The sequence below is a fragment of the Lagopus leucura genome, unplaced genomic scaffold, assembly GCF_019238085.1.
Source record: "Lagopus leucura isolate 7727_CA_CO unplaced genomic scaffold, USGS_WTPT01 Super-Scaffold_100016, whole genome shotgun sequence".
Lineage (NCBI taxonomy): Eukaryota > Metazoa > Chordata > Aves > Galliformes > Phasianidae > Lagopus > Lagopus leucura.
This window is the reverse complement of record NW_024962270.1, coordinates 10,419,320-10,490,151: the sequence shown is the minus strand read 5'-3', so window position 1 is coordinate 10,490,151 and position 70,832 is coordinate 10,419,320. Positions and strand designations below refer to the sequence as shown.

Genomic DNA, 70,832 nt, shown 5'->3' with positions numbered 1-70,832 from the left:
CCTTCGCTGACTGCCTACAATTGCAAAATGCTGTGCACTGTCCTGGGTTTTCTTATTTGATTTTAATCTTCTTTACCACACATGTAACTTCCAATCTAATCACCACTGTGGTTACAGCACAGTTGATTTTTGATAGCGATTTCTGCCATGGCCAATTTTTAAGAGGACCCACAAGATCCATGTTCCTACTTCACACAAACAGCTGGCAGACCAGCCCAATGCAATCCATGGGCTCCTGTGCTTTAGAGCAGCAGGAAGGCTTGCATTACCTGGTGGCACTGCTGCAGTCTGTGCTTGTAGGAATGCACAGGCTTTAGGAATCCCCACTTAAATGTACCTGTTCTCCCTCTTCTGCCCCTCACAGCCCCTCAACTTACCGTGAGGTGTGGAGAATAGGCTTAGCAGGATAATGACACTTGGTTGTACGCCATGTTCTATAAGAACTTTTACAGCCTCAATTACAGTATTACCAGTACCTAGAAGAAGAAAAAGGAAGATTTTCTCCTGTTTGAAGCACTCACCCTAAGCCAGCTGAGGTTAGTTGTCTGCATTAGTGCTGGTGTGTGGCTGAGTGCAGATGCTGTCCTTTCCCACTGGGCAACTATCACCTCACAAGCACTAATTATAGAAGACTTTGGTCTCCTGACAAAGGAACTTCATCTCTACATTAAAATAACTGACTGTACCGGGTCTTAAATGCTGAAGTCAGTGGATTTTATTAGAGCCCTGAGGCAGGAACGCTCATCTAAAATAGCAATTAAGAGCTCCGTGTGCACGAACAGAATTATATCTTAAACTGGAAAAGTTACTTCATCCTGATGATGTCCTGATACATTTTTAATTGCATTTAATTTTAAAATAATTTAGAATTAGAGTATTCATCAAAAAACTCTTTTAATAGTGTAACAAAAATACTGTAAGGAATCTTTTCTCACAGCAATTGAGCTTTCTAAATGTTGCCATCAGACTGTAATGCATCAGCCTTTCTCCCACTCAGCCGTACCCAGCTGATTTCTGCAGTCACGTTAATGCAGGCTGACCAAATCCCTGCTCTGTCACCTAAATCAAACCACACTACAATAAAAGCCCCTGAAATTCAGAAACTTTCTTTAAAATACAGAACTGTTGCTGCTCAGGCAAGCCCAGCCATAAGTAACGCGGATACTTACTTAGTATTGGGTACATAAGAAGAACTTTTCTCCTGTAAATGTCTGGTGGAAACTTAGCATAGTACACTTTTGCTCTCTGAGTTTCCTCGTCGCTCTGTATGAGGATCTTTCCGATGCGGATTGATCTACAGCAGTCCCGTAAACCTTGTTCCATGGCTTCGCCTCAAAACAGCAGGAAAAAATGTTATGTGCTAAGGAAGAGCACAGCTACAAGATGCTACAATTAAGCAACACAGCCCCAATACTGTATCGATGAAGGGTTCTCAAAAGGAGCTTTTCTTGGTTCCAAGTTTTTAAAAGACTGTAAGCTATTTTATTTTCCTCTGTTTAGACAGAAAAAGTCTGTTCAGTGTTACTTAGTTCCCAGGTGTTAGTGTTCTCATGTACATCTAGTAACTCATCTCATGAGTTCATACTAGTGCATCTCTGTACTAGTGCTAAGCAGGTTTTCAAGGTGGAAACATCAAAACAAACTGCGTCAATTTACACGTGGTTTGGAAAACACCTTTGAGCTTTGCCCAGAGACACTGCAGTGCAGAAGAGCAGCACGGGAACCTGTGGGGATTCCCGAAGTTTCAAACACAGTAATACTGTCCCTGTCATCACTGAGCACAACTCATCTGGAGAGCTATTTTTGAGGAGGAAAAAATCAGAAACAAACAAGGAAGGAGAGTTGTTAGAAAAGAGGTAAGATGAAATCTGCTGCAGTTATTTGATAAAACGTTGAGGAAACATTACTTGACATTCTGTGATCAAGAACACCTAAAAAAGAATGGTAACTAGCAGGTTTAGCTGAAACTGTGCTGCAGAGAAGTGTGGTTGCACTTTTTCAGAAAGAAGTTGGTTACAGGTTTTAAAGATGTGTAACTCGTACTCATTCAACAACCAAAATCTGCCTACCACTTCTCATTATGCTGACTCCACAGTTTCCCTTTTCAAATTTCACTCCTTCATACTTGTATCCTAGGAGAGGAAAGAAACCAAATGTCAGTGGCAATGATTGCTCCCTTCTGTCCCTTCCTGGTGCCCTTTCAGGGCACGCTATTTTAAGTGACCCTGGTGTGAATGGAAAGGAGATGCCCCCACATACCGAGGGGACAATGCTGAGCTCCATGTATCTCAACAACTGGCATGAGCCAATCTGCACACCACACCCTGCAGTCCTCCAACAATGGGAACAGGACCAAAAACTACTAAAAAATTTGTGCTTTCTTTACTTGTAAATTGCTTCAGAAGTGGCATTGCTGTGAAGAATGTGGCAACGTTACTTATGGACTCTGCATGTTCCCGTGCCTGCCTGAAAAGTCCAAAGGCTCCTTTAAAGGAGATGCAATAGAGTATTTAATTAATGGACTTGAGGGACGTTCTGTTTTTGAGCTTTAAAGAACAGTAATTGCTATGCTGACAGCAACTTACAAATGCTTGCAGGAAAAGAGTTCAGTATAGGTGAGCAAGAATTCATACATAAGTGTTTTGCATTTCCAAGGCACTGTTCCTCGTGGAGTTGGCACATCTGAGGCCCTCTCAGCTTCCTCACCAGGTACAGCTATTGAGCAGAAGGGCTACCACACCGACAGAGAGCTGACATGGTGTCAGAGGGTAAGACTCGATGGTGTGGCCAGGAATGATGGCAGAACACAGCCTCTTCACCGGCGTGACTTGTGGCCAGACAGCAAGGTCCAAGACACTCGCTGCCCACAGCCAGGCAAGCAGCCCCCTGAAGAACCACTGAGCTTCAGAATGGTGTTACAGGGGTACTGCCAGTCAGACTGTGTAATGCAGAGAAGCTGACGGGCATTGAACTACCTGTCACCAGCTGACTTGGAACAGATGTGAAGCCAATGCTCGAGAAGTAGCTGCTGACCTACTTTAAAATGAGCAAAGGTGACTTTGCCTTTCTGAGTGCTTTCTTACACTTTAGCCAGCTTCAAACAGAGTGCTTTCAGCCCATCTTTTCTGTAACTAGAAGTAGGATAAAGAATGCAGATGATTTATTGTGAAGGATAGAGGGGAAGAGCGCACTAATATACAGAGCTGCTCTCAGCCTGAATAAATACCAGTGAAACCCTCAGGGAGAGGAGGACTCACCTGGTGCGGTAGTTACCTCTTACAGCAGTACCACAGGCTCAGAGCATGTATTGGAGTGGTTGATACGTAGTAAGCAGCAGCTCTGCTACCTGAGTACCTCTTCTGCATCTTTACAGTTAATAGGAGCAAACCAAAAGTACTGCAGTGAGTTTCCTCTTATGTGAACACAGCCACTTTTTATTTCCTGCTTACCATCACTCCCAGCTGGCTCCCTGTTGCAACAGGGCAGATTTAGGCTGACAAATCACTTGTGTAGAGTACTTTGTGAAACGTCAGCAGTTTTAATTCAGCATTACAATGTGGGCAAGTAAAGTGATAGTGCAAATACAACGGGAAATTTTCATTGCAGTTTTGCAAGACCAATTTAAAGCCTTAGTAAGATAATTATATGGCTGTGTTCTGTTCAGCTGTGTTGTTACGCATATTCTAGCTTTCTTTAATACCTTGAAGGGGCCTTAACTCTGTACTCTAACTGAATGTTAAATTGTTCAAGCCTTCTGTAATAGTTCTGTGCTTTGTTACATTGATTAAGCTTCCACCTCCAGTCCTGCTGGGCAGAGGAGTAATTTCCCACATACCTGTTGGAGTGGTCACTGTGCATTCTGTGTATGGCAATTGATTCAGTCCCTCTTCAACCACAAGTCTGATCTGTAGAACCAGAAAAAAAACAGCTTGAAGGGATCTGTTATCTATGAAGATAAGAAATGCTAGCTGTTTTCGCAAGAACTCGATGAACACCTCACAGCCAAAAAAATCCTCTTTTACTAATAGATAGGGACTGATTTAAAGGACGTTTTTGGAGCAATGTGTGTGTATGTGCACAAATCAAATGAAAGCACTGACAAACAAAACTGGCAGGAGGAGCATTCATCAGTAATGACGTGATAAAACTGACTTGTTTTCTACCTGGCAGATAAAGGCATGAGGGACCAATCTTCCACCAGTGCTGATGAACCACCAATGTGAACTTCCACTTTGCTCATAGAAAATACTACTGCAAAAAAAAGGAAAATTCCCCCTTAAGTTCCCCATCAGCTATGCTCCAAACTACATCCACATTTCTGTGCAGCAACTGCAGTGGGGCTGCCCAGGACAGCCAAGGGAACTGTAGCAATGTAAATACACCACCAAGTGCCCCAAAACAAGTCTCTTTACCACCCTTTCCTTCTGGCACCTGTGGTTATGAGTGCACTGCCAAGCAGCTGTGCTTCCATGCTTTATGGATGGCTCAGGTGCAGCAGAGACAGCTCTGCTGGAAACAGAGTTTGTAAGTAAGTCACACATCCCTCCAGAGGCCAGAGAACTTGCAGCTGTATTCAGGCAGAGGCACTGAAATGTGCTCATCTGGGCCCAGAATGACAGCCCATGAAAGATGCTCTGGGTATTACAGATGTAGAAAATTCTCTCTGCTAGTGAGCCAAAGATTCGTAGGCCAGAACTGCTCAAAAAGAGCTGCTGCCATGCCAGAGAAATCTATTAAAGCAAAAGTCACTGTGTAATGGCAGAAATGAGGTGACTGCTCCTGGGACTGAACGAATACACCGCTCGCTTCAGACAGCGTCCTGAAACAGCCCAGACCAGAAGGATTCCTCTGTTCTTCCATCCCGCCCTGGTTCTTAGCACACACACATACAACACGAGGAATTAGAAAAGGTCCCTTAAACTAAAATCCAGCTTTGAAGGTGTTTTTAGCAATTTTAGTATGGCAGCTTTCTTTTTTCAGGGGTGAGTTTGTGACAGCCGTGTTCAGAGGCGGTAGGCAGAGCCAGTGAAGGGGTTCAATTCACATCTACGAGGAGCAGAAGAGCAGTTCACAAGTTTAGCCAGGTAACTCAACCACTGCTTTCACTGATGCAAACTGCACCCTTCTGCAGTGTCGGTCCACTTTTTTACATGAAGGGAAGGCAGCTTCCCATCATACTCCTGTCTGAAAGCAGACTTGTTGCTTCAGTCAGTTCTGGACACTGTAATTCACAAATGGAAGGCACCAGTGTTCTACTACTGACAGACATGTTGCATAAACCAAGACATCCTTCATTTAATTTCAGGTTTCTGGTACATTTCCCAAGTCAGGTTTGGAAGACACTTTTTTCCCATACTGCTTTCTTGTTGACAGGGCTGGCATTGGTCCGCATTACTGCAAACTTTTGGCAGATGAACTAGTGTAGGTCTACAGTCAGATTACAAATCTCCTTGTTTTTACTACATGTATCAATGTTTTATGAAGAGGCTGGGAGGACTCTTTTGTTAACTTGTTGGTGCTGATAAAACTTTATGTTTGTGCTACACTTTCTGCTGCCCTCACACTGAGCTACAATAATCTCCACCCCTTCTCCCTGTAATGAAATGTCCAGCAGCTCTGCTCCCCCCATGTGGCTGCCATTGCTCAGATGCAGAAGCTGAGCAAGTATTGGTACAGCCCCACAAGAGCAGGGAGAGGTGAAGCTTTGGTCCCAGTGTGGAGGAGTTTGACCAGATATTAAAACCATGAGTAAAAGTTAGCAATAACAAGGAAAAAAGAAAGGTTTATTTTGGAGGGAGTGGGGGAACTAAAACAAGTGTTCAACTGTCACTAAAGTGTCAAGGCTTACAAAATTCTGTTTCTGCATTTAATGCTGATACACAAAACTATATAATCAATGTGCTCATTTAATTACAATTATATACTTAAGACTGCCTCTGCAGTAAGCAAGGAAAATATTGTTTGCTTTCAGTCTTCATTAGCAGACCTGTTAAAACTGCTAGCAAAAGCCAGAGCTTATAACAGACAGGAGTTTCAGCTAACTACCACACAAACACCTTGAGGATGTTAAAATGTTTGTGAACCTGCCCTTTCTTGGCCAATTAAGCACATGAATAAAGTCACCCTACTACACTTAAATACCACTGAAGAAATCAGGTTTGACCAGTCCTTCAGGGTCCATGAGCAGAGGAATTTGGATTTAGGCAACCAGAGAAAGCAGGTTGATCATACTGGCATTTAGAAGAGGTGCAGTTGCTACATAAGGCAACCAGGCCCAGTGCAGGTAGGGATGGTGAGGCTCTGAGCAGACAAACCTTGGAAGAGACACCCCAAAAGATACCTGTAACCTGGAGCAGTTAGGCCTCACAGTTCTTATGCCTGCCTGCAGTTTTGAGAAAAGCAAAGCAGTGGAATTCCAATAAATTAGAATTTAAACCAACTAAAAAAAAATTATTTTTAAAGCTTCAGTTGGACTGGGTGACAACCTTTGAAAGTCCCTTCCAACTGAACTAAATACTGGAGTAGCCAACATAACCTCCTAATTGGTGGGAAGACAGTAATCTAACTGTATTGTAGGTGATAACTGCACTGATTTCTTAGATAAGAGTGATTTCTAAGAGAATCCTCTACCCCTTATGCTGCAGTTTTTCTCAGAAGCTGAAGGAAGGCAGAACAGCAGGACTGTCGGTATCATTCCATGTTTATACACCTCACCTCAGGATTTCAAACCATTTTCAATGTATGCACACACACCCTTGCTATGGGGAGAGAGGTGGGCAGGAAGGTGAGGTGACCCATTCAGCACCACACATTGCTACTGGAAGGAACCAACTCCTCTCCCAGGCCCCAAAACCAAACAATCTGCATGCTGCCCTCTGCAGAAAAGCACTGCAGTGCTGTGAGCTGGGGGCTGCAGGGCAGCGCAGGTGACAAATACCTCCCTGAATGTCAAGTTCAGTTTTGCTCGGTCGTTGCCAAAAACTGGACATAGGACATCCTGTCTCTGGGAGACGTCTCCTCATCCTGTTACTGGCTCTTTTAGTCCACAGCACATTGCTATAGCTCCCGCTCAGCTGTATGCAGCACTCACTCATCTGACTGGACCCAGTTTATTGGGTACCTCCCACCAAGACCTCATAAAAAAATTCTTAGGTGTCTCAGTAAAAATGCTTCAGGCTTAGTGAGAATCTCACTAGCTCTACAGAAATCCTGCATGGGTGTCATCAACAAAACGCCTGTGCAATGTGTGGCTGCGGGGCAGCACAGGTCTGAGGGCTCAGCACAATCACGCAGCACCTTCAGGGCACTCTACTCAGCTATCTCTTACCACAGGTTACAATGACTGATCATTTCCTGCGCTAGAGGCTTCCTTCCCTCACCTGCTTCTCCCTCACAGACACAAGATGGGTTGTCTTCCTCAAGACTTTAACCTCTCCCTTGCAGCTGCAGGACCTCAACACTGGCAGTCAGTTTCAGAAGCCATTTGCTAACCTGTCCTCCAAGTATCTTTGAGTATTTCTTACATGCCATCCCCTTGTATAAGAAACTGGCAAAAGAAAAAATTCTACCACTATCAATCCATCACCTTTAAAATTGCTCCTTAAGCCCTCTTCCTAACGTCACCTTACAAAATACTTCCCACTAGCAACTGCCAGCTAGTAGCAAGCTTAATTTTATTCTCATTTTCCTTCTGCACCAACGTTAAAGTTGACAGGAAGGGCTGTTCTTATGTGGTGGGAACCCAGTGTGAGGTAAAATGAGAACATTAGCCAGAAACCCCTACTGACAGCAGTACTGAATGGGAAGGGGCCTGGCACCCGGACTGGAGATCTGTACCCTTTAAACGTGTGGCATTGCTGATGTTGGCCTTTGTTGGCTTTCTTCATCTTATTCGCACATTTGAGCAAATGAAGAAGTTAAAGCCACAGAATAAACAAAACAAAACAAAACAAAAAAACAGGAAGGATGGCCCACACTTGAGCTCAGACTTTCACAATCTGTGGATGTTTCCTGTGCTGTTCCAACTTGTTCGACAGCACGAAGGACATTATGTCTGTTTAAACAGTGTCTGCTGAGAACTGCTAGCACAGAACAAAGCTGGGACTGTGACTTTCTGCCTGTTCCTTATGAAGCACTATTGGCAAAGAAGGATGCTCCAGTTGGTGACTTGATCCAGCAGTTACAGGGATGAGTTTTGTTGGCTTGGGCCTTTACTGTTCCTGGAGAATGGGAATGTCAGAAACATCCTCAAGAAGGGAAAAGTAGAGGGGAAAGCTAGAAAAGCTGCAGCGATAAAACGTGCTGCAGTCACAGCCTTCAGCTGTGGGCACAGGGAAGCCCTGAGCAAGCCTAGATCAGGCATGGATTAAGATTGGGCTAAACCTGTCTGGTTTGGTGTTGGTAGATGCTGAATGCTCCCTGAACTGATCTTTGTTAGAGGAGGAAAGAAAGGCTTTTCTCATTAACGAGTGTGCATCTGCAAACAGGAAACCCTCATGAATACCAGTATAGGTGTGGGAGTGGGTGTTGTAAGCACCTAATTTACACGAGATAAATGTTGCATTCCCAACAATCTTTGTTCTGACTTCCTACAATACACACAACCTTCAAACTGCTTTCTCTCTGCCAGTATCTACCCCATGGTTAAAGGCAGATGCCCATTGTGGGTGCACACAGGGTGGCTCATCTCACACATACGCGCCAGGAGGCACTTCTGCATGCAGTCAGTTGCTAATATCTAGACTGCAGGAAATGGTACAGATCTGTTCACAAGATCAGAAGTGCTTTTTCACACTAACACAGAGCTATCTTTAGCCTCTGCGCATCTCTTTTTAAACAGTCTTCTCTTATTGCTACTTCTTGCTGTCCTAAGGCAGTTGTACTTGGTATCAACAGTTTCTGGAACCCTCTGAGACGAGTCTGTAACAAGGAACAGAAGTCCTTTAGAAAGTTGCAGCCCAATTGCAGTTTCCAGTTTGGAGAAGCTCCTCTCACACCATTATTCTTGCCTGAAAGATCCATTTTATCAGTTACAAAGCACAACACCAAGAAGAAGAAATGCTTCACCTACCAGACGATCAGCAGAAAACACGAAGTCTCCTCTACTGGCTGTCCTGAAAAAGGGAACAATTTCTGTTTTAAATCGGGGAATAATTTTAAGGATATTGCTTAATTATGGCAGTTCTTCAAGGACAATATTTTCCAGGGACAGTTTATAGAAAAGTTTCCTGCTGGATTCCAACTTCATCCTGCAGGGATCCTGCTTCATGGGTTCTGTGGGGGGTGGAGGAGGCTGAGGGGCTGGAAACTACCGAGGGCCTGGCCTCTTTCTGCTGGTAATGCTGCTGCACTGTGTAAGCAGCAATTAAAGCATGAAAACATAAGGCTGATATTCTGGTGGTTGTTCCAGCTCAGCTCCAGCACCTCAGAAGCTCAGATCTCAGCAGCCTGATAAATGTTCCGCATCTTTAAGCAGGAGATCTTTGCTTCGCTTGCTCTTACATCACTCAAACCATGGGACAACGAAAACATAAGATTAGACCAGTGATCTTGAGACTAAATGAGCAGGGATGCACAAATACCACCACAAAAACACCTCTCTGCTGGCCTACAGCTTGGATGAAACTTCTTGCCAACGTGCCTGCTTGGCTTCTGGCCCATTCAGAAGACAGGAAGAATGGGCTCACCTCTTCCTGCCGCACACTGTGCAAATATGCCACGTTGAAAGCTCGAGAGAAGTAAGACCAGGTTTTAACACCTTGCTTCCCATGTCAAGATGTGGTCAAGGAGCCGATGTTTACAGTCTATTGGCCTTACAAAAATCCTCCAAATTAACATCACATGCACAGCAGTTACACCCTTCTCACTGTCAAACTATGATACCCTGATACACTGTACAGAGAGTTGTGCACTCAAACCCCAAGGTTCTGCAACATCTTATGTTCACGTGAGTGAAAGCCAAGACGTTTGCATGCCCAGTCCCTGTGCACACACAGCTAGCCATGCTAGAAGACAGTCTGAAGCAGACTGGCAGCCTCATCTTTCTCCTTGTGCACTACATGTTATTCATTATTTCAAATGCTGCTTGTTACTCTTTTTGTTCTTTCCAGGAATGACAGGCTCTGCCTAATTTTTTCCTTCTTTGACTTAATCGGAACCAGTACTCAAACAAACCCCACCAAACAAGACAAGCCTAGCCATCATATAAAATGCTTCTGTTAGGATTTTGAAAGGGATTCATATTCCCAACAGTAGTGAGCGCAAACCCAGAAAACTAACAGCAAGTAGCAAGGAGTGCAGGTGGTGTATTATGAGTTTTCTCCAGGCTGGACTGTGGCATTTCAGAAAATTTACCTAAATTCCATTCAAGGGTGGAAACACCTGTGTCACACCTTTGTTTGCAAAGCGATGCACATTCAGAGTGAACGCTATGAATGAATACAAGATACTAGGCTTTAGTTACCCTGACCTTGCACAGAGACTTGGATGCTCTCACAGCTGGTTCACAGAGCCGCCTTAGCCAGCTGTGCCCGGCTTTGAAGGGACGAAAGACAACAGAGAACTGCAGAGGCGTGCACAAAAATGAGACCCAAATAATTATGAAAACGACAGAGCCTTTGTGCAGCTGCAACTGGAAAGCTGTCACCAGATTTCAAACCTCGTATCATAAAGGTGTTAATTTCTGGTGGCCAGAAAAAATGAGGGGCAGAAGCACGGCCGTGCGGTGTGAGCTTTGCTGACATCAGCAGGCAGCAGGATGCAGGGCACAAGGGCTCATTCTGAACCTGAACGCTACCAACCCACGCTGCTCACCTCTGGGTCCAGTGGTGGTGCTCGCATCACAGCAGGCAAATCGTGCTTTTAATAGATGCCCGCTATGTATGTTCGTCTTACGTTGCACGCTAAATTTAATACACTATAGTATCACCTTCCATGTGCCAAGCAGATACAGACGTGACCAAGGGAGGTACACTCCCACTGCCAGGGCAGCCGATCACGGCGCACTGAATCACCACGTCCTGAGCACCTCACTTTGCACATTCGGCACAGGGGCACCATTTTGCATTCATTTTTGCGCTTCTGGTTTGGAACGGAGGGCTCACGGCCGGGGGCGGAGCGGGCCGGCCGTCAGTTAAGGGCGGCGCTCCCCGAGCGGCCGGAGCGGCGAGCATCCTGCGGGAGCTGCCGGAACGGTGGGTGAGCGCCGGGAGCAAGGATGCGACGCGGGGCGCGCGGCCGGCGGCCCCGCCCGGAGCTGCCGGGAACGCGGCGCCGCCGCACGGCGTCGGGGAACGGCCGCCCCCGCCCCGCGGCACGTCACCGCAATGGCCGCGCGGGAGGCGCTGCGCAGCGCCGCGGGAGCCCCGCCGGGAGCACGCGGCCCTCCGAACGGCTCCGCCGGACGGGGCCGCCCGGGGGGAGCGCGGGTACGACCCCACCCCCGTCTCCGTCCCCGTCTCCGTCCCAGCCCCGCGGGGCCGCTCACTTGTCCCTGATGATGGTCTGCAGCTCCCGGATCTGATCGTTCATGGGCAGCAGCTTCAGCTGCGCTCCGAGCGGCGACGCGCACTCCTCCGCCGCGGGGCTGGGGACCGCCGCCGCCCCGTTGCTGGCGCTGCTGCTGTCCGGGCTGGGGCTGCCGCTGCCGCTGCCCTCGGAGGGCTCGGCGAAACGGATCAGCCGGGAGCAGCCGCCCGCCGGCGCCGTCTGTTCGTCTTGGGGCCGCGGGCCGCCGGCCGCGCCGAGCCGCTGGTTGTGGCACGGCATCGCCTCCATGCGCCGGGGCCCCCTCCCCCGCGCTGACCGTGGCCGCCACGCGCCGCGCCGCGCCGGCCCCGCTGCGCCGCCGCCGAGGGGCGGGGACGGGGGAACGGCCCGCCCACCGGCTCCTCCCGTTGGCTGCCGCCGCCGTCGCTCATGGTGGCGCGGGGCGCTGCCGAGCTTTCCGCGCGGCTCCTGGGGCGGCGGTGTGGCGGTGGCCGTCTTCCGTAATGCTGCGCTGTGGGACGAGGGTCGCGTGGGTTGCGGTTCTTGGAGGAACGTTTCTTAGCGTGTGCTCGGGCCCTTTGCGGCTCTACTTAAAGCGTTGCCCCGGGGCGGCTCGGGCCGCGGCTCAGCCCTGCCCTCAGCAGAGCCCTGCCCTCAGCTCCCGGCCGACCGCGGGCGTGCGGGCTGCAGCGGGGGAACGAACCGCTCGCTGGCTCCGTGCGGGTGCGCTGAGCAAAGCCTAAGTGAGCCTCTGCTGCTCCGTGTGTTCGCACGGGCCTTGCCGGGTTCTAAATATGAAGCGCTGATTGCGCTGTGTCCCGTGCTTTCTTCACCCGTACTTCCTATTGTCCCTGCGTCGGGAACCTTTTGGGTGAGTGGGAAAGCTATGAGAAATTCTGCGCTAAGCTGGTGCAGAAATTGTGTGGCAGCATGGAAACAGCTTGGGCTCAGTGATGCCCTTCTTAGTGGGGGGAATGGTGTGCTCGTGTGAGCTCCAGGCAGGGGCTGCTGCTGGTGGAGGTGTGGCAGAGCCCGGAGGAGGCACAAACACACACCTCTTGTTTGACTTGAGCACTGATCCTACAGCAATTAAGGGATGGATATCAGTAATTTTGTAGGCGGGTGTCCGTTAGGAGAAGGGGATTTAAAAAAAATAAATAAATAAAAATCAAAGTTTTGGCACATCTTAATTAACTTGTCAGTCTAGTTAACAGATAACCAAACCTGCAGGAACTCTGCAGAGCTGAAACAACAACACTTAACGAGAACTTACTGTGGGATTGCAGCTGACTTGAAAATGTAGCCCAGAGAGAACAGAAGACAAAGCTGATAAGAAGGTGGAAGGATTGCAACAGCCTGCGAAGCCATCTGCTCTAACAAACGTTCGTGTACGTTCACTTAGTGTACCTATAGATACGTTGCTGTGAGTACTGGCAAAGGTCACTATGAAAATGGAACCTAGATAGCAGACAGAACTTTCAGTGGTGGGGATTGGAGTATTAGTCTCTGTTGGGTTGACTTGGAGCTGGCTCAGGGACCCTTACATTTGTTAAAGAAGAGCAGCACTGGAGAGCGAACAGACTGAAAGACAACCTGAGTGCTGGGAAACTGGAACCTGCACTAGGAACTGGGAAATGAAAAGAGATGATATAGGGAAGGCTGGACATGCAACTATGGATTTCACCTGAATATAAATGACCAGTTGTTAGATTTACATGAGCCATTTTCTTGTCTTTTTTTCCCCTTGTGCAAGGCTTCAGAAACAATTCATCCTCTTTTGTCATTTGATATATATATAAACGTGTGTGGGAAATATATGTAATTTTTAGTTCTGTTTTACAGGGCAAAATGAGGGACGGATGTATCTAGCAGCAAGCAGCAGCAGCTGTTTGAGAGGCAAAGCCAAAAGAAGGGCAGTATCTCCTGTGCTCTGGTTTGACTCCATTTACCGTTAAGCTGAGATAACTTGCTGCCAAAGTCTCAAGTAGCAGGCCATCCAGCCTAGCAAAACACAGAGGCCCCAAACAAAAGGTAGGCCAGAGAGTAAGAAGCATTTTGCAGTATGTTTGGGGGTTATCTACAACAATTTAATGCTTTATTACTTAACTAAGTAGTATCTCTGTTGGGAAACTGTGATCTATGAAGTAGACAAGTCATGGAATGAGGATACAAGTAAAAGCTGCTTGGGAGGATGGGACACTAGTCTGAAAACTTAGTATCATAACTGCAAAATCTCTGACACCAGCACAGGTGGAGCTCATTCTAGTGCCATAAAACTGAGAGGGCAGCAGGTTTTGTCCTCATGTCACATCATGGCGTTGTGGCAGTCTTCCAGCTAACTAAATTCAGGTCTTTACTATGAGAGTGGTGAGGTGCTGGAACAGCTGCCCAGAGAGGTTGTGGATGCCCCATCCCTGGAGGTGTTCAAGGCCAGGTTGGATGGGGCCCTGGGCAGCCTGGCCTGGTATTAAATGGGGAGGTTGGTGGCCCTGCCTGTGGCAGGGGGAGGTTGGAGATTCGTGACCTTGAGGTCCCTTCCAACCCAGGCCATTCTGTGTGGTAAATTTCTAACCCACAGACATTAGTCCTTTTCACTGTGCCTTTATTATATCTAAGTTAATATGAATAAACCTGTTGAAACAGAACCTAAGGATAGTTTATTATTTGGAGTTTCATCCTTGTGGAAAGGACCTTGAGTTGCTACCACGATGCATGTGAAATACAGCACCTGTAATAATTAAAGACCAGTTGCATTTTCACTGAGTTTGTTACTGACATCAACAGAAGTGTCATACAAGGGATGAGATACACAAGAAAGTTCACACGTACGGTTTTTCCTTCAGGCAAGTACTCTCAGCATTGATTTTGATGCTTGCCAATTTGATGCTGCCTCTTCTAGGCCAAAATCTCAAGTGCCTGCATGCTGCCACCTGAGAAGACATTTTCTAAGATCTCCATGCTGCACCAGCCCTGCCTGATGAAGTTCAGAGGTAAGACAGGTGACTGCTTAGCTGGAGTGGTACAGTGAAGGATCAGGGCATGTGTTAATGGAAGTCAGAGGTTATTTAATTGGAAGCCTAACTTAATCAGTATGTGTGTCTAGACATTGAAATAGAAACAAGGTCTACCCATATTCTAGGGATTGTGCACTAGGCATAGAATTATTTATAAAAGGACTGTTTTACAGGATTAATAAGATGATATATTAAATTCCATCTTCTTGACATTCATACAGTCAGGTCAGATTTGGTGTTTTTTTTCTTTGACTTTAGGTTAGTTAACTGTCAAGACTCAAATTTCAAACACATGTAAATTGTGCTGTATCCTAGTTACTGTTCTCTGAGTGCTTATTTTTAACCAGGCACTGAAACTTCTAAAATTCAAGCTGTTAGTTAGGTGACACTGCATGGCCAGTAATTAATGTCAGTATATCAGACTTTCACTGTCTGCTTCATATTTAAAGTTAATGCTTCTGGTCCCCCGAGGACAAGACAATATGTGAAATGCAAGGGAAGAAAGATACTGCAGAGATTTAGTCCCTTAAGAAGGCAAGTTCATTTATGCTATGGGCAAAAACAATGTTTCTAAGCATTTTCTCCAGTATCGCCCTCAGTGTCTGAAAGTCAGTTCTCAGCACACTAAGACAAGGTGCACAGTGAAGTCTGAATGTACCTATTTTCTTCTTGGTGATTGCTATACACAGTCAGTATACTTTTGGCATTTCTATCTTGAGTTTGTGATCCATTTAATACACCTGGTTTGTAACTGCACGAGGGGATAGCATGAAGTAAAGAATAATAAAAGTATTTTGTATCCATATGTTCCCTGGTAGAGATTCAGAGGGGGAATAGCACTGTTTTGTTTTGTTTTAAGAAATGACAAACTGTATGCAGGTTACAGCTGTTAGCATTGCACAACTAATGAAGTTAATCCTTTCTTCTGCTCACCACACAAACGTGATCCTATCGCAGTGTTTTACAGACTCAGTATCTGCAGGAGTTAAGATTTCATTGATTCGCTCCTAAACTTAACCATTCTTACTGTAATTTCCTCCCTCCCCCAACATCTTTTTGGAATTTCCCTTGTTATGACTTGCAGTTGTTGCCTCTTGTCCTTTCTCAGTGAACTTGCAGGAAGAATCTGGCACCTTTTCTATAGGTGTGTTTAAAGTAATTGAAGACAGCAATTGCATAATCCCTCAGCCTTTCCTTCCCCACGCTTGGACAAGCCCAGTTCTCACCCCCGAGGCAGTGCATGCCATCAGCTTGACTTTCACCATAACACTGTGTAAGGAACTTGCAGATACTGTTTCGTTGAACCATATATGAGGAACCCTTCTGATACCCACAGGTAGGTCTGTGGTTGCAGGAACTTCTTACCTTAACAGCCATCTACAGGACAGCAGTTCTGCAAGGGGAGGGTTACCCTCTGTGAGTTGGGTCTGATTTCATTCCAGTGCACAGAGAGTTAACATCTTTTGTGAGCTATTAGGTATATATAAGAGGAAGTAAAGCACCAGCATTTGTAATCAGTTATTTTGAATGCCATTCGTTCCCAGTGGACATTCCTGAAAGGCAGTTCTTGCCAGCATGTCAACTGGATGCCTTTTCTCTGAAATGCTGGAGTTCCCCCCAGCCTTTGCCAAACAAGCCTTTACGACCTGGAAAGTCCCCAGCATGGGGTGTGCTGGGGTGAGACCTTGGTGCCCCTGCTCTTTCTTGAAAGCTGCAAGCGTTGGAGCATCCCAGTGCTCATCAGGCCAGCGTTGCTGGCTGCTGGATAAATGCATGAGTTAATTCTCTCTTCGATCTTTACTAGCAGCTTTCATACAGCATTCCATAGACTCCACAGCCCTATTAAATTCCCTGTGACAATTACAAGAATTTGCCTTCTGGAAAGACTAATTCATGCAAGAGCTTTAATGAGTGTTTTTCCCCCTCCCTGTAGATCTGTGCTTAAAAATCCTCTCTCATGCTGATACAAAAACACAGTTGCAGATTATATCTTTAAAAATACAGTTATGTTAGCGTGCGTCACAGGACTGAGTCTCTTATCAAGCTGGTAATGAATTCACTGTTTGCTGCTAAATGAATGCTCTGATTATTTTTCAATGCATTGCATTACATACATTTGCAATTCCATTCTTAGTGAGGCTCTGTTGGAAAATGTGCTGATATGAAAAAAATTATTTTCATGTTCTGCTATCATTTAGGAGTAAATGGAGTGCTATCTTCCATTTTTTTGTATAACACTGTAGACTAGCCATCTGCTCTAGTCACTGCTTTCATTACTAACAGGAGAATTTATTTTTAGGTTCACATAGTGTGTAATGCTCGTATATTGATGCTGATCCTCAGTGTATGCTTAAAAAATTAGCTGTTCTTTATTATTTATGAAAAAAACAACCATTCAAGAATAACAGAAGGAAAGCATAAACAAACTATCCTTGTTTGAGGAAAAATCATGGTTTTGCTTTGTAAGCTACTTTACTAGCAGCCTAGTGAAGCTGTTCATGCTTGAGGCATTTACAGCTCAAGGAATCCTCAGAAACATGAGTGAGTCATCAAATTATTCCTCGTTGCTGCTTAGGGAGCTGAAACAATGATCAGCCACCTAGTAATAAAGGAACACTGTGCTGCTGATTATAGGTTATTGTATGAGTTATCAGTGTGACCTCAATATTTCACTGAGATGCAAATTTTTAATTACTAATCTAGACTGGGTTGATTTTTCTTTTCTTGCTGGTCTTGAGGCGTTGTAATGGGGTGTAATTTTTCAAAAGATATGTTTGTAGCATAGTGTTAGTGCTATCCTGCTCAAGTGTTCCGAGCAAGACAAATGGAAGTACTTCAAATCATTAGTCACCAGTAATGAGGGTGCTTGTGGCTCTACTGCGAGAGGTTAAACAGCGTTGTTCAGCGGTTGGCATTCCGGTTAGGATATCAGACAGCGCTGTGGCCCTGTCATATTTGTGGTGCAGATGATACGAAGCGTTTTAAATAATGTGTAGAACAGCTAACAGTATGTTCGTGTAACATTGCAGCTGTCATAGTGGTAAATCAGTTTTTGTACCTGATTCTTGCTTAGCGTTAAGGTTAACAAAAACAACTTTTTAAAGAAGAAAGCTCAAAAGCCATCTTGTGGTGCAAGCATACTTCTCAAAACACAGTTCATTTATGCTAGTCTTTTAATTGACTGTAAAGCATAATTAAACTGCACCTTAAATGTATACGGAGCTGCTCTCTTCTTAAAGGTAAGGTCTTAGGAGTAGCAGATCACATTTTTCCAAGAAATAAGCCTGAGAATCACTATCTCAAAATCAGAACTGTGTCTTTCAGCACATACTCTACTTGTCAAAACTGATTTTATGTATCCTTGAGTGAAGAGTTCTCTCTCTCTCTTTTTTTTTTCCCCTCACAACCTTGTCCTATTTTCCCATTTTTATTTTCTGCTTTAATTTCTTCCTATTAATTTTCCCTCTTCCCCTCCTTGTGTTCATTACCTTCCAATATGTATGACCGAGTATCACTGCTTTTATATATCTTCTAGCCTGACTTCTGATTTCACTTTGATTGCCGCAACTGTAGGGGCACTTTAATTTAACCTAATGCATATCATCATTGGAATTGTCAATGTTACCATATAAAATACGGCGTTTGTCTCCCCTTGGCATACAGATCAGTTAGCATTCAGTGTTGATTCTATGCATCTTAGAGGACCATTTAATAGTTATATAGGAATCATGGGATCATTAAGGTTGAAGAAAACCCAGTAAGTCCATCAGGTCCAACTGCCATCCCCTCCCCACCATGCCCACTGAACCATGTCCCTGAGTGCCATGTCTACTCCAGTAAATAGTCTGCACAAAATCATGCTGTGTTTTTACAGCTGGAAGAAGTAAGTTCTCGTCACAATTAGTGAAGTTCATTCCAGTGCTATAATCATACCATGTGCCTTTAAATAAAATTTAAAACTGTGAATAATAAAACAAATTTCATATATTTTAACTGCTGTGTTATGTGCAGTTTCCTGTACCATCAGCGTGGCTGATTCCAGCATTTGGATTTTAAGTCGTAAGCTTAGCCTCTGTGTTTGTGCATATTCACCATCTTGGTATTTTATATGTAAATCTCAGGATTTCACTACCATGCATATTCCCCTGCAAGTACTTCTCTGCCACAGTGCAAATCTCTGTGAGCATAGCCTTGATGAATTTTTACAGATAGTTTTATTCCAGTTGCACGGCTAAGACGTTTCGTGTATGTGTGCCAAGCTGTCAAAGCTGCAAGGATCTAAATGAGGCCAGAGCTGCCACCCTTAGGAAACAGAGAACACAGAGATTTGAGGGCATGATGCTCGAGAGCTGTAATATCTTGCTGCAGTGTAGTTTAGGTTTCTTATTGAAGGACTGGAATGCTTAAGGAATGAGCGCGAGTCCAACGTAACTGGATATTGTGAGGTTTATTTCTGTGAACAAAGAGCAAAACTGTGCCATTTTGTTTAGGGCAGAACTGGAAGAATGTCAGGCATACTGCTAAGGGTGCATCTTTTTTGTCTGAAAGGATAAAACCTACTCATTATTAGTGCAATAATGAAGGTGCTAGAGCAGTCCAGTTGTAAATGAGTTACACCCTTTGCGGTTTTGCTAATTCTCCATGTGCTGTGATCCCTCAGTGTGCATGCACCATCTCAACTGTCTCACTGAATGCTAATGAGCTTCTACCGAAAGTAATCACAGAAAGACATCTCTTCCACATCAACACCTATTACCAGCTCCAAAATTGGTTTGTTAAGCTTACTGGGGATATGCCTATAGCTGTGTAGCTGCCTGTAAAAACTGGAAGTCACAGCAGGCTCTGTGAAATAGAGCAGTAAGATGGACTTGAGGACTATCATGTCGTGCCCTACCAGGGAGATGTCTGAGTATTTACCAAATACATTGCAGCTATCCCTAAGGCAGTGTAAAGACAAGGTAAAAACGATGGAACAAACTGCATATGGAAGTCCATATATTAACAACACAGTTCCTATAATTAGAGGCAGGCAGGAAGCAATATATTAAGAACACACTTATATCTAGCAGTGCCTTAGATCAGCTCTGAGATTTTCTCTGCTTCCTCCAGCAATCCAGCTGACAGATGGTGTCATAGCTTTGTGGCTGAGATCCAGAAGTGAAGTGCATGTCTTGGGTTTAGCTATCACTAAAGGGAATCTTGAGTTGGAATGTGTGTACCCAAGCTGTCCCCAGCTTTTCATTCAGGCCTTTCTCTTCCAAGAATTTCCTGTGATTGGTAACTTTGGGTTCACAACTCATTTTAGTACTCCTCCTAGGGTTTAGCATATCTCAACACTGTCTTTAGAAATGCTTTTTTCCTTAGATGGAGTAAGCTGGAGTCATCTTCTGCCTGTTTGAAAAATGGGGTTTCTTAATTATTCTCCTGGTACATCAGTAGAAAGAAGTCACAAACCTGCAGTTTACCTATTGGAAATATTTCCTCTATTTTGATGTGTTCTTTACACAGTGAAACTTCTTCCATGTAAGTTGCCAACTCTGTCTTTCATGAAACTACAAGTAAGCATGTGATTTATTACTATTTCTTGTTCAGGATTAAAACAGTCATAATCATACACATCCAGGATGAGTATAAGCTTAAAAGGAATTAGGTTAGGAAGAAATTCTTTACTCAGAGGGTGGTGAAGCCCTGGCACAGGCTGTTCAGAAAAGCCCCATCCCTGGCGGCATCCAAGGCCAGGTTGGATGGGGCTTTGGGCAGCCTGATTTACTGGGTAGCAACTGGGTAGCAGGGTGCTGGAACTGGATGGGCTGTAAGGTCCCTTCCAACCTAAGCCATTCTGTGGTATCCACTTTGGCGTTGGGGAGTCTGTGATAACAACAGCTGCTTTGCAAGAGCTGGATTAATATACTTGTTGGGAATCATCTGAATCAGCTTTATAGCTTTTGATAAAAGCTTCTGTTTTGTTACAGTTCATTCTTTCATTGTGCAATGCATTTCACAGTTCACATCCATCTGCAAATGTATTTTTTTTTTTTTAATCCATTATGGCTACTTTTCCTCTTCCATTCATCTATTTTGAAATAAACAGACTAAATTAATTCAAATGTTTGCCTCTGAAATGCCTTTATTTTTATGGGATATATACTACCTCCACAGAGGGATTTATGTGTTTCTTGCAGGGGAAAACTAAGTACCCACTTACAGTATCTTTTATTAGCCAGATGATGCTTTCAAAGTGTTGAGAAAACATGAGCAAATTAGTCTTCATGCCAACACCCAATATGTCAGGGGTGTCTTCATTTTTATTTATTTTTTATCTTCACTTTGCTGTGAGGGTTACTGAGACATCCCAGATAAAGCACATTACAGCATGTTAGGGTACACTGAAGACCTGGTTTGCTGACTGTACTTGTCATGGAAGGACTGGTGGCCATACTATGGGGTATACCCCTCAGATTTGTGTAATATTAGTTTGCCACACTATTTTAGCATTTAATACTTTAGAATTTTAGTATTGGCAACATAATATTTTGTGGGAGTTGGTGTGGAAAATGTCCAGATTAGAGACCTTTTAGGTTTCTATTCACAAGTCTCCTCTGTGATGAGTTGTTACCATTCCTGGGGTTTCTATTTCTTCTACTAAGCTTCTTTTGTCGTTTATTCTGAGCAGAGATTGATTTTTGTCTTGCTTATACAAAGAGATCCTCTGCTTCTATAGTTAACTCTGCAGAGAAGCATATATATATACATTTTTTTTTTTTTTTCATGGCAAGCTACTTGAAATGGTGTAAAAAAACCAACAAACCTCTCCTGCTATCTCTCTGGGTCTACATCATGAGCTTTGTTATCCTGATTTCTGACCAGTAAGGTGTATGCATGGCCCCTCCTTTCTTCTCTCAGTTGTCCCATCTTGTTTTTTGCCCATCTCATTCCCATCTAAATACTTCTTTGCCAGATATTTGACTTCCCTGTATTTAATTTGATCCCATTAGATCCAGTACTCCTCCTACCATTGCTCATAATTTCTCAGCCTCTCTACACGTTTACAGCAGGGCTATGTATACTCACCCCTTAGTTATCAGTGAACTAAGCTCAATATTTAGCACTTTTGATTGTTTTTTGAAAATGAATCACCACCTCCCCACCAGTCTTCTGATGTGGGTGCTTTTTTCAGCATTAGATGAATGACAGGACTTCATTTTGAATATTCATTTAGAAGGCTAAATTCTCACTTGTACTTCATGAAAGGAATGTATGTATTTCTTATGTAATTAGTGCTCGCTTGAGAACTATATTAAAACTATACTAGACAAAAGTTAGTGCTAGCCTGTACTAAAGGGAATATTAATTGAATGATAAAATGCTCATTTTCCACCTCCAGTGTGTCTCATGGAAAGCATGTAACAGGTTCTATAAATGGCTCAGCATAAAGGTGTAGGAAACCTGTTATTCTCGTTTCATTTTACCTGAGAAAAGGCTATAAAGGTACAGTTGTGTGATACTGTGAGGTTCGACAATAGATGTGATCTTGCGGATCTCCACTAGAAAGGCAGCAGATCGAGGACGCACCGAGAGGCGGGCGGCAGCCCCGAGCCTGGGATCGATGTGTGCGAGCGCTGCCGCTGGGCGGCGCTGTTCCGGCTGCGCCGAGCCGAAGAATTAGAGGCAGAGAAAAGTCGCCTGTGCCGTTTAAAAGGAATCCTGGTCAGGAGCAAAGCTTCGTATCAAAGCGCGGGCAGGAAAAACCCTGCCTCGTTAAAAATCAGCTTAAAGCCAGCCGTCCTGCTCCTCTCCGTCTTTCTGCCTTTCTCCCCCGCAAACAAGCTTACGACTCTCCTTCAGGGCAACAGCTCCGGCGGCTTAGAAGAAATTTGTACGCGACTAAAAACGAAGTTCCACCTTCCTCGTCAGGCGAGATCCGCCACGCACGCTCGAGCCCAGCGGGAGCGCGCCCCGTCGGGTGCCGCCGTGCCGCCGCCCCGCCCCACGCTCCGCCGCCGTCCCACAACCCCCCGCGCTCCGCTGCCAAGATGGTGCTGCTGCTGCGGGCGGCTTCCTGCCCGCGCCGGGTGCTCCTCGCCATCGCTCTGCTGCGGCCTCCGGCGGCCGCCGCCTGCGCGCACGGCTGGTTCCTGGGGAGCGGGCGGCGGCGGGGCCCGGGCAGCGGCACGGTGCGTGGGGCCGGGTCGGGCGGGCGGGCGGGCGGGAAGGGAGGGGAAGGGAAGGACGGAAGGCTTTGGGAGCAGAGGACGCCGCGCTGGAGCTGCCGTCGGGGGTTGGGTCCTGCTGTCCTGTTCGCTGCGTCCGCTCGCTGGCCGAGCGTTCGAAATCGGTGTGTGCGAGCAGCGGCTGGTTGCCTTGTGTCCTCGTGAGCTCAGGGGTGCCGTTAGGCTCTGTCTTCTGGGCCTTCGGTACCTGGCTGCGCCGCGCGGCCCGGGCTGCACCTCGAGCAGCCGTGAGCCTTGTGTGGGAGCAGCGCGCCGCGGAACTTCGTGCTGTGCTGACCTGACCCTGGGGCTGGCCTGAGCCTTCCAGGCTGGGTGCTACTGCGGGCTGGTGGCCGGCACGGGATTCTAGGAGTGCAACCTGGCCTTAGAGGGGCTGGGTTTTTGGCTGTGAGTTGTGGTAATGGAAAGCAAAACTTCTGCCGCTGCTGAGCTCCGAAGATGGTCAGAGCTTTGTGGCAGGTAAAATCTGATGCCTAGTGCTGTATTGAGCTTTCTTACGTCGCTTGCCTCCTGTGAATGTGGCTGGCCTCTGGTTCTTTGCAGCAAGCTTTGTTAAGGGTCAGCGTTATGCGACAGGCTGTGGGGCTGTGCTGGGTGCACTGTGCTGTGTCAGACAGCAGCACGCTGCCCTGCTTCCCAGCCCGTGCAGTTCCTTGTTGTCAAAGAGCCCCGTGTTGGAAGGGCTCCTTCCAGCTGGCTTTCTAAAGCACGTGGCTTACGGCCTCTCCTCAGCAGTTCTGCAGCTTGCTTGCTCAGGAATATTTGCTGTTCCACTATGAAGGTTCTTTTCATAGGGAAGTTGCTGGTAGTGTTAAATTGGGAGGGTAAGGCTTTGCTTTCAAGTCTGACATCGGTTTTGTGGTCTGCTACCTTCTAGTTTCAGCATTTAAACATGGGACTAAAAGACCTGCTTTAAGAGAACAGTTTCATAGTTAACTGCTCCTTTGCAAATGGTTGAATACACATTCAGTCTAGGTTTGCTTGCTTTTCTGTATTTTGGAGTAGTCAGTTCGTTATTCCCTTTTTTCCTTTCTTATCCCCATCTGTTTCTCAGTGTTTGGGCAGTAATTTTGTTCCCACACTTCTAGTAGTTTAACTTTTTAAAAGTAAAGCACACTCTAGTCTGCTACCTGCTTAATTCTGCACAGGGATTAAGTTAAATGCAAACATCAGATCGGTTTCTGTAGTCTAAACAGTTTCCATCCTTAAAATCAGTATTAAAAATGTGCTAGTACCAGAGCAAAATCCATCTTCTCTAATTTTGAAGGGGCGTGCAACAGGTTTGACAGTATTCTTGCATTGAGGGTTGCCACAGCTGTCTTTGTATGTTATAAGCTTCATGCTGAAGACGAGCACTTGTAACTAAGGTACAAATTGGAATTCTTTCTGTCAGCATGTTCCAGTGAATGATTTTGATTGCACGTAAAGAATTGAGTACATATCTCAAATTGAATGAGGCCGGCTTTCAATAATTCATATGTGTTTTTCAATGTGAGTGAAGGAAGTGCATCTCAGAGATCAAATGAATCAACTTTCCATAAATTCTCAGATAGCTATTAGTTCTGCTGGATAATAACCTTAAGCCTTTTATCCTTCTTCCAAGAGCACTGCTGTTTATGACGAACTTCTTAATGTCCCCTTGATTTATTGCCTCTGACAGGCAGAGTTCTGTTACAGATGGCAATCAACTTAATATTACTTAGAAGAAGAGATGAGCAGGACTGAGCTAGTAAGTTTGGGAGGCTTTTAGTATTGAAACCTGTATAAGATGAGAAGCTGAAGCTGATGCACACCAAGTGTTTTCCTATGTCTGTTAATATCTTGGTATTGTCCAGTATTCAAAGGAATTTCGAATGTCACAGCAAGCAAACAGCAACGTAAGCATTGTGATGTGTATAACTGCTTATTTTAATCCTTTGAATATTTTAGTTTTCATGTGAAATGTTGTGAGTTGTGCACGTACCGTATTCATATGGTGTATACAGTTTTAGCATGTATGAGAGCTCTTCTGTGACATTTATTGCTCTCTTGTAGGTAACAAGTATGGGTTAGCTCTTGCACTAGCTGGTTGAGTGTAAGGGCAGTAATTGTGATGTAAATGCTTATGACCCGACCTGTTAATATTCAAATGTAGCAGACTTATTTGGATAATCCACACCCTTCTTTCCTCCCACTTGTGTTTCAGCAGTTTGATCTGCCTTGCTTTTCTGAGTGACAGGATGTGTAACCTTTGTATCCTGGAGAGGAAAACAGCTGAGCTGGAGCTGAGCTGGATGGAGTCGGCAAAGCTGATGTCATAAATATTGTGGAACTGTACAGATGTTGTCTATACTGTGGAACTCTGACCAGAATCAATTTGCTGTTGAGATAAATTTGTGTATCCATGAATGTAGTTCCTTCATGTCACCCTCCAGTGGTTCAAGGTGTCAGACCTCCTTTTCTGAATGTCAGACCTCTGCTGAGTACTGACCTGATGGGCTTTGAAAAGTGAAGAGACATGACTATTATGCTTTCTAGGAAACTTGTTGTTTTCCTTGCTTTTGTAATAAGGTTTGCCCTGCATCGAAAATAAAAGCTTAAATGGGGGGAAAATAACATTGAGCTGAAAAGATGCAACAGCCTATAAGTAAGGATAACTATTTTACTGTGAATCTGCTGAAGTCAAGGCATATACTGAGGAGTTTCTTTCAGTGATAACTTCAGCAGCTGTAAAAAGCATGACTTGGGAAGCTGTTGTAAAGTGGAACAGCAGAAAGTAGAAGGGACTTTATTTTTTTTCTTGTGTTATCTTGGCCTCCCAGCCTGCTGCGTGGCCTGTGATAGTGCATGCTTGTGCATGAGTTAATGGCATCCCTTGCTTTGAAAGCAGTTGTGAGCAGTTGCAGGTTAAAGTTACTTATTTACCTGAAGCCTGATCTTGTGAAGTTATACTGATGTTTATCATCTTGACATCATTTCACGTCTGTTGACATCTGTTTAAAATCTGTTGTTACTTAATGCTCTCAGTTTCATTTGTTGTGGATGTGTGTGCAGAGCAGCCGTACGGTGTTAGATATGTCTCCAGTTAAGTTTATGTTGCTCATACTTATAACAGTTCAGTTTATATTTGTAAAGGTAATGATTCTGCCTATCAGAATACTTTTGTCTTGTTTTCCTCTGCCATTCATCTCTTCCTTTCTTGCTGTGTGTCACTCTTCACACTGGGATGCGAGTACTGCACAGGTTTTTGAGTCCTACCTTCACTTTTCTGTTACAGTTAGCTTAAAAAAGAAAACAAACCAATTCCTGTTAGGCTAGTGCAGTTATGTGCTCCACAGAGAAGCTCCTAAGTATGGGTTTAACCTTGTGCCGGTATGTCTAATCCCATTGCTTCTTTGCATTGATAGTATTTAAACTACCACCAACAGTCATAACACTTCAGCAATATGACTTTTATGTGCAATCAGTGCTAGGCATCTGTTTCATCCTCTAGAGTATACAGAATCATATCCACAAACACATTAAGGGAACTTAATGGTGCAGAGTTAGAAAGCGCCAGAATTGAGGTACCCCACGTAGTTCCCTGACTTCTGGAAATCATCAGGACTTGCTGGTGCTGGGTGAAGTTCTGAGATGCTACTGTTACCTGCAGCGATAAGGGCCAAGTTTCCTTTGCAGTCTCAGTTTATTGGGAAGGAATTGTAGTGAGGGACAGAGGAGTGCTAAGTCTGCTTGAGGGATGTGTGGAGAGTAACAGTGTAAGCTTCAGCCCTGCTCCGGTTTTGTTAATAATGCTGTGGTGGCTGGAAGGCTTTCCACTGGACCAAGTTGCTCACCTTGTCAGTGTTCAGTTCTTCGTTTCGTTGCTGAAGTCTTGTTTTTTAATAAGAGCTTGACAGAAGAGGGGAACTTGCAATCTTGCAGGCACGTGTTTCCCCACATATCTTGTGCAAATCATATGTCCTTGTCACTGTCTTCATCTGCTAACCCTGTAGCAGTTCATAGTCCCAGTCAACTACTGGCAACCCAGTCAACACTACTGCCTAGTGCAGTAATCGAGGTAGATCTGTTGGTGTTTCAGCAGAACTTATTTCTGTGATGTTTCTCCTGTACTTCCGTCAAAAGAAAACTTGTGGATTTGCCACAGGATATAAATCATTAGTAAAATGTTTTTGTGGTACCTAAGTACGTTCTTCAAGAACAGTACTTAGCTTCTTTCCAGTAACTGTTGGGGTGTCAGTTGTCTGTTCCCATGTACTAGGAATATACGACAACAGAAATGCATTCTTATTATCAAGTTTGATAATACTTAGGATTAATACATTCTTTTTCTTGAAAAGCCAAGCAGGAGAGAATGATAGTGCTCAGGAGAGGTTCCAGCTGTGGTGTCTTAAGAAAAGCCAAAGCATAGCAGTGAGCAGTTGGTTCATCAGCCCCTACCCTTCTCTATGGGTGGTATTTCAGCAGTCCTTTATCTGCATCACTTGCTTAAAGAAGTATAAATGCTGGCATAAAGACACCAAGGACGTCAGTATGCTGTCTGTCTGCATACTGTAACTGCCTTTGCTGAATTAGAGAATGCTGCTGCTTTTGTATTGGTTGCATGGCTTCATTTGGTGTTAGGTCCTAGGTTGTTGTCAGGTGCTGCAGTGGTGGTTGCTGCAAGGAGTGTTTAATCCTCCTCTTGCGTGCTGGTGGGAGCCTTATCTGAAATAACAGCGCCTTTGTAGCAATTACATTAATTTGCAGTAACTTGGGACGTGGTGAGGTCTCTCAAATCCCTTGTCTCCTCCCATTATGTTTTCTGTTTATGAAGCTGTCACTGTTCATATGGAGAGCGTGTTTGTTTAGATGGAATCTACTGTGTTGACAGCAAGTGACAAGGTTATCTACAATGAACTGCCTTACAGATGAATCTCCTTAATTCAGCTCTGGTCTGGGAAGCATCAGGGCAGTTCGCTCAGGCCAATGAGCTCTGATAAGTGTACAGTTCTGATGTTTGCTCTTCCTGCGTGTGTTGCTGTAGAATGGAGGTGCTGGAAATAAGTGTGTCCTGTGTGGTGACATTTGTCCTTTTCCTCTAGGTGATGAGCAGTTTTTGCTATTTATTTGTGTGTGTGTGTGTATTTTTATATGCGAGGTATGTTGTTAGAACAGAGCAGTAAAACATTTAATACTATGTCAGGGATGTTGTGGAATCTTCATTGCTAACTGAGAGGTACTTGTTTTCCCTGTTGGGAAGCACTGTCAGTTAATCTGTCTGGGGAAAATAAATGGTCCTTAGAATCTTCTATGGAAAATTAGTTGCTCTCAGTGTGGCATGTAAAGCATGCTGCAGTCGGTGCCTAGCAGTATGCCCATGAGATGCACTGACAAGTTTGTGGATGGTGACTACCTTGTGTCCTGCCTGCCTGAAACCTGCCATCAGCCAGGCTGTGATTTCTAGCGGTCCTAATGCATCCCAGGGAAGAGCTGTAGCTGTGATTGGCCTTGTGGTGTCAGCTGAGCTGAGGGGGATTGGAAAAGGCAGAACCTATAAGCATAACAATTTGTTGTGTAAAATAGAACAAAAGAATATTTTAAGAAGTCAGAAGACAACCTGGGAGAAGATTTAAAATGAGAGGAGAGGGAAGACTTGAGGACTTTCACGATACAAAACCTGATAGGGCTGAGTATTAAGAGAAGGAAAAATTTAATTGTCATTTAGAGTTCTTGATGGTTGCATGTAATCTATTTTATAGCAGTTCCCCACCAGTTTTCATTCTCTTTTCCTGTGGCCAGTTGTCAAAAAAAGAAAGCCATCTGCCTCGTTACCATGTTCTGCTTGTTTACTTAAACCAGACGAATATTATCTGAATGTGAAGTGCATGTTCTGCTTTGCTCTGTTACATTTTTTATTCTCTTTTTTATTCTGTAGATTCCACCAATCCGCAAACGAAGATCATGGCAGACTCTGATGGGAGGTCATTCAAGGCCATTATTGGAGATATCAGATGTAGGTAGAAATCTCTCTTCTTCCTACTCATGGGGAGGAAGAAATCCTTAGAGAGTCTTTCCATATTCTCCCTTCTTCCCAACCCTTACAATTTGGAAGTACAGCAAGTTAAATGAAAGTTACGTTTCCACCTCATGAAAAGAAGTCATCTTGAAGCTTCAGACTTCTGCACTTCTCTCACAGCCTTTTTCAATCCCTAAAAGCAAACCAAAACACAGCACATTATAAAGAAGAATTGTTATCAATTCACAAATTTTATGTTTTTACTTCAATTCATGCTGCTAGAAAATAGCAATGCCTAGAAAGCTGTGAGTTTTCCATGAGTACGTGGGGCTTTATTACTTCAAATTCCTGCTTAGATTGTGAAGTATCAAGGAACTTTACAAATTTATGCTCATCGTTGTGAACAGCAGGGTGTCAGGCTCTTATTCTTATGAAATCTCCTTGCTTTAGTGCTGATGTAAGCTTAAGGAAGATTCATTTTTTAATGGGTTCATGGAATAATGAAGCAGTGTACTTGGCTTGAATGAAGTTAAAATGTATCTGTGTTTTATATTCTATTATGAAAAAACAACAGCAAAACAATGCTCATGGAACAGAGTTAAGCTAAAATCTGTTGAGTATTTTGACTGTGTCAAATAAGCTTTGAAGTATTCTTTAAAATATGAAACATGTGAAACTTTGCTTTGGGGAACTCCAAGCTCTGGTATCACACTGTGTCAATACAGTGAGATTCCTGAAGAGTTTGTCAATAACTTGTGCTGAAAGGAAGTTGGAAACACCTTGCACACCTTCTGAACAAAATGCAGCCTCTTTAATAAGCTTCAGCATCTACTTTTTTTGTGGCAAGCCCATTGTAATTGGAGTCATAGCAAGTTGTTATTCTCTATAGTGCATCTGCTTGGATTTATAACTTCTGAGTTTTTATCTGTATTTATTTATCAAGTTGTCTTACTCATGTGATAGGAGAAGGGAGCATTTGTTTTTATTAAGCAGGTTTATATTGCAGCTGCATGTATACACGCTGTTCCAAATTGCAGCTGGAGCTGTGGACCTTGTAGGCTTTCATCTGTCATACAGTACCAGTGAGCCATTCTCAGCCTGTTAGGAAAGAAGTGGAAAGTGAGTTTTGACCCCTCAGCAGAGTTGTTATTTTTGTACATGAAAAGAGGATTATTGCTTAACTATGTCCCACTTTATTTATTAACATGTTCAGTTACATTTATCTTCCAAAACTTTAACTTCTTTTCAGTGTTCTTTGTTCTACTTCTTAGTTGTAGGTGTCATTTTTACATAAATGTTTAAGACTGTTTTCTTTACCTTCTGGCTAATTGGAACGTTTCCTTTGCTATACAGCTAGATTTATAGTTCTCTTATTGTTTCCTTAAGTAAGGCAAGGCTTTTGAGGTAGGATCTTTTATTAATGCAAGCTGAGTCAGTTGGAGGGTAAGGGCAGAAAAACAGACTTATGGTTGTTCTTTCTGTTGGCTTTTAAGTGCATGTTTCCTGAGGTTCTTGCAAATTAACTTCTCTTTTTCACACAGATTTCTCCAAGCTTGCAACTGATAGAAAAGAGAATGTGTTGGCATGGACATGCAGGTGGAGGGCTTCACACAGATCCAAAGGAAGGGGTAAAAATTGCTTCATTATTATGTTTTTTTCCTTAAAAATGCTGAAGACTTCAAATAGCAAGTCATTGGAACTACTGATAGGTGTTTGAATGTAGAACAGTAGATTCTATTTACTTCTTCATCTAAGAGCTACATTAACACAGTTATTATGAATGTTTGGCAAAGTTCTTTAGTTTCTTTAAAATTCAGTGCTGGTGTTGCATTCCTTCGTAACTTCCCTGCAGTAGGTTAATTTTTTTTCATACCAAGCATGTTCTATTGTAGCATAATGTGGTCTGGTGTTCTTTGCAAATGGTCTGTCCCTGTGACTTGACATTGGCTTGTGGATACAAGTTTGCGCATCAGCAGGTGAAACTGCACTTAAAGCAGGAGGAAAAAAACTAAATTGTGCATGTGTTTCGACTTTGATTTAATGTTGATGCATCTGGTGTGCTTCGACTACATTTATAATCAGGAAGCACATATGTTAAAATAATGGTAGGTATGTAAGGAGAGGCAGTGTCTTCATTAACACGAATGGCTGCAGTTAGAAAATGAGGTAGGCTTTTGGTTAAAGCAACGCAATGTAAACTTGGCCTTTTTGAAATTACAACATCAAAGAGCTTGAGTTACATAACTTTTGTCTTTGCATTTGTTCTGCATCTGATGCTGTGTATGTTTGCAGAACGGTGCTGTGCAGTGGTTTATAACACCCTCTGATGGGATCTTCTTGAGGCCAGTAAAGGCTGTGGTGATGACAATGTGTTTCAGTGCAGATCCTGGGTGTTACAGGGCTGGTTTGCTCACGCTTACCTGTTCTAACGGTTTGCTCCCCACAGCCTGGCAGCTCTGGCAGTCCATTTTCCTGTAGCTGTAAAGCAATGGATCATCTTAAATTTTGGTCTAAAAGTTACCCTTTCATTTAATCTCAACCTGTTTGTGCTGCAAGCAGAAGTCAGGAGGCAATTTGCTAACTTCTATTGCTCCTGCAATAAGAGGGAGTTCCATAACCTAAAATTATAACCAGTTTGTTTTAGCAAGCATCTGTGATCACTTCTGAACAAGGCTTGGGGGATGCAGAAGAGTCAGACATTTTCAGTTGGTAGCATTACAGGTGCTGCATGTAGCATGAACTTCAGACTAGTTTTACAGCCCTACTTGCAACATGTACGGGCTCTTTTGACACATTTCCTAGGAAAAACATACTTTAAAGCTAGGAAGCTATTCATCTCCCTAATTATCCTAATTGTATATGTTCTTGAATATGATTATTTTGGATTACACTTTTCCTTTAAGCGGGAGGGAGCATTATGCTCCCTGTTGCGTACTCTAGTTCTCATATGTTTGTTGAGCTTAGTTGTTATTTTTTCCTACTCACATTTTTATTTCTCTGGTTATGTTGATCAGCTGAATATTGTCTGTTCACTGCCAAGACCTGTTTTATTTTTTTTTCTTTTACATGTCCATGTAAAACATTTTTAATGTACACTTAAAACAAACTTGCCTTCGTATGGTGCAGTTGCAAATCACGTACCCAGCATCACAACTGACCTGTCTTCAGGATTGCTGCAAGGCTCTGTTTTTGTTCTATTTAAAAAGCTGCTCCCCAAAATGCAGGGCTTTTTCAACTGAACCACCTGTCTGGAGAGGAAAAATAAAGAGTGGCCATGGATGCAAAAACTGAGAGGTTCTCAGCAAAAATGTAGGAAATCTGATGTGACAGTGTAGTTCTTCCATGCATGCTCGGGTGCATAAAAGATCTGGTACTCCAATTACAATGAGAAATCTTTCCTCCTAGAATTAAACTTCTAGAAAAACTGGAGATAATGCACACCAGCAGTATTAAATCTGTATCTCTTCCAGCTTGCTTATTTTTGACAGGTGAGCTTGTTTGTTCCAGAAACTGATTTGGGGACTGATGTTTTAAATTCCCCCTCCTTTACCAGCTGCAGGGAATAAAGAGCTAAATGCTAGGGATGAACAAAAAAGTGTGTGTGAAGGGCAGTAGGTGTTACCTTCATCTCACAAATAACTGGAAGATTGCACATCTGTTTTGTTATAAAGTAAATTTTGCTTGCAACATTAGCCAATGTGCAGAAGACAGAAAACAGTAACATTATTTTACTATTTTCAGTCTTTTTGGTGTGTGTTAGATTTCTGTCAGCAGAACAGGCAGCAATAAAAGCTGTGATGTCTGACTTGTTGCTAAGCAGTTATATATTACTTTCTTATGGAAACATTGCTACTCATGTTGGAGTGCAGATAATTAACCTGCCCCTAACCTCCATTTCACTCGGTTGCTATTTGGTTTGCTAGTCACTGCTTGCCCTCTGCGGCAGGACAGACAGTAGGAAGACAGAAGACAAAGTACTTTTTTTCCCCCAAAGCTTGTTTGACTTATATTTAAGTTGTTACGGCAGCTTGAAAAGAAATCTTACCTCACTTTGCTGTTTTGCTTGATAAGTGTCTGTACTGTCAGGTAGTGAGCTAGTGTGAGGTAGCTCAGCTGAGAAATAGTGCTGCTGCTTCACTCAAAGCACATTGCTTACCACGAACTGAAGCAATCTTTTTTTTTTTCTTAAGAAGTCATGATCTCATGTTCTCAGTTGTGCTTTTTCTCATGCTGCTGAATTTGCAGAATTGTCTGGCTCCTTTCTGAGCTGAAACACAGCAACAAACACTGAATAGTTTTCTGCCAATTGCATAACTGAATAGTTTCATTGAGGTGTTTCATGGCCTCCAAAGGTGGTTTGAGGAATGGACTGGGACTGTAGAGTTCAGTGTTGCAAAGAGATGGAAAAGCAAAGGAGGGATCAAGCAATCAAGTTCACGGCTTGCGGAGTTGTCTCATGCAGATGTGAGACAGCTTGTGCTGGTGCAATGCAGATGGTGGTACAGCTTCCTGAGTGAGTACACAGAGAGCCAGAACTGGGTCTTTTTTCCATTGTCAGCAATGACAGCTTAAATGCAAGTCAAGCTACCACTTGTCCATCATGCTCCTGATGGATCTTCCTCCTAGCATAGACTTCATACATGAAGTCACAGGGCCAGCCCACTGAATGCTTTGCAGTACTCCGTAGTCTTGGAGATTATGAACAGAAATTATTATATATATTTTCAGGTGTTCTAGAAGGTGTAGAAGCTGGAACAGTCAGGGACAGGAAGAGAGGCAGTATTTATTCCTTCACAAATAAGTCTTAAGTATTTTGTAGTATTTAAAAAACAGGCTGCAGCTGCTTTTTTAAAGGCTTTTCTTTGCTACCTGCTGTATTGTCCATTTAATACTTTTCCTTCTGTCACTTCCATTTCTCTAGGAGTAAGCCTTGGAAGAAAATAGAAAGTGTTACTGCCACTTAGAAGGTTAAAGGAAACACCTTTTTCTTAGCAGTTATATGGCACAGAAAACCTAAAAGGAACTTGATTCCATTAAACAGATTGCTCATTTTAATTCTTAATGTTGTCACTTGCAAAGTCAATTTTCAACTTACGTTTCTGTACAGGAGTAACATTTATTTCATGGTAAACTTTGATGTAGTGCGCGTGCATTTTGCCTCTCCTTTGATATTTCTTCTTGTCCCTTTGCAAGGCCTTTGGCAACTGACTCACTGGCTTCTGACTTCTGTCGCGGTTCAGAGCCATGAAAAAGCTGAAATGGGTTCCTTGTCTGCAGCCAATGTACTTCTTTCATTTAATAGCTTTTCTGTACATAGTCTGAGTATCCTATAGCAGCATATAATGAGAACTGCACTGGTTGTGCGAGCATCTTCTGTATTAATGGGATACCACTTTTTTTTTACCTTCCTTTTTAATCTGTAAGAGCTGATCAAAGATATTTTCCAAATGTTTGAAATGCTATTTATGCATATGCTTAGCAAAAATTGAAAGATTCATGTATGTGCTGTAGCTGATACCTCCATGTCCTCAGCGGGTAGGACAAAGCAGAAATAATTCTGCATCCTCAGTTCCCTTATAAGTCTTTGATTATATCAATTTTTTTAAAGTCATTTGAAATGCGCTTATGCTTTGTAATGCTCAAATATATTTGCAGTTGTTGACAATATACAATATTTCTCCTGATGGTTGTCTTTGAAGTCAGTGCCTACGAACACTGGGATGAACTTCCCCAAGCTTTTAAAAGCTTGCACTTACAGGATTGGCTTCACTGCTTGTCTTCTTAACAGAACTCCTTTCTCACTCATTCACGCTAAACCTTAACAGAGGATTTTTATTCTAATTAGCTCTGTTCTCAAAATTGAGGTCCTAACATGTGAGACACATGAACTAGTGAGGGAAGTGTTAAATCACTTTGTAAAATTCCCCTTTCTGTAGTGAAAAACCACCGTAAAGTATGGACTGACTTTTTCTTCTTCCTCTTCAGTTCCAAAATATTGCCTGAAATAGAGAGATTAGCTGCTACTTGCTGCCCTCCCTTCAGCTTTAGATAACCTTCGTGCCTTTGACATTGACTCTAGGGTATCCAACTCAAAGAATGAGGTTTTGCCACTTGCGTGTGCACTGCATGCGCTTTTGTTCTGGCTTGGCTATCTTTGTTTCAGCTGTGGAGTTTGGTGGGATATTTCACAAGTGTGATGCATCAATCCGTCTACAAAATAACCTATCCTTATTTAAAAAAGAAATTAAAACTCTTAAGAAGCTTTGTTATCTCAATTGTGAGAACTCATTTGAAGAGTTCATTTTTAAAAAAAAAACAAACAAACAAACCCTAAAACATAGCAATAAATCAACTTAACTAGTTATATACATCTTAACAGCCTCATAAAGCCTGCTTACCCAGGTTCAGAGGCTGTTCTGTTAAATGAAGGGATGGTAGTTGAAGCTGAGCAAAGGCAACTAGACCAGTTCTCTTGTTGGTAGTTAGGACTAACTTCATTAGACACCCACTGAAGGAGTATTTCTGTGTTCCTGAAAGCATGCCTTAGGAGACATTAGAAAAATAAAAGGATTTCTCACCTGCAGAGGTAATAGAATAACCAACATCTGTACAAATTGGGGTTGGAAATGCTTAAATTTGCAGTAATGTGACTGAATAGTCTGAACTGAAAATTATACTCTGTTCAATTTATGTACTATTGCAAGTATTCAATTTCAGAGGTAAGAAGTCCTGTAGTGGTAGTGTTTTCTTTTTAAATAGTGATTTAATTGCAACTCAGAGTTCTCCAGACTACTTTCTTTACCTTTTATACTTATTTTTTTGCCTTATTTTTTGTTTGTTAATTTATTTGTTTGTTAGTTTTCCCTTTGGTTGCCTCTGTAAAATGTTAGAATAGCTTCTGAAGAAGGAATAGCAAGCCTTTGCATTCTGTGCAGAAACACTGGGAAGATAAACAAAGGAAGGGTTTGTTTGTTTGTTCTGTGAACCATTTCAGCTATGGATGTCTTTCTCTGTTCCGTTTTTGTTTTACGTGCACTCTTGAGAACACATTAATTAAGAACAATTAATCTGTTTTATCGGTGTCACGTATATAAACCTAGAAACTTACAGCTCAAAGTATTAATAGGTGGTCCTGATAGCAAACGTTGTGGACAGTGTCTCTATCAAATAAAGTACCAGTTATCCAAATGTACACAATTAATTCTTAATTACACTGTTATTTTGCTGCGGAAGTCTCTTTATAACGCGATGCCTTTGTTTGCTCTTTTCAATAGCTGAAAGAGATAGATGCCAAGAAGATTGTCAGAGCGATGCTGTCTTATGTGTGGCCCAAAGACAGACCAGACCTGCGAGCCAGAGTAGCCATATCTCTGGGGTTTTTAGCAAGTGCAAAGGTAAGAACACGTGTTTCACTGTGTTATGATACTCAAACTCTTGCTGCAATGAAGTCAAGGTTTATTAGCTGTTAGAAGGAAATAGGAGTGCAAAACCTTTCCGCAGGTTAGTGAAAGATATAATTTAAATTTAGTGCAAACCTTGTGGGAATAAATCGGAAGGGGAAATGTGAGTTTGTGCAAAAAGTGTTTTGGAAAAAACAACCATCAAAGCATTTAGTTAAGATATTGAAATAAAGTTTGTAAGCGTCATTGAGACATATGGCTCAACCGACTTCCTTCTAAATAGGGCAGTTTTTACCAAACATGAGGCTAATATTAGCAACTTGATGGGATAAGCTGAAGTAGGTGCTGCTTAGCAATGAGTTTCAGCACTCGAGTTAGTCTTGCTGTATTTCCTTATCAGTGTTCAGCAACGTTGCTGTGTTGTGAAAAGAGCAAAGAAACAAACTTGAGTTATGTAGGTGATAAAAGAGTACTTGGAAAAGAAATGTGCTCATTTATTTGAACTGAAAAGGAAAGGCCAATCTTTTGGTGTACAGCACTTTCTGGTAGAAGCAATCTATCAGGTGGTAGCTGGTACTGTCTCCAAGAGATATTTTGGTTTGTGCTGCTGTTCAGGAAGTTGCTGATAATGCAGGTGATGACTTGCAGAATATGGCGTGTTTGTACAAGCGAACTTCCATCCTTTCTGTATAAAATACTGCTTTTGTGTATACTCAAAAGTATCTGGGAAGCTGTCTGGTCCAAATGAACGTGCTGAGAGTGTTTTGCTTTAATATACCATGTCATTGCCCTCACAATAATGTTCTACTGATTATAAATTGTTGGTTTGTTAAGCTTGTGTGTGATCTACTTTCAGTACACCCATCTACAGACGCTTGAGTTTCTTTTTAAAGCCTCTTATTGGTATTACAAATAGTAATCTGAAGACAATATTGAAAGAAGTTTAAAGTACTTTTTCTGTACTTTTTCTCATTTGCTTGAAGGCTGCCATGGAGTTCTTCCCCCTGTTGCTTAATGAATGCTGTTTTTCTTGTGTGGTCTGAGCCATTAGTGATGTTGCTTAAAACTTTTTTCACTACAAGTAATGTCCGTTGTAGCAGCAGTAGCATTTATTCTCAATCATGGAAATCTCCAGGTAGGTTCCTAGTACCTGGTAGATAGCCCCTCAAGGTTTTCTGTTTCTTTAGGCTTGGAAATAATTGTTCTTTGGAGTTTATTATAGTAGTGCTTCCTCACTGGAGAAGCTAGTTAGGCATTTTGGCTTTTTTGATTCCTAGTTAGGCACGCCATGTCATATTGGGCTTGAATTGCAGCTGGTCAGAATGCAAACGAGATGTTTGGTTTGAAACTGAAATCTGCTGCAAGAGACAAGTCTTCCCCAGTACCCTGTCAAAAAATCAAGCATTTAATAATTGCTCTTTAGGGAAGTAAATGGATGTTGGAATGTGCTAACTGTTCTTTTAAATCTCCTACTTCTAATTTAGCCTGGAAGCACTGATGTTCAATACAGCTTCCTGAAGGGAGAGAGCAGAAAAGCTGTTGAGCTTTCCTCAGGTTTTAGGAGGTGACTGTTAGAAGTGTTTTGTCAGAATGTTTGTTATGGCAAAGAAGAGCTTCGTTTAGGAAACACACAATAAGCAAGCTCTCAACAGATGTGTGTTATGTCTCTGGGGTAGAAGTTTTTGTGGAAATCTTCTAGCTGTGCTTTTCTGTAATTGCAAAGCTTTATTAGAACTCAAAAATAAAAATAATTTCAATTGAACACATCCCTCATCACCTGCACTATATCTCCTTTTACTTTGTGGGGTAAATTTTCTTGAATTGCTTCATATTTTAAGTGTGCTCACGCGCACACAGTAATTGTGGCATAACTGACATGCAGTAGATTGTGCAGGGCTATAGAAAGTGTTGTATCTCTGAGCCCTGAACGTTGCTTTTCTTCCATGGCGAGCTAAAGGTCACTTGGTCCTACAGGAAAATTAAACACAAATCAGCTTACCTGTAAATTGCATGGACCATATAAAAACCTGTGCAATTTCCTCATTATCTGATCTGGGACCCTTTGTTCAGATTGCTTGTGGGGTTAATTACAAAGTACTTAATAGACCACACAAGCAGTTAGTTAAAGTTTCGCTGCTATTCAGTTGTCAGTACAAGAATGCCAGTGTGTCTTTCTCCTTGCTGCAGTCCTGGCCTGCTTTCTTTGTTTGCTATGAACTTGTCTGCATCTGAAGGATTTCCATCCTTGCTATGCATGTGCTGTAAAGGTTGCTTGTTCTTAGGGCTTTTGCATAGAGAACCGCATGATCACAATGCCTGTTACTGGTCACCTTCCATCACAAGAAATTCTTTTAAGCCTTTTGGCCAATTTCTTTTAGGTTTGACAAAGGAGTTTGAATTTTTATACCTATATATACAGTAAAGTTTCACTTCTTAAGGAAAGATAGGAGCTGTGGCTCTGAGAAAGAGGCTGTAGGATAGCTTCAGTTTTAGTGCAAAACTACCACAGTAATCCTCAGCCACAGGAAAAAATCTATGACCTCATGCCAGTTTGTGGACTTGCCCACAAAACAGAAAGAAGCTGCAGATCATACCTGTCTTTTTCTGCTGTTTGTGAAATAATTTGTCTTATTTCTTATCTCTTTCAGTCTTCCAGTTCAGTAAAATTCGATTTCAAAACAAAAGCCAGTGTGTGTGCAGCTACCGAAGAGCCTGCAGTTATAATCTGTCTTGACTCCTTTAGTGGGGCCCAGTTGCCTGTCATTGAACAGATTATTGTGATTTTTGGTTCCTCTTTGTCTACACATAAGTGCTAGTAGTATTGTTAGCCTTCAGAGTGAGCTGTTTGTATAGCTTTTTTATGACTGAGAGTTGACAGGATGGAGTCTGCTCCAGGGCTAGGAAGGTATTTTTTTCCCTTTGAAGACTTGTTATATTATGACATGCTTTAAATTTTTATCTTAAATATTTATAGCCTATATAGAGTTGTGTGATGTGGAAGATGCAACAGTAAGACAGGTGAAAAGAGAACACAAGGCATTATCTGTGTTTTCAGACACATAGATTAGCCTGCACAGGTTTTATGGTTTTTCCTTTTTCAACATTCCCCCTCATTTTTTGTCTGCTGGGATATGTACAGTAAATCCTTTACTTCTCTTCTTCCCTTTTTCTTCTGTGGCACAAGAAGTAAAAGTGCTCTGACTCCTGAGGAGCCGGATTAGACAAATGGATGTGACAGAATCTCTTGTCACCTCTGTCATTCTGCAGTGGTTTTTTGGCCTCGTGGTCACACCAAGCATGTGTTATTCATGAGCCAGAGAAATCTTTCAGATTGTTTGCATTTCGACTGACTTCTGATTCTGTAAGTTTCAGGAGAAGAAGTTGTTTGGCTAAACAGAGGAGTGTGGTACTGTAGATGTTGTCTGTGTGCAAAGATAATTACATCTCTGATCAGTTATGTGAGTGCGCATCATCGTTTGCATTCTTCTTGTGATTACATGGAGTTAGACAACTACAATAAACCTTTAGAAGCTGTTAGTTTTTTGAGAAATCGTGGATGAGTAGTTCTAAACTTTTTTTAATTCTTACTGAAACAGTGTGCTGTAGATAATCAGTGAATGTGAAGAAGGCATGAAGCTAGAATGTTGTTCCCTCATTTGGACCTTATTTTCTAGATTTTGATACCTATCTTGCCTTAAGGGATGGAATTTTCTGTTCATTCTTCCTCAACTAGAGCTGTTGAATACGTACTTTTATATTGGTCCAGAGGTAAACTCAGTCATCTTCATGTTGATGTTTTTCATTGGATTATTGGCAACACTGTAGACCAGTTTTATCATGTTGGAGCTCAGCCTGTCACTAATTCATCATCTTTATTAAACAAGAAGTACTGGAAAAAGCAGAATGAAAGATAAGACTGTTTGCCCTAAAAGTAGTGCAGTCTCGCATGGGAGCAGAGATGATGGTGCATTATCAGCTTAAAACAGTGCAGTCATTTAAAAAAAAAAAAAAAGTTTGAACCATTTAAGCATGATGTACTGCTCTATAACCTGCTGTTAAATGTGGACTGTTAAGCTGAGATGACTTCACTGGTGCTGTTTGCTTTCCAATAAGTTCAGACAGGGATTAGCTATTCATTCAGAATTATAAATGCGAACACTTCTTATCTGTATCTTAAAAAAGACTTAAATGGGGATTATTATCAAACGTTCAGGCATCGGAAAGAGGAGGGAAACCTCTGTAAGTACACTGCATAAGGCAGTTGTGCACAGGAGTTTTTCCTGGTGTACCTAGGTGTGCTAAATGCTTTGTGTTCTGTGCCTGCAGATCCGGGCTATGAAGGATAGCTGCAGTTTGTGCAAAAAGCTGACCAAATTTAGATTCTGTGAATGTGAACAGGATCTCATTGACTTCGCAGATTGAGTAAGAAAGGCTTGTTCGTAATCATGTTCTCTCATCTCTCTTGCAGTATACTTTTTGAGATTAACTTTTTTTCTCTTTCTGACTGGAAAGCAGACTGTGGTGATGGCTAATGAAATGCAGTACTGCGCTGCCTATTATTCAGACGTTACCCTGCAGGAGTCAGAACAACTTCGGCCTGAGACAAGGCTTTTAATACTCTATTGGGCAGAATTATATTGATGTGAAGGAAGATATTTCTGTGAAGTTAGGTTAAATTAGTTGTGAAGGGAAACTGCAGTTTATAGAATACGTGGTGTTTTTTTTTTTTTTTTCTTTAAATGGACTTCAAAATGTATCTGTGGTTCTGTTTCTGAGCTACCTGTAGCGCAGCATTGTCTGATGAGTAAAATCCCTGCAGAGAGATCGGTGAGAACCTGCAGGAAATGAGGACAATCTGCATTACAATGCGCTTATTTTCCACTGAATGGTCTCTCCCAGGAAAACCTGCACCTTGTCAGGTTGGTCATCACTGTAACACTGATGGTAGTGTATTCTTCTTTATTAAGAAAAAAGTGCTGCCAAAAATGGAATTTCAGTGACTCTGAAGGGAAAAGTAGCTTGGTTTTTTATTATACTGTGGGGGGCAGGGGGGTTTTTGGATTCCAGTGTTGTATATCTTCAAGATCTCTGTTAATGCATTCTGAGTTCTTTGTGGGGCTCTGTGTTTAGTATTTAAGCACATCGTGACAGTAACCTGTTCTTCTGCTGTTGCATAATTGAAGTTATCGGTCATTGTTGTGTCTCTTTTTTTTCTTTTTCCAAGGGAGATTTCCCAGTTCTGTGGAAAGAGGGCTGTTGTGAATGACGCTCAGGGTGGCAGTGGGTAAATTTCAGAGGAGTGTATTTGAAACAGGACCTCATCTTTGACCTGGTTTCTGTTTTCAGCCATGAGCTGATCAGCAATAATCTCACCTCAGTGTCTCATATCTCATCCGTCTTCTCTCAGGGATTGTATGGAGTATGCTGTGCTGAGAGCTTTCTTGTCTTTTTCTATATATTTAATTTGCTTGGTATATTTCAGAAAGGAGAGAAAGAAAGGAAGAAGAGAGAGAGAATTCCTTCTGTTTGTGTTTGAAGCTCTTGCCTAAAATAATGTTAAAAACTAGACAGTAAATTAAAGAGATGAACACAATGGTTTTCTTTAATCCTTTAGTGTAAAGACTTACTTCCAAGAATGCAGTTTTCTCTCTTGGTTAAGCACTGCTCTTCAGTACTTACAGTGGTTTTAACACTGAGAATATTTGATAGGTCTGAGGTCCCCTTCCAACTTGAATTTAGACTGACTTCATAAAAGGTTTTAGCACTCTTTTCACATGAAACCTGGTTTGATCCAGTTAACTTCATTTTTTTCAATGGACTTTCATCTGTGACTGATGTCCCTAAATACAATTGAGATCTAAGTGGGCGTACAAAACATTTGGTGGAGAGAGCTGAAATGTTTTTGTAAGTCTGTTTTTTGTTATTGTGTGAAATAAATTGTCATCTGCCTGCTTTTTTTTTCTTATTACCTTAATTAAAAAAAAAAAAATTCCTTAAGCAAGTCAGCTAACTGTAAAGTCTTTAAACATCGTCCGTGATTATAAGACTTTAAGGTGGTTGTTCAACTGCCAGGAACCTTTAATAACTTCAGAATCTTAGGTAGAAGCGGCTTGGATGAATTATGTCAATTAAATTTAGTGGTATTTTTCATTATTGGTGAAAATGAGTGGTGTAATAATGAAATATTAACAAGACTTAAGATCTTTATGCTTGCTTAGAAGTCGGTATTTTTCTTCTACACTCCAGTTGTTCAAGGGCAAATTGGAAAAAGATAATCTGGAAGTTGCTCTGTTGATGCATGTAACTGTACCTTTTTCAGATGTAAAGGAGACATCACTGTTTAGATTCATTTGGGTTTTGGTGTTCTCAAAAAAATCAAGTGATACCATGTGGTTGATGTGGATCCAATTGAGGTGTTTTGTTTGAAAGCTCGTTTTGCTAAAGTAATTCACAGTAGGTTGTAGAAAGCCTTTCTTGTCACTGTTGGCATTAGTGCAGATATTAAGTTAATGCTGTGAATGGAAAGCATTATTTAAATACTGAGGTATAGAGTGGGCTGACTTATTTCCTTTGGTTTAAATGGAGCTTTGTTTTAATGCATCTTTGACCTGGAGGTAGCAAGGGGTGGGTGGCTTGTTGGTTTTTTTTGGATGGAAACATTGTGTGCATGTGAGACACAGATGACCCTGCAGTACTGGGAGTAAAGACGTCTGGCGGGTGTTGTAGTTGAGATGCAGAAAGCTGTACCACCAGCACAAAGTGTTTAAGAGCTAAATGTAACTGTACAGCTAATTCAGAAAAAATATTCATGTGGCATAGGTGTGTTTTAATGCATACAGACTAATTGGTGTTCTTCTGCTTTTAGGCTATGAATATATTGGTTCCCTTCATGTTTAAATATGCAGTAGACAACCTCAACCAGGTATCTGGAAATGTGCTGAACCTGAGCGATGCACCCAACACGGTCGCAACTGTGGCAACTGCTGTTCTCATAGGCTGTAAGTGGGATTCCCAGATCTGTAGACAGATATTTGCTGGTTTTGCCAAGGTAGAGGGATAGCAGAGCTTCCCACCTTTGCACTGCAAAGCGTCCGAGGTAGTTATTCCATAGTGACTTCTGTGTTGATGTCTTACTTCCAATGTTCTGTGAGTCTACTTCTGACATTCCAGTTATAAAATGAAATAATGCTTATAGAAACAATCACTGATTATAAATTCTACCCTTTGCTTAGACCAGCTGAGAGCGGAACTGATCTAAAATGCACATGCAGTGGTTTATAAATGCAAAATAACATTAAGTTTTGGACCAATTAAATATAAATTAGACTTGAAATGAAAAACAAGTTGAAACTATGTAAAGAATGAATCTTATGTTTTCATGCACAAAGAGGATTTGAACAAAATGTTTTTTTTAATTTTTCGATTTTTTTTCTAGATGGCATCTCAAGAGCTGGGGCAGCATTATTTAATGAAGCTAGGAATGCAGTATTTGGGAAAGTGGCTCAAAATTCAATCCGAAGGATAGCAAAGAATGTTTTTCTGCATCTTCATAACCTGGATTTAGCCTTCCATCTAAGTAGGCAAACTGGAGCTCTGTCAAAAACCATCGACAGAGGAACGAGGGGCATCAGCTTTGTTCTCAGTGCGCTGGTATTTAATTTGGGACCTACCATGTTTGAAGTGGCACTGGTCAGTGGAATTCTGGTAAGTGTGTTCATGAGCTGGAATTGTCTTGTTTAGTAGTAAAACACTGATTTTTTTTTTTATTTTTTATTTTTTTTTTCTTTTAGCAAAGTCTGCAAAGTATTAGGGAAAGTAATTATTGAATTTACAAGTTGGTTCTGATAAGAGCTACTCTAAAGGGAAGTAATACACAGTTTTCAAATATAGTTACTGTACTTGAAGTGTTTGGTTATTAGTATGCTAAAATCTAAGTCTTAGTTATGCAGTTTAGACTAAATTAGAAATTAAAAGTTTTGTTTATTTCCCTTTTTTTTTTTTTTTGAAGGATTTGAATGTAACAAAGGAACTTAAAAATGTTGTTTATATTGGGTTAAATTTTTATAACCTATGGAAGTTGCAAACTAAGCTAACAGCCAACCAGCCTGAATTTCTTCTGACTTTTCTCTCCTTATGTGCTCTGAGATAGGAAAAAAAAAAAGCATTGCAAGCTGTTTCACAAGGCCATTTATTTCTCCTGCTGTCTTCAGCTTTCTATCCAAATCTACATAAGAATCGTGAAAACAAATATTTATGAAAAAAAATCAACATTTTTTATATAACAGAAAAAGTAACTTTCTGGTACAGTACTGTGATTCACTAACTCTTGTGTATCTTTTTTTTTTTTTTTTTTTTTTTTGTCTTATGCTGTTCCTTTCCTTTTGAATTTATGCCTGTATTTAGTCTTAAGCTGTTTAAATTGGGGAGCTGAAATATGATTTTGGGAAACGGTGAAGCTTTTAAAACTATTACCTGTTGTTGTTTTTTTTTTTTTTTTAAATCTTGTAGTATTACAAATGTGGAGCAGAGTTTGCATTAGTGACCTTGGGGACTTTGGGAGCATATGCAGCCTTCACGATAGGAATTACACAGTGGAGGTAAGGCATCCCCTCAGATTCGTCGCTTAGTGTTGCCTCAGCCTGAACTTTTGATTGTATTAAGCCTTCATTTTGCAGGACCAAGTTTCGGATAGAAATGAACAAAGCAGATAACGATGCAGGTAATGCTGCAATTGACTCACTACTGAATTATGAGACTGTGAAGGTAAGATCAAGCATTCCTGCTGGGCTCTTGTTTCTATAAGCCTAAGCAAAGTGAGTTGTAAGATTTATCTTTCATAGGGCTACATATTTGGAACTATAGCATATGTTTATAAAAACCATTCATTTGAAGGGTGCTGCTTGGACGTTGTAGGGTAGACTATCATGAAGGTTGACAGTGGGGCTTTAAAAATCTCTCGGCTGCCAAAGAGTGATAAGTTCTTCATGACGGAATTGCCTCAACAATCAGTTTATGGGAAGTGTAAACTTTGTTTTAAAGACTCATTTCCAAAAACTATCTTCTGAACATCAGTCTGCTACATATTGCCTTCTCAAATGACCATGTGTGCTGTTTTCATCACCTGTTGCTATTTTGTACCGTGCCATTGCAATTTTCACACCAAGGAACAAGCCTCTATTGGATTTTCTGCTGCTTCACTTAAAAAAAAATCATGTGCAAAGTTTTGAAACTGAGCAGGCCTGTGCTGATTTCACACTGCTAGCTGGAGAACTAGAACCAGACAGAAGAAGAAAGCGATAGTGTGAGAACTACTGTTCTCTAAACTTCGCAATTGTCAGTGTTACAAGGATGTCCTAGTCCACGTGGAACATTAACTTTCCTTTTAGTACATAGTAGCTGATGTTTGGCTTTGCATACAGTCTGATACGATTGAGAATGTCACATTTATTGTTTTTGGGTATGTTGCAGTATTTCAATAACGAAAAATACGAGGCCCAACGGTATGATGGATTCTTGAAGATGTATGAAAATGCCTCATTGAAGACTACCTCTACTTTAGCTCTCCTGAATTTTGGACAAAGTGCTATATTTAGTGTCGGTTTAACGGCCATCATGGTACTTGCTAGTCAAGGCATTGTTGCAGGTAACTGGCCTGTCTGAAGTTAAAATCAATTTGCTTTTACTTAATTCATAATAGAGATGTTAGTTGCTCTGTGGTTGATGTGACAGTCCAGGAGTCTTGTTTCTTGAGAATATTGGAGACTCTTGAAGCATTAATAGTTCTTTCTCTGATTGCCAAAGTTCCGAAACATTTTTAACGAAATCATACCGGTTACTGAGATATGTATACAGTAACCAGTATGATTTTGTTAAAGATGTTTTAGAGATATATACAGTAACCTTCTAATATAAAATCCGATTTTCTGTGAAGATTTTGTTTGCTATCCCAACTGATTTTAGAAATGGGATAAAAGGACTTGATAGACTTGGTCTTTTTTAGAAATACCGTGGTGCTTTTAACAAATAACATCTTGCATCTCCTTGTTCTCTCATATCCATTTGGTCTGAAGGCAGCCTGTCTGTTGGGGATCTAGTAATGGTGAATGGACTGTTGTTCCAGCTTTCTCTTCCCCTGAACTTCCTGGGAACAGTGTACAGAGAGACAAGACAAGCCCTTATCGATATGAATACCTTGTTTACCCTTCTCAGTGTAGATACCAAAATCAAAGTAAGTAGTAGCTTCTTTTGCTTTAAAGTGTATGGATGTGTAACAGGGGTGTTTTCTAGCAACACTGTCATTTCACTCTGTTTGTTACCTTTCAGGTTTAATTTCTATTCAAGAAAGAGATATTGGGGAAGGATGCTGTTCTGTATCCTCTTTAAGTGCAGCTAGTGCTATAGCAGCTGCTTTTTTTTTTTCTTTTTTTTTACTTGCAGAACCTTTTAGTGACATCAAAAGTTGCTTTGTGGAAGCTGTGTTTGTACTGGGTTTTAAATTAAGTATTTGCGCATTGTGCTTACATTTTCATTTGTAATTAATGATGCAGAATTTATTACTGCAGAAGTTGTGAAGCAGAGCGTTTACAACATAAACTTTTGCCTTCTTTGGAGAAAAGGAGGAACAAACCGACATTACTTTTGTGGCTGAATATAATTACTTTAAACATATCCAAGCTAGAGTGTCTGTTTGCCTTTTCCTAAGCTAGGAGATTGACTGTTAGTTAAGCTTGTTGAACTGCTTGAGATACTTCCTGGGCAGCATATAAAGCAGCACTCTTCTTTTAATAGGACAAAGAACTGGCTCCACCCCTGCAGATCACACCACAGACGGCTACTATCGCCTTTGATAATGTGCATTTTGAATACCTTGAGGGGCAGAAAATCCTTGCTGGAGTGTCTTTTGAAGTTCCTGCGGGAAAGAAAGTGGCCATTGTAGGAGGTAGTGGGTCAGGGTGGGTAAATGGACTAAATACGAAATTCTGCATCATTGATTGGCGTTTTTTAAACGTGTTCTTGTTTTGGTTTTTATTGTTTCTGTTTGTGGCAGTGTTTTGATTGGAGATCATAAGTGACAAACCCGGAGCGTAACATCAGCTTCAATCCTTTTCAATTTCAGGAAAAGCACAATTGTGAGATTACTGTTTCGTTTCTATGAACCCCAGAAAGGAAACATCTATGTTGCTGGACAGAATATACAAGATGTCAGTTTGGAAAGCCTGAGAAAGGCAATAGGAGTTGTACCTCAGGTATAACATCTTTTGTGGGAATGACTGTTTACCTGTGTTAATAGTGGTACGACAAGGGGAAATGGTTTTAAACTAAGGTGGGAGATTTAGGTTAGATACTAGGAAGAAATTTTTCACTGAGAAGATGGTGAAGCACTGGAACAGAACACAGCCCAGAGAGTCTGTGGATGCCCCATCCCTGGAGGCATTCAAGACCAGGCTGGATGTGGCTCTGGGCAGCCACATCAGGGTGCTTGGCAACCCTGCACATAGCAGGGAGGATGAAACTAGATGATCATTGTGGTCCTTTTCAACCCAGGCCATTCTATGATTCTATGATAGTTCTTCCCAAATAGCCTATCGTAATGGTAATTCTCACAGTGGTATTGTCTAGTTCCTTTGAAAATCTCTCTGCTTTTTTTTTTTTTTTTCCTGTGCATCATTGTATAGACCCAATTCCAGAAATGAGTTTAAGCTTCTTAGAGCTGGAAACTTCCCCAAAATTTCATTAGGCTTTGTGGAAAAACATGGATTACTCTGTACTTCTTTCATGGATGTGGGAAGTTTCTTGGACTATCATTCATGGTTTCTTGTTTAAAATGCTTTTTCCATGTTGTAGGATGCTGTTCTGTTCCATAATACTATCTATTACAATCTGCTCTATGGAAATATCAGTGCTACACCAGAAGAGGTGTATGCGGTCGCCAAGTTTGCAGGAATCCATGATGCTATCCTTCGAATGCCTAATGGTTACAACACACAGGTTGGTGAACGAGGACTCAAGCTCTCTGGTAGGTCATTTAGTGTGCATGCTCATTTGCATCCCTTCTGATACCTCGAAGGTCAATGCATAACTTATTCCTCAGTCAAAGCTGCTTTTAGCTTATTTACATAATAATATGAACGCAGAGCTAGAACATTAATACGAAAATCCATGGTTTGGGCAACTGTAGTCTACTTGATACTTAAAAGAAGGCATTTTCAGGGGCTAGTATTAAATGAGTTGATATATAAGCATGTAGAATTCATCTAAGCAGAAAAGTACCGGTCTTATAATGTGTTTGGATAGTGGAATGCCTGCAAATAGAATTGGGAACTTTGTGTGCTTTGCATGTTAAAGGCTTATCTAAGTGCCTAGACCTTCCCCATTTGAATTCTTAAATTGAAACTTCTAGCAGCTGGAAGTGAGATTTTTTTACTTGTGCTGTTGTAATGCTGTAGGATATGTTGCTGTTACAACATAGTAGCTTTGCAGCCTGTTAACAGTTGGAAGTGCCTTCATATCTTACTGTTTTGAACTGTATCTGAAACAACATGGAAATGATGTCTGTGTATCTTTGAGCTATGGATTGATATGATGTGACCTTAGTTCTGAAGTTTAGGTAGTCCAAGTTCCTCTGTAGCTGCGTATGCACCCATATAAAGTAGCACAACCATACGGTGTAGAACAACAGTATCACAACCTGGCTTTGCTTTTTGTTTTTTTTTTTAAATGCTTGAAGTTTTTTAGATAACTCTGAGTTCAGCAAAAAATGTCTGGGAGGATTTTGACAGGATAGCATGACACTGAGTTGTGTGCAGGGAGTAGAAACTTAGAAAATATCGCCTGAGCAGAGGCCACTTTGCTGTGGGGACGTGAAGAATGTGTCTTAAATAACTCCTAAGTACACAGCCTTGCTTCATAGCAAACGTGAAAGCTTGTGTGGCAGAGCTGGTTAATTTTCTTCCACCTCAAGACACAGCATAAGGGTCAACCGTTCCCATTTGCATGTAGGATAGAGCAGCGGTGTGAGACTGTTCTGCTCTGCTGGGGATGAGGTATGGCCCTATAGAAAAGATGGGTCAGGTCTGTCTCTGTGCGTTTGGACGTTCCAAGGTACTGAGGGTGTTCAGGAACAATGCTGGCTCTTCAGAGGATGTGGAACTGGTTAGGCATGGTGGGCTCAGAGGCAGGGGCCCAGGAGCAGGACAGGTTCTGGCAGTGATGCTGCCTCTTGCAAAGAAATCAAGCTCTGTGTGGCTTTTTCTTACTCTGCAGCTGCTGCAGTCTTGGTTTCTCTGAAACAGGATCGGAGGTCACATTCTGTATCCAGAAAGTACGTGCAGGAGAAAGCATGCACATCAGTGAAAAGAAATACGGGGAAGGTTAGAAGGGAAATAAAATGTGAAGTACAAATCTGGATGAGTGAGTAGAAGGTATAAAATAGATACTGGCTGAACTGCAGAGGACAGTGATAATGATGAAAGGTTTGTCCTGCTGCCTGTCTCCCAAAAGCAGTAATTTCTAGAAGATTTGACCAACTACATGTTTGGAATGTCTTGTGGTTTACACAGTAATATAGTAGCTTGGGCTTCTTCGAGTAGAATGCATTTCGGTGTTTTTTAGTAGATAGAGCTGTAGCAATCCCAAAGACAAAACTCTGTGAGCGAAACAAAACACTGCAGCAGCCCTGGGTGTGAATGGAGAAGAATGTGAAACAAGTCTGCATTCTGCTAACGTAAAGAAAGACCTTGGATTTTGTTATCATTGTGTGACTTTCAATCATGTTTAAAACTCACAGCTTGTCAATATCTGTGCTTTAAAAGAGAGAGAGAGCACATTAAAATAGACTGAGCAAACTGTACAGTTCTATTTGCTACTGAGTTCTGCTGAAGCCAGATAAAATTTGAACTGTGGGATTATTATCAGCCTTTTAAATGGTTTGTTAAAGCATGTTCTCTCCTAATAGGTATGGAGCATTAACAAGAATGTAATTATATTAAATGGAATATTTCACAGTCTTGAATGAAACAATGGAGGACAAATACATGAATGTGAATGTTTGTATTGCATGCCAAATGTTTTGCAGATTTTAAGCTCTCAAATGCACCTGTTTTCCTGTCTGTAAAACTTGTCCCAAGTTATTCTTGGGTAAATGCTGTCTGTAAGAGTTGTGAAGGAAGGAAACAAGTTTGAAAATTGGTCCTATCAAAAACCAAAAGGCGGTAGATTGCATAATGAAGGTGGTTTTCAGTACTGTGTTAATTGTGTTCCTAAATGGAAATTTGCTTGTTAAAGCTGTTGGGTTTGGCCATAGAGGACTAGAAAGATAGATGAACTTCAAGGAGAGAACTGAAGGAGTCAAAAATACACATCCAAGATGTGTGGAATAAAACACAGCAGGCATGAACAGAGTATGGTTAATTTATGAGAGAAAATGGGATGTATATTTGTTTGTATAATGCATGAGGTATTAGCTTAGAGTAGGCAAATTGGTGCATGCCCATTGGTGTGTGGATAAGTTACCATGCACTGCCATTATTAGTTATCTGTGTGAGACTTTTGCTTTGTAGCATGTATGAAACAGTCTGATGTTCTTTTCTAAGACTGTAAGCCATGTTGAACCACTTTAGATTTACCAGAGTGTGAGAACTTGTGTGTTACCTTACACAACCTATGCACAGACCTTCATCAGTAGCAGCTACGATCTATACTGAGAAAATGAAACAAAACAACAAAACAGTCATGTTTGCTGTTGAATCTGGAATATCCTGCAGGTCACGGTTATAACTTCATTTTTTTCCCTCTTCCTTCCCTCTCCCCGCTTTATTTAGGAGGAGAAAAGCAAAGAGTTGCAATTGCTAGAGCAATGTTAAAGGAACCACACATTTTTCTCTATGATGAAGCGACATCATCTTTAGATTCAATTACAGAAGAGGTAAATTGGGATAAAGAAATGTAAAGCTTAAGTGGTGTAACGATGTCTGATTCTGATGCTTTTTCCTTGTCTGTTCCCTCTCAGAAAGAATTCTGTTCTTACTGTCAGATTGCTGAAATTAGTTTTCCTAGGGTTGCTGTGAAGAGATCCTATGCTTGGTCCCTTTTCTTAAAGGCCAGAGCAGAGGTGTCTCTGCCCATCTGGAGACATAGTGAAAGGAAATCAGCTGTATCTCTGGGTATACCTTCTGTTTTATACTGTTGAAGTCTTATTCACCATTAAACATTCCTTTCTCGATGCCATTATGGATACTCAGTGTGGCCGGGGACTATGTGTAAAGCTTTCCAGTTCATGTTAAAAGCTGTTCAGATGATGTTTAGCATTCAGTACAATCATCTTATAAATAATTGTGACGTAGTGCAGAGCAGAAACTCTTGTTTGTTGTGCAGCATCTTTCTGAGATGCAAATCAGGTAGGCGTAACCTGCAGCGCTGGTATTAATTTGTATTCATTTCACAGGAAGGGCTGTGAAACATCAGAGTGTTGTGACATAGATGTCATGACACTACCACGGTAACTGCATCAGGCTTCATAACTACATCTTTGCTTAAACACACAACTCTCAGCACCAGCAGTAATTTCACAAACTGTCATCAGAAACTAGAGCTAGAGCTGTGTTTGTGTTCACTTATGCAAATTATTGAGCGAATTTATTGACGTATAATCACTAAATTACTTTCATTTTCCAGGTGTAAGGAAATCAGAGTACTAACTGTACACCTATATAGCACCTCATTCAAATATAGTACAGCTTCCTCATTGGATGAGAAACATTTGTAACATACGCAATTCTGCTTGGTTCTTTCTTTCATTTTCTCATGTTTATGGCAAGAATCATAAAGCTGAAAGCTTTGCAGCAAAGCTGCACTTTAAAGACATCCAATGAAAATGAATCATTTCAATTGGAATGTTTTCCCTGCAAAATGCTTGCCTTTGTCAGAAATAAGTGGGCATTTCACTTACTGTAGTGGGGATACAAACTCCCCAGTTGGTGCTGCTTGCATCTGAGTGCAGTTTGGAATGGAACACAGTTGAGCAGTCCTGAGGTGTATCTATGTTGACATGGTATTGAGAGGTTTTTTTTCTTAAACTTTCCTTATTGGAAAGTCATTTTTATTATTATTTTTGTCTTTGCTGCTAATTATGTTGGTTTCGTAGCATGGCTACATCAGCGGAGCTTTTCCTGAAATCAAGTAAAGCTTTGTACTGTGGGATATCTGCATTATTTTTTTTGTGAGTGAAGGCTTTTTTTGTTCCTTTTCCTCTTCCATTCCTCGTGCATGAGGACTTTATTAGACTTCATTTTGTGCTTGGACTCCTTCTATTTCTTTTGTAGGTAAACCTTAGCTCTTTCTTATTGGCATAGTGTATGGGAACTGCTGAGTCACGGCCTGAACCTCTGATTGATCACCTGAGGTGAGCCATGAGTCAGCCAGAGGAGCACAGGTGAAGGCAATTCACCTGTGCTGCCGGAAGGGGTGGAGCCAGGCTCCACCCCTCCTGGACCTATTTAAGAGCTGGCTACCAGAGGGGAAGGATCTCTTCTGGAGATCCTCCTCTTTTGGTATCTTCTAGTGAGCTCAACCCAAGGGTAAGCTCTTCTACTTATTCTCTTTTGCGATCCTTGTTTGCTTTTGCCTTACTCTTTTGATTATATTGCAATTATAACATCTTGGTTATACACATAGCATTAGATGTATTAGAGGAATTTCTCACTGTTCATTTTCAGTAACTTGTGTATTTCCAGATTTTATTTCTTCTATGCAGTCTAGGAGCATGTAAAAGTATGTCTGTATTTTAATCTTACAGAATATTCTCAGTGCTATGAAGGATGTGGTGAGACACCGGACATCAGTTTTCATTGCCCACCGCCTGTCAACAGTGGTTGATGCAGATGAAATCATTGTGCTGGATAAGGTGAGGCTGGTGCTGGCAACTGTCATTCCCCCATAATCTCAGTGTTCATTTTAGAGGGTCTGTGTCCATTGTGAAATACCAACCTCTGCCAAGCTACTGAGGAGTCTTTCTGTGGAGATGAGCCATGTTGGGAAAATTCAGCTCTCTTTGCAACTGACAGTTTTAGTTACAGAAACTTGCACGTTCAGCTCTTCTATGTTGCATGCATTTCTGTTTCATTTGCATTTCAGCTACGCGTTCTTTATGTGGATTCTGGCAAATTTCACTTGATGCTTTGGGACTGGCTTAATGTTACGTGTTTCTAATCAGATTTATTACATGCTGCTGTCAGATTGGGGGAACCCATTATGAAACCAATTTATGCTTTATTCTCATTACTCAGTGAGTGCCTGTTTTTTCAAATAGATCCATTATTTTTTTCATTTCAAGGGCAAAAGAGAGTCCTATGTGTTCTGTTTCCATGCAGATAAAGCTGTTTAGGATTGTTCAATCTAATTGTTGCAAATCTCAACCCCATTCTCTATTGTTCCTGCAGAAAACTGTAATTATTCCTTTCCTGTATGCTTCCCTTCTGTGAAAAGTTTCAATATTTGATCTACTAATACCACTGTTCAGCCTCTGCTTTATATTCACTCCGTCCTATGTTCATTTTCTTCAGTTGCCTGTAACTGGATATAGATTTATAAAGGATATTTCTGCATTCTTTTATTTCAGTTGCTATATATATATATATATATATATATATATATATATATATATACACACACTATATATATACACTATATGCACACTATATATACACACTATATATATATATATATATATATATATATATATATATATATATAGCTTGTGACCACAGATGTGTTTAGAGACAAAAATGTGTGTATCTAGAAGAAAATAAATCATTCCTGCAGTGCATTAGATGATTTCATGGAGAATTAGAACAAAATGTTATGTGAGGGTCACATTTGTGATTATCTTTGCTGTACAAACCTCAGCTTCACATGAATCTTAAAGTGAAGTAGTGGAATTCATTTATAATACTTTTTTAATTTGTTTTTTTTCCACTTTGGTTTTTTTGGCTGTTGCTGAAAGAGCTTTTTCTAAGGTGCATCCTTGGTGTAACTGCACGTTACTACATCTTGCAAACGTGTTTTAGCATGTAACAAGGCAGTCTCCAACTTTTTGTTTTCAATGCAAGTTTTTCACAGCTTCTGAAGAAGTGTTTTGTGCTACCCTGTAACTGTTAAATTAAAAATAAAAGCACAACCTAGAGCTGTAAAACAGCTAGGGTGCTCACTTTCATGAATGATTGTAGTGTGATAGAGATTGTAAATGAGTAAGGCAGTGTGGTGCATTACTTTTCAGTTGGCAGTGCCGCAGGAGGCAGCGCTGGTGCTCAGCAGAAAGTTGCCTCTTGCCCCAGCTTGATGGACAAGTGCTGTGCTCATTCAGTGACTGAAATGAGGTGATGAGGTGACCGTGGCTGTTTTTGCTTAGCTGTGCAGGTATTGCATTACAACTTGAGTGTCTTTGCCTAGATAAAATCAGAATCATTTTTAAGTGAGTGAACAAACAGTACTAATTATATTGATCTTCATGCTGCAGAGCCAAATGGAGAAGATAAATTTCTAGGGATTGTTTGAGGTTTATTGAAAAAAAAACAAAAAAAATGAATCATTGAAAAGCCCAGTCTCTGCTACAGTGAACTCTCTAAGTTAACCACTCCGTTGTTAAAATAAATTCTGCAATTATGTTGGTCAAGTGTGTATTTGTTCAGATTCCACCAGCACGACTAGTAATAAAAGTGACAAGACCCAATTTTGTTTCCCAGCATGTTCATCAGCTGCTGTCACAAGGAGGTAGATTTAATTGTAAATCAGAATTTGGAACTAACACAAAATCCATGTAGCTGTCTTTTCCCAAAAGAAAGAATAGCTGGAGAACGAATACATTATTTTAATTTGAAGTCAGCAAATGTAAATGTATCTTTCAAATCAGAAAGATAAGAGTCAGACTGGCGGGGCTGGGGTTTTTTGTGTTTTTTTTCTAGAGAGCACTGTTGCTTCAATGGCTGTAGGATTTGAATTTTCCCCAACTCTTCCTTCCTATTTCCATGATGATAGTCAATAAATCAGCTTTGCTCTTCAAAACAACGAGCACAGATGAACTAAATGCACACAGTTTTCATGATGGCACTTAAAATGACAGAAGCAACTGAGCACCCATCTAAAAGCGCCATTTATGCTAGTTGTCTCTAGGATTTGATTTTAAATGCTTTCTGTTTATTAGCACAATTCCCTCTCTGCATGCTCTTTTCTCTTAGCTTCAATGTAGCTTATTTCTTACCATGCCAAGACAATTACCTGTTTATTTTGTTAGGTTTGTGAGCCTTTTTCTGGTAGCAGTTGATCACACTGTTCCTCTTACACAGTGTTCTGTGCTTTTTTAAAATAGCACTTTCAGTTTAGATAGTGAACTTTCTCATGTTGGTGGGCTTTAAATTTTGTCCAGGTGGGCAGAAGACATCTGCACTCCTGCTTGAGTAGAACTCAGCTCCTTGTTTTCAGCACACAGCATAACAACATGTATTTCAGTGCATGCGCATTCAGCTTTTCAGTGCTGTCCCTGCTTCTCCTAATTAAGAATTATTGTAAAATTTTGGCCTGAGTGTTGGCAGTGTTTGTGTTCCTAAAGGTCTGGTAGTACTGTTACTCACTCCCTCCCATTCTTTTGCAGGGTAAAGTTGCAGAACGTGGTAGACATGCAGACCTTCTTGCAAGTCCTAGCACTCTCTATTATGAAATGTGGCATACGCAGAGCAGCAAAGTACTAAACAGTCATAATGATCCGAACTGGGGAGAGAGAAATAACCAGATGTCTAAAGAGGAGGAAAGGAAGAAACTGCAAGAAGAAATTATCAATAGTGTGAAAGGCTGTGGAAACTGTTCATGCTAAGTATGATTCTGGATTAATCTTTTCTACACAACATAAACAGTGACATGCGGCTCTTGTTTGGTTTTTTTTTAAGTCACCATTCAAAAACCTCCTGGGTTTTGCAGTTTTTGGCTTTTACAGTTACTCTGAGGGGCGTAATTTCAACCAAAGGAGTTGTAATTCTGCATCTTTACAAAACTAAAATTCATTGGCATCTGTAAGAGCTGAGCTTTTTCATAAACTTTAAATGTCTCAACTAAGAGTGTATTTTATGGCAGTTTGTAGGCATTGGTCAGATCTTTTGGTAGATGCTCAAGATGGATTATTAAATTGCAAACAGACTTGTCCTTGATTTACGTTATTTCTTAATGTCATTGATTGATAAATGTCATGTTTTAATTGGGCTAAGTTGAACTCAGTTGCTGTTGAGGAAGACACAGGTTAAATTCTTGAGTGGTGGTCTAGTAGGAAATCCTTCCTGTAAAGAATAAGAAAAGCATCAACAAAATATTCAAAGTTTTTAGTAGGAATCGAAGCACTGGAATAATCCACGTCAGAAAACACCTGTGCTACTAGACCATCAGGAAATGTATTCCTTCAAAAGAGGATTCAGTGTTTGTAAGAGCTATCAAAAATCTAGGATTGACAAATGATCATGTCACTTCATGGAAAACATGCAAAATATTGTCTGCAAATATAAAGAATCTGAACCTTGCCTTTTATTTAAATGAAAAGCAGAAGTCCAAGATCAGGATTCTTTATCCTCAACATCTGCTCGAGTAGGCAAAGCAGAATGCAGTTCTCTTTTTCACTTCAGTCATGGCATTAGGGAGCGGCTGGCACTCAGTAGGAACTGTCAGGAGTTTCTGTTGTCACTGGTGGGAGAAAATGACCTGGATAATGTTGGAAGTGTTGCAGTCATCTCCAGACCTCAATAGTCAGAACTTCTTCGGTGTCAAGAAAACCTCAGTCTTTGTGATTCCTGGGACGCTACAGGATTGTGGCTTTAGGCCTTATCTCTCCAGGCATGTTGACCATGTTTGTTTTTTACTAGCTACTCTCCTATAATTCCTTTCTTGCTTTTTTTTAAATCCTTCTCTTGGATGCTGCAAAACAACTTATTTTTTTCTAAGAAATTACACCAGTGTAATTACATTCATATAATTGTGTTAGTAAAATTATGCAAAATTTCTCAGTATGGGCACTTGCAAAGCACTGAATTTTGATGCTGCTTGAAGTTTATTTCTGAATAGTGTTTATTCTTTTGTATTAAGCCCTTCTATGAAACCAAATACAGGAACAGCATCTTAAAGGAACTGAAACCTTTGTTATCTTTTCTGCTAGTCACTCATTTTCTCTCTATTAAAATGATAGGGGGAAAAGAATCTGTTATCAATCAGCAGTTTAAAATAATGTTAAGATTGTATCAAATGCAAAGACTCGTATTTTCATCCTTGGAGTCCAGAAGCAAAATGGAGCCTTATTAATGAATTGACAGTTGAGAATTCTTGTAGCTTATCGTTTTATTTTCACCAGGTTTTTTATTTTAATTTATTTTTAGTTTCTAGCAGCAGTGTGGCTGATTTATAAAGGTGAAGTTTTGGAAATGTCAGAGGTCTGAAGGAAGTGTTTTTTACTTTTTTTTCTTGATGGACAGTTTCACATATTGCAGGGCTTAGATGGTCTATTAATTGACTGAAGAGAGCACAGAAGCAAGCACTAGCATCTATACAGTCTGAACCCAAAGCCATTTTAATGCCAAATTTGATTGTGAAGGTAAGTTTTCAGGTGAGCAAGTGATTATAGAAGGCCCATGTGTTTTCTGATCACTGGGGATGGAGTCTGCAAGCACACCAAGAATTTTAGTATTACATGTTGGGGATGAGGATTGATATCAGATGGTAAATACGAGAAGTGGTCAAGGCTTTATTTAAACTGGCAGTGGGTTTGTTACAGCTGTGAGGCTATTGCCTGTCTCTGCCATCACTTTTTATGCCAGCCCATGTGCTGCCGCTTGTGAGATGTTAAGCAGAGCTCTTAACAAAGGTGTTTCCTGAGAGAGGATGGTATCACAGAGTACTTGTTGGGAAGAGTTTTGCAGTGAGATTTGGAGATATCTGAAAACTTCCTGGCTTTGAGTGATGTGCTTGTCTGTCTGCTTTTAAGGCACAGGTTACACAAATGTGTTTTCCCATTGTAAATTTGGTAACAGCGCACAAGAAATGGAAGAAAAAAAAACCTACTGGTTTTTTAAAAAAAAAAATTCCTCCTGATTGCCTTCCCAAGTTAAATGGCAGAAAAACTCATAGAGCTGTAAATGAGCGAATGAGGATTCTCGGGCCTTGGCAATTTTGCACAATCCTATCAGAGGGATGCAGGAGTAAAACAGTGAGTGAGGTGCAGCTTGTGAGCAGGGGGATTGGGGAGGTGGTAGCAGTACTTTGTGGACCTGTGCTAGAAGGTAAAACTTTTGCTCAGACCTCTTTGTTTAGGGTTTTCATTCATGTGCAATGGCTCCAAAATGTCACCATTCTAAGCAGGCATTTAGAACGCAATGGTGGGAGAGTCCTGGCTTTGGAGGCTGACTGTAGTTCTCTGGCTGTCAAGATGGCATATGATATTTCTTTAAAAAGCTTTACAATTTCTACAGGAAATGGATACAACCTCTGAACTTTGGTAATCCTGCTTTTCTGTCACCCTTTTTCTGTCACTTGAAACATTGCTTTTCTAAATAGAAGCTTTTCAAGTTCTTGAAATGTTCCCAGACGTTTTGTTTTTCAAAATTTAAGTTGTCTTCTCCCACTGTAAGATCTTTGTTTGTGTTTTTAGAGGGGAAAAAAAAGTTTTTTTCATCTTTTTTTCCACATTTCTTTCAGAAAGAGAATGTTTGTGTAAAAATGGGCATAAAAACAAACTGCTTTTGCAGTGGATAGTCTAAAGGCTATTAACTATAAACTTACCAATTTCATTTGAATTCCTGTGCTTGAACTTCTAAGGACAATACACTTTTTGGCTATTCTTACTCCAGGTGAGCAAGCTAATTAATGGTTGGTGGAGAGGTAATTTTGTTTTGGTTGTCAGAAATGGAGATTCATAACTCCTGGCAGATGATCCCTCAGTTTCTTCTCAACAGTGCTATTACATGGATTAGTAGTTACCAAATCTCTTAAAATTTAGTTTTTAAATTATGTTTAAATCTCCTTTTGGAACAGGAGTGTAAAATATATATTGTACAGTAAGCTGATACATATGCAAAAAGAACTAGCTTAAGATCATATGGTGTAAAAATCCTGATGGAAGACTTCTTACCTTGACTCCTGTTGTTTGTCTGTGTGTAGATAATTGTTATTGAATAAAGGATTTATCTTTGTGAATAGAAATGGTTGTCCTGGTAAAATTATTTAAATAACAGCAATGGGAGTGTGGTTCTTCCACCCGGAAAGGGAAGCTCCAAACTGACCCTTTTAGCCAATTGGCAGTTGTTTGCAGTGCTTGGAAATGACAGTGAAAATGATAACAGATTACAGGGCTGTGTGCTAGCATAAGGCAAAGTGTTGCAGATAATCAATCAGGAAGGTGAATCTGTATAGTACATACAAATCCTGTTTCCCTTGGCTTTATAGCCTTTTAAACTTCAGTGTACTGAGTTGCAGGATCTCTCTACAACTCCCTGGAAGGAGACTGTTGGCAGAGGGGGGGTTGGCCTCTTCTCCCAGGTAACAGCAGTAGGAAAGGCCTCGAATTGTGCCTGGGGGAGGTTTGGGTTGGGAATTAGGAAGAACAGAGCGGTGAGGCACTGACATAGGCTGCCCAGTGAGGTGGTGGAGTCACCGTCCCTGGAGGTGTTAAGGAAGGGGTCAGCGTGGCGCTGAGGGATGAGGTTAGTGGGTCAGATTGGTGGTAGGTGGGTGGTTGGGCTGGATGGTCTTAGTGGTCGTGTCCAACTGTAGGGATTTTATGAAGGGCACTCGCGTTAGATGCAGCATGCTGGTGAGGTGGAAGTTGTTGCTGAAAAGCTTGCCTGTTTCTTTCTTAAACATACATTTGTAAAAACACAGCATAGTGAACTGTTATCCCCCTTAGCACTGAACTAGAGAGCATTAGAGCTAGATCTGTTTTAAGAAATTGCCTGAGCCCACTTTTGAAGTGACAATGTGTCTAATTTCTGACTGGATTTCATGTTACATAACTCAAGTTTCTTATTGTGAAACGAGAGAGGGAAATGTCATTTGTGTAGCTTTGATAGTTCTTATATCTGCACTGTGTGGATGTGAGCTGCTGTAACCACTGGTCCTGTGTAGTTCCGTCTCAAAATGATGTCACTGAGCACTGTGTGGCCATAAGGAAGGGACATGAGATCCTGGAGCAGGCTGCTTTGGTCATGTGTGACTGGATGAATTTCCAACTGTTGTTTCTGAGGGTTCACTTGCTTCTTTTTGACTCTCTTAACAGTCCTTTGCAGGAATGCTGTATAAATGCTTACTGACAAGAAAAAAAGTCATTAATGAAAGAGCTGTAATGGGAGTATGTTGTTTTTCTTCACGTGTACATCTAACTTCTGTTAGTGCTGACTTCTATTAGTTGCATGCGTGCATCAAGGAAAACAGTAATTACAAATCTAGCGTTTTCTAATTTTCACATAAATTAGGAATCATTTTGAGGTTACCATGCTCATTTAACATCCCATCTGTGTTCACACAATGGTTGCAGAACTGACAGTTTAGTATTCTATTGATTATCTAATGTTTCACAGTGGGGGAAAAATGTAACGCGGCGTTTATTTTGGGTAGTCAGGCATCTAAACACCCTTCCCTGCCTTCAGCCCTAACTTCTGCTGGAGGGTTGGCTTCAGCCAGTGTGCAGGACAGGAGATCCGATGGCGGCTGGATGTGTTTATGGCAGCACGCCGATGTGTTTGTTGTACCTCTGGAAGGAGCCACGGCATCTTTGTGAAATAATGATTAAAAGTGGTGTGAGGTGATTTGGCAGAACTCTGCCATACAGTTGTCTTATCATTTCAATGACAGTTTCATTAATGAGAGAGGTCAGTTGTGAAGTCTGAGCATCCTGTAGAACTGAAATTCTAGAATGTGGGTGCTACGTTACAGCACTGCTAGATAATTATTATTTATTTTAGAAAATCCTCAGGTCAGTGCCTGGAAAAAATGTATTTAAAATCCCTATTATGGTTTTTGATCAATTTGTGCAGGTGTTGAAACAAAACTCGGGGAAAAGACACAAGCAGCATGGAAGCTCAAAGCAACCTTGTGATCCTAAAAGGAAAGCTCTAAGGCCAACCCAGCATCCTGTTCCCTTTTGTCTCCCACCAGGGCACTGCCAGAGCCCCACAGTGGCGCTTGAAGTGAGAAACAGTCCTCTGCAGGCTGGCCTGCCTGACCCTAGGTCACCGGTCATAGGTACCCTGTGGGAGCAGTGCTGTATACAAAGTACTGCTGCGTGTTGTCCTGTGGGTGTGTAAGGAAGGAGCCTACAACGCCATCAGAGGCAAAGTGCTTTTCTAGATGGCATTTGGTCAACCTGTCAGGGTCCTTGTTAGCCAAAATATGCTCTTTATGGTGGCAGGCTCCCTGCTAGGCCACGTAGCTTCCTATGTTGACTTGAAGGCATGTCCCAGAGGTGAATTATGATTAACTGTCTTAAACAGCTGAGCTGTGGTGAAAGTAGGGCTGATGGAATTCAGCCTATGAATTAACCGAGATCCTATACATGGCTACAATGTAATCACAACTTTAGACATATTAGTGCTTCGTTGTATGATCTCCTTAAGACGTGCCTGTTGTGCTAAGTTGCACAGTAGGTATTTTATTTGAGGGGAAAAAGAAGTAAGGCAGTTGTGTCTTAAGACAGAATTTAAAATAGCATCTCCGTTGTTGAAAGACTAATGTGACATCTCAGCTCCCCCATATTTCATTTCCAGTTTTCAATGCTTTGTAGCCCTTTATAAAATTGTCAAGTAAAGCATTTATGTCACACCAACTTAAAATGTGTCTTGTAAAGCTATCAGCCTTATCCTGGAGAGTAGAGGAGGGAAAAGAAGAGATTTTCTTTCCTTTCATTATGGAGAGGAAGAAACAGGCTGGAACACAGTATATCAGCTTGTACTGTGTCCTTTGAATGCATTGTAAAGTGCTCTACAAGTGTCATCTGAGGATTTTACTGGCCTTGTGCGAGCACCAATACGTGTTCTGAAACACGGAGGTTGAAAAGATGAAAAGTTTTCATTTTGAGCTAGTTGCAGCAAATGGAATGTGAAGGTCAGTCTGTAATTAGGAATGAGCGTTTCATGTGCAGTTGATGCATGAATTATGTGAAGGGCTGTGCTGCTTTCTCCTGAAATGGAAATGCGTGTTCAGGTATTATCACGTGAGTGTAAAAATCTTCATTTCTTCAGCGATTTGAAAAAGAGCCAGGCTTTTTAAGAAGACAAATAATAATAGTAATGAAAAAAGAGCTTATTTAGAAGGAAAAGCAGGGGATATTTTATAGTAATGCGTAGTGTTTGCAGAATTTGTAAATGATAATGAGTGACATGAGCTGCTGATGCTATGAAGTGATTGAAGTAATATCAGATATTTGACAGGATGTAAGAAGGAGAGGACAAAGCAGAGGTATTTTAGGCTGCTGTATTTCTTTCTGTCCTGTGCAGAATTCACCTGGGTTTATTTCAAAGCCTGTGTGGGGATGTTGAGCTGGTGATGGGTTTGGGGTGTTTGGACCAGAAAAATACGCACCAAACTGGGACTAATGACAATCCCACAGTCTCAGCAGAAAAGAAGTTCTATGGAGCAGCTTATTAAATCTTTGAAAGTTAACAAAGGAACTGAAGTGCTGAGTAGTAATATATTAGTACTTACATCAGGGAGCTGACGCGTGAAGTAGATGAATGTCGCGTGTCTTTGGCTAGCTCTCCCACATAGCAGGTGTCACAGATGTCTGTCCACTGACGAGGGAGAGAGACTTTGGCAGACTTCAGACTTTGAAATGGTTCAATTTAAACTCCTGCGTATCTATAATGTAGAAAGAGAGTGTGTATACACCTGAGAATGGCTTAAAGCTGGGACGAAGTCGAAAAGATGGGTAACCTGTAAAATTGTACTGTGGAACTCCTGAAGTTTACCTTTGAGGGTGTGGAGGGAATCAATTTGCAGTCAGTGGTATTCAGTGTGTGTGCCGCACAGAGTGACTCCAATGCAGTTACTGAGAACACCCCTTGCCTGAGCAAACAAGGTTTCTGAACTTTTTAGGGTAAAAATAATGACCCTGTGTTGGACAGAGCAGTAATGCTTTTTTTGTGTGTTTTACAGTATTTAAATATAAATGGCTCACGAAGAGAAACTCGGAGGGGCAATACTGGAGAGCAGTGGGGAGAAGGATTTCCTAAAACAGGTTCCTTAACGGCTGGTCTTGGCCTCAGGTTTTCCTTGCAGCTTCTTAAACATTACTTTGCTCTGTTACCTCTTCTCCCTTTGCTATCCCCATAGCTGGACTAGAATTCTCCTATCATTCCCCCTTGAAAGAATTCCTGTCTGTGAGCTTGAGGAAACATGACCAGCTTGTCACATAGGGCCGGGCTTTTTCTCTCACGTGCTGCTTTCAAAGGAACTTAGTGGGTGAGCTGTGCAGTGGGATGCTGCACAACGAAGGCCCTGGTGCTGCAATCAGACTTCTCGGGCAGCAGCTGTCCTGCCAGGAGGGGTTTGCTTCACCAAGTGCTGCGTGGGGAGCTCTGCCACAGCTTCTGCTTCTTCCAGTTTGGGAGGGCAAGTAGCCTGAAATATGAGGAATCTGTGACCTGCCGCCTTGGTGCCGGCTTTCATTTGCTCTTCCGTATTGTTTGGGTTGTACAGGCATCCAATCCTCAATAGTATCTGTGTGTGATCAGGTTACAGAGCTGTGCTTCCAAAATGGACAGAGAGCAATACGTGTGCACAGTTCTGACAGTGTGGAAGGGATGATTTTCAACATCACCTCCACCAAAAATAGTGTTTGCCAGAACCCTGCACTTCTGCTTAGCGCTGCTATCGAGAGTCTACCTGTGCTGAGATGTGTTTGGTGCTGTATCTTTGTATCTCAGAACTCAGGTCCCATCAGCTTTGTGCTTTCCTGTCAGTCCCCCTGGAATTTTGGATGCTAGAGGTCTCCAGCTGCCCTTGGAAACCTTCTGTCACCACGTGTAGAGCTCTGAAATCATACCTACTGAACCCTAGTTAGGCAAGGCTCACCTGTTGCCTGACAAGAGATCCATGTGCGTGCTGACAGCTTATAACATGCTAGGATGTCTTTTTTAAATGCCTCCAGCAAAATCGTCAGCTGGAATTTCCATCAGCTATTAGATTCTAAACTCCCCAGGTACTTGTTATGGGAAGTGGCTGTAGGTAAATAAGGTTTTGAAGGCTTCCTCTGTGTGTTCCATGTACTGGGTTCATATGCGAGTAACCATAGTTCTCTCAGACACAGCTGGATTCTGCCATGATGCAGCAGCTCTCAGCCACAGTCTGGAGATATTTATTTACACATCCTGTGTGTATGCCCTGTGTGCAACACGCACTGGAATGGTAAGTTTAAAATACAAGGATTGCTCCAAAAGTAATGCCTCCTATCTTATTCCATTGGCCCACAGTATCAGAGGCAGGTGGTTGCAGCAGTGGTAACAGCAATGTGAAGGACAAGCCACGTTCTGGATGGCCATATACAAGCTGTAACACCACAAGATGGAGAGCAGCTTGATCAGCTCATCTGTGCCGAATTGGCGAATGATGGTGACTATGTTTAATAAAAGCATTCTGGAGCTGAGAATTTCTCTATCAAATAGTGTTGTTGTTCTCTTTGTTTCTGTTGTAGTTTCCATGGAAATAAATAGAAGGCATTACTTTTTGAACAATCTATGTACTACATATCCTTTTTGTAGGCAATGTGTGCAAATCATGTTTAGCACTCAGTTCCTAATTCATACAGAAAAGGCCATCAGGCCTTGAGTGCATATATATGTACTAAAGGTAAGCATAGAGACCAGAGTTAATGAAAGGAGGAGCAGGAAACAACTGAAGGCAGACTGCAATACTGAATGTATTACCTACTATAAATAGCATAAAAGTAATTTATAGCAAGTCAAATGCAAATAACACTTGTTTTCTATAATTCTCTTTTGATTTCAATGGATTAACAACTCCAGAAGCTGTCAAAAAGTGTTTTATATTGATTATGTTGTGGTTTTGCTTGCATTTAAGGCCCCCAGACTTTCTAGTTATTGTTTGGTCTACTGGAAAGAAGTCTTAATTCTAGCAAATAAGTGTTTAAGTGATTCTGATAGGTGTCTAGACAAACAAATCCTATAAATGGCTGTTTTCAGTCTCTGATATCAAGGACTTGGTGGGAATTTATTTGGAGGAAATACAGGCTCGTCTCTGATTTAGACTAAAGCTGCTTTACTAGTATTAAAGGGGTGAAAATACAAAAATGTAGAAAACTGTGCTAACTTGCATATGCTTTAAAATTGATTGGACGCATCTCTTACGTACCTTACTTAAAGGAATGTTAAGCTCTTTTACTACATCTGCAAATTACAGCTGTTTGACAGTTTGGGTTTAGTCTGACAGCTCGCATCAGTCAGAATGTGATGAGCAGAAGACCAAGAGGCTGCAATGCTTGCTGACAACTGGAACTCGTAATTTGAGTCAACTAGAAAATGTTGAAAAGTCGGTACAAACTGCCTGTGATGTGTTGAAGACACGTGTTGTGCTCCTGTTGGCTGCAGGGAGATGCAGGTGGTCATGGAAATGGAGTGGTCGCGACCCAGAGTGGGGGCAAAAAGTCTTACTCTAGGACCATGTTGTCATCCAGGTGGATTTCTCTATAAATGACCACATCGAACTCCTAAGGCTTGAAATCAACTAAAAAGTAGTTTAGTGCTAAAACTTCAGTTTTAGTATAGGTCAGTGTAAGTGTGGTGTGAGCTCACAGATGCGTGTGTGTCCTCTAAGCATAGAAGGCACTGAAATTGCATGGTCTAAGTGTAACCAGTCGAGTAGAAGAGCTGTCTCTCTTTGCCAGAAAAGATTCCTTGGTAAATTACTTTGTTATGTCTCTGAGTGAAGTGTATGGTTCCTGGCAGAGAGCAGGATTCCCTCTGGTATATTTTGAAGGCAACACCAGCTTGTTTTAATGCACACTTGTTCTGAAGTTACAGAACATGTTACAAGAGCTGTTAGAATGGCTGTGCAGAACTTCAGAAAACATTGGTTTACCATATTAGTGGCAACGTAGCCAACTGAATTCAGATGGTGCTCTTTTCTAAAAAAAGGAACGTGGCCACAAAGGAGTGAAAAAACCCCATAATATTCAGTGAATTATCCAACTGTTGCCACCATAGTTTTGAGTCACAGATCATACAACAGTTAGCAGTAATGAGAGCAAATATGTGAAGGAAGTTCTTGCTGCTAAGTTTCTTCTTGCTGTTTGACCAGACGTTTGTAATCTGCAACAGGAAAGAAAGCCACTGTGTTTGAAGAGAACAAGAATAATGTACAAGTATGGTCACACAACTGAGGGTGTGCATTTGTCCTTCATGGAAGACCTCTAAATCCATCCAAATGTTGGGATTTCAGTCAAGGTTAAGTTCTGTGGGTCTCAAAATCTTGGTGCTACCATCACAGAAGGCTGTGAGTAAAGGCTGGCAATTGAGAGCTTGCCACAAATCCTGTGGATCAGTTGCGTAGCTTCTTTTTGCTTCAGGTTACTTAGGCAGTACTGTCATTATCTACTGTATGAAATGAAATCACAACTTTGCATGTGATTGTCAGGAAGATCCCAGGCTACAGGCTATCTGGCAGAACTGCTGCCTCCTCTTTGGGAGAAAAGCATGCGTTATTCTCTGTGGGAACAATAGATTAGAGGGCATTAATCTCTTTACACTGAGGCCTTGCACAGTGTCCTGTGAAAGAAGATGACCCCCTCAGTGTTTACACTGGTTTGTGTAGCTTTCAGTCTGAAGGGCAGAGAAATCTCATCACTTGAGAACTCCTAGGGCTTCAGTGCGAAGCTGAAAATCAGACTAATTTGAACAGAGACCACGCTGACAGCAAGCTACTCCAGGATATGTGATGCACTGTAGAGCTAACCGAGCTGCCCTATGCCCTTAGGACAGGCTAATAACTGAATAAGGATTTTCCCCCCCTTTTTTTACTGTTTTTATTTAAACTAGATGCAAGATGAAAAAAAAAAAGAAAAGCAAGCATGCATGCCCTGCATTTCCTAGAGGAGGAGCTAAGTGTTGTGGTGGAAATGGTAAGAGATCCTTTTGTGCTGCAGGCTGAGGCAGATGAACTGCAGACCTTCAGCATCTCTCTGGAGGGAAAATGTGATACCCCAGAGACTGGGTTATCAAAACAAGCAGGCCACCTCTGACTATTAAAAAATGCCCTTTAATTTTTACCTTAGCCTTTATTTTGGGGAAGTTGATGAGAGATGAAAGAATCGTATTAATCTGTAGTTCTAGTTGTGTTTCTTTTTGTTGTCAAATGTTTTGCCCAAGGAAGACAGCTAAGTTGGGTTGCATGGGTGTAAAACTTTCCTTTTACTGATATTAAAATAAATAGGCGACTCTCATTGAACTGCAGCTTGGTTTTTGTTGGGTTGGAAAGCATTTTTTCTGCGAGGAGATGATTAAAACACCATATATCCTCACATTAATAAAAATCCCTTGTGAAAATGCTGAAACTAAATGGAATATTTCCAGAAAAATCAAGCATTGTTATGATGTTTCTGAAGCGTGTGTAAAATAATCCTGTCTTCCAAGAAGATGCTTAGAGTCCTTTGGATGGAGTAGGCATCTGCCAGAGTAGAGTCACACATAAGATAACATGATTGACCATTTTTGGCATACGATGGTCTAAATTGGCTCATCTATTGGCTGTCAGTCTCTGCTGAATTAGATCCAATTCTTTGTAGGCACGTTTCCATCTGGTTAAGTTTAGGACTCAAGCTGTTTATATATTAAAAAAAAAAAAAAAAAGTATTTCATACCAGTAACAGTCACTGGGAAAAGATTTTTCTTATGTTCCAAATGCATTTCAGAACTATTTGGCTTCCCTTACTGGGCAAAATAACCTTCTAAAAAGTGAAAGATGCACCCATGTTTTAAGATCCTTGTAACACAGATAAAATGGAAATTCAGATTTTTATTCGTGCACACTTACATGATTATATGGCTGCATATAATTCTGTAATGTGCTATTCTTCTACATTCAAAAAAAAAAAAAAAAAAAGCCAAACAGATTTTAAGCCTGCTAATATTTTAGCTGTGTGCATTAGGAAAGTGGGATGAATACATGATTGGCCTTGCATTATTTTTATTCTGAATATTAGCCATCTGGCACTGTGTGCTTCAGTATTTAGTGCCACAAATAATAATGAAAAATATGGTAATATCTCATGATGCTTTAACATAAAAATATAAGACAGAGGGTATAAAGCTTTGGGTGTATAATCTTAAAGCTGCCAAAGCAACTTCTTCCCTCTGCCCTTGTTTTCCATAAATGACTCTTTGATTGGAGACAGTAGCGGTAATACGAAAGTCGCTGGTTAACGCATGCTAATGAAGCTGCTTTTCTTGTACTTAATGGACTGTGGTCCTGAAGAAAACAGGTAGTAAACCCCCAGGATTTGTACCTTTCTATTCATGTAGATGTGGGTGCATCCAAGATGCACAAGGAAATGCGATTTGCCTCCTGTTTCCATGCAGCCCGCCCCAAACGGAGACAGGAGCGTAACATGAAAGATGACAAGGCTAAACAGAATTTGAGTTGCCATCTGTTGGCACGGAGTTCTCACCAGCTCTTTTCAACTCTGCCGTGCTCATCCAGGATTTTAGATGCACGGCAGCTTGGCCAAAGCAGTGGTTAGGGCCAGAACCACCTACTGCTTGTCTGCGGTTCACCGGTCTGTGCACATAGCAGAAGCATCCCGCGTAACCCGGTGCACTAGATTGACTGCCTGCAAGTGGATCAAATCCACGATGGATGCACAGCAAGCTGGCCTCTTGCTGGCCCAAGGATCGCTGCCCAAGCAGTAGATTTGGTGAGCAGGGGCTGTTTGGTGTGTCGGTCCCACTTTCTTTCACCTCCGCTTCCTCCTTGTGCATATCCTGATCCTTTTGCTTTCTCCAGATTTTGTTCTAACCTGTGCTCTGCTTCGTTGCAAATACACCAGACCGTTCTTAAGCCTTTTTTGTAGTTGCTGGGTTGGATTTTTTTTTTTTGTGTGTGTGTTTTGGTTGGTTGGTGGTTTTCTTTTTTTGCTTTCCTCTGCTAATACAGTAGCCTCCCCTAAATGTCCAAGGGTGTGAGGCCTGCCAAGGAAATGGAAGAACACAGAGCCCTCTGTCCGCAGAGTGTTCCTCTTGGCCAAGGCACAAATGTGTGCTTTTATTTCCTCCTGCTCAGAAGCCACAAATAATCAGGTGTTTGGCCATGGGAACATGGTAAGATAAATGTGTGATCTGAACCAAGATTTGTGATTTAAAGTTGAAGTGTTGGGAAGGAGAGAGGAGAGAAAATAGAGAAATAGGTATGGACTAATTTGGGAGATCAGAGCCAATTAGCAACACAGTTTTAATGTTGTATTCAGCCATGGGAGCCTCAGAGGTTATTAATCTGCTGGAACTTTCTGACTTGAATGAGGAGGGTTTTTCAGCCTTGTGATGGCGGTGTGAAGGAGGGGTGTTGGGGGGGCTGGAGGGCAGTTAACCAGTGGAACAAGAAGTGTGTAAAGGAACAGAGAAGACCAGAAAACAAATCTGGGCCCCTCCTTACTTTTTTTTCTTCCATGGCCTTACCAGGCACAGCAGGAGTTTGTCTCCCTACTGGCTCTGACTTTCACCTTTCTCAGTGTTTCCAAAATATCACCGGTCAGGGCAAAGGGAAGGCATGCGCTGAGCAGTGTTGTGTTTCTCCAGCTCCTCAGCATTCTGGAAAGGGTACAAAAACATCAGGGAATGGGGAAGGAGTCTTTCTGCCACCCGTGGCCTTGCTAGTGACAGACCCTGTAGTGCTGCATTTCCATGCTGTATGATAAAGCTGCACAGCTTGCAGGGGTGACGGGCCAGGAGCCATTCTGCGTGTGGCAGTTCATAATCCCAGCTTTGTTTCTGCTTCAGGAATTGCTTCAGCCTCAATAGGAGTGAATCACTGTTTGGAGGCTCAGAATTCTTTTCCACCACCCGCAGTCAGGACTGAATCACATGTGAGGACTGGGGGAAGGAGGCGACAGGGTCACCTGCCTGGACCAAAGCCCTGGGCATGGAGTGCCTCCTGTTCCAACTGCTTTTCCCCTGCTAACAGCACAAAACCCACTCCTCCATGCAGCATGCTCCAGCTATGGGCCTGCTGTCTTCTCCCCAGCCCGGCCCCTGCCTCCGTCCCCACACAGAACCGTTTTGGGCAATTGTGCCTGGATAACGGAGCTCTCCATGGACTGTTTTTTCCAGCACATCCCTTCACACCTCCTGCACCCTCTCCATCCCTTTGTGTCTCTCCCAGGCACCTAAGAAGAAGCTGTGGCTCTGGAGTGTGAATGTAGCTGTTACCATCATCCAAGTCTTGACTTCCCTTCTTGGGTGGACCAACAAGCAGTGCCTGAAAGCAGAGTCAGCTGGGCAGGAGGGTGTTGTTTGAAGGAGGAGGGAGAAGAAGATAGGTGTAAGCATCTGCTCTGCCTCAGCTTGGGGCAACTGGCTGTGCTGCGTTCTGGCCAAGCTATGCCAGAGGTTTAGCAGTGCAAGGAGGGCAGTGTCATGTGCTGGGGGATGGCAATCTCTCCTTCTGTGGCGGCTGCGGGGTCACTCTGCCACAAGGCCCTTAGCACCTG

The 70,832-nt window shown here is 41.7% G+C and overlaps 2 protein-coding genes and 1 long non-coding RNA gene across 3 annotated transcripts in view; 2 read left to right on the top strand and 1 right to left on the bottom strand.

Annotated features, from left to right (window-relative positions):
• UPRT (uracil phosphoribosyltransferase homolog) overlaps nt 1-11,775 on the bottom strand; it is a 12,356-nt gene extending 581 nt beyond the window's left edge. Inside the window, exons 1-6 of the mRNA XM_042876749.1 lie at nt 11,486-11,775; nt 9,071-9,113; nt 3,836-3,905; nt 2,070-2,132; nt 1,170-1,331; nt 378-476 (exon numbers count right to left, since the gene is read on the bottom strand). Of these exons, the coding sequence (XP_042732683.1) occupies nt 378-476; nt 1,170-1,331; nt 2,070-2,132; nt 3,836-3,905; nt 9,071-9,113; nt 11,486-11,775 (727 nt within the window). The remainder of the gene's footprint in view (nt 1-377; nt 477-1,169; nt 1,332-2,069; nt 2,133-3,835; nt 3,906-9,070; nt 9,114-11,485) is intronic.
• Nucleotides 11,776-12,223: 448 nt separating this feature from the next.
• Nucleotides 12,224-16,192, top strand: LOC122182857. The gene is made up of 4 exons (XR_006180031.1): nt 12,224-12,875; nt 13,330-13,518; nt 14,387-14,477; nt 15,610-16,192. It is a non-coding gene; the product is annotated as an uncharacterized LOC122182857 (long non-coding RNA).
• A 6,342-nt stretch (nt 16,193-22,534) lies between these two features.
• On the top strand, nt 22,535-59,329 carry ABCB7 (ATP binding cassette subfamily B member 7). The gene is made up of 16 exons (XM_042876781.1): nt 22,535-22,675; nt 28,629-28,706; nt 30,251-30,337; nt 35,984-36,103; nt 42,975-43,107; nt 43,545-43,813; nt 44,618-44,706; nt 44,785-44,872; nt 45,578-45,752; nt 46,180-46,337; nt 46,898-47,061; nt 47,226-47,355; nt 47,954-48,125; nt 50,929-51,032; nt 52,902-53,009; nt 55,752-59,329. The coding sequence occupies exons 1-16, from the start codon at nt 22,535-22,537 to the stop codon at nt 55,968-55,970; spliced, it is 2,235 nt and encodes a 744-aa protein (XP_042732715.1). The 3' UTR covers nt 55,971-59,329.
• Nucleotides 59,330-70,832: the final 11,503 nt, after the last annotated feature.

What these genes read in the sequence shown, in the direction of transcription:
- ABCB7 (XM_042876781.1), top strand. Translation starts at nt 22,535, where the DNA reads ATGGTGCTGCTGCTGCGGGCGGCTTCCTGCCCGCGCCGGGTGCTCCTC. An exon ending in ACGAGGACTCAAGCTCTCTG is followed by an intron (nt 48,126 to 50,928) that starts GTAGGTCATTTA and finishes CGCTTTATTTAG; the next exon opens with GAGGAGAAAAGCAAAGAGTT. An exon ending in AAATCATTGTGCTGGATAAG is followed by an intron (nt 53,010 to 55,751) that starts GTGAGGCTGGTG and finishes ATTCTTTTGCAG; the next exon opens with GGTAAAGTTGCAGAACGTGG.